The sequence below is a fragment of the Columba livia genome, chromosome 5 (assembly GCF_036013475.1).
Source record: "Columba livia isolate bColLiv1 breed racing homer chromosome 5, bColLiv1.pat.W.v2, whole genome shotgun sequence".
Lineage (NCBI taxonomy): Eukaryota > Metazoa > Chordata > Aves > Columbiformes > Columbidae > Columba > Columba livia.
Window position 1 is genome coordinate 4,118,042 of NC_088606.1, and position 71,350 is coordinate 4,189,391.

General features: G+C 45.4%; 2 protein-coding genes across 10 annotated transcripts in view; one reads left to right on the top strand and one right to left on the bottom strand.

Moving 5' to 3' along the window:
- Window positions 1–1,420: 1,420 nt before the first annotated feature.
- FBXO34 (F-box protein 34) lies at window positions 1,421–45,269 on the bottom strand. 6 transcript variants are annotated; one of them, XM_065063146.1, is made up of 5 exons: window positions 45,117–45,269; window positions 31,127–31,205; window positions 18,044–18,148; window positions 15,493–15,671; window positions 1,421–4,211 (listed from the first exon to the last, which is right to left on the bottom strand). In XM_065063146.1, exons 4-5 carry the CDS (start codon window positions 15,567–15,569, stop codon window positions 2,033–2,035), a joined length of 2,256 nt encoding a protein of 751 aa, XP_064919218.1. In that variant the 5' UTR covers window positions 15,570–15,671; window positions 18,044–18,148; window positions 31,127–31,205; window positions 45,117–45,269; the 3' UTR covers window positions 1,421–2,032. The 6 variants fall into 6 exon arrangements, with proteins under 6 accessions (XP_064919218.1, XP_064919217.1, XP_064919220.1 ...); XM_065063145.1 differs by lacking the exon at window positions 18,044–18,148; XM_065063148.1 differs by lacking the exon at window positions 18,044–18,148 and having other exon boundaries at window positions 15,493–15,742.
- Window positions 45,270–51,735: 6,466 nt separating this feature from the next.
- The window catches only part of DLGAP5 (DLG associated protein 5), a 24,261-nt gene continuing 4,646 nt past the window's right edge, over window positions 51,736–71,350 (top strand). Inside the window, exons 1-14 of one of the 4 annotated variants that reach the window (XM_021300203.2) lie at window positions 51,736–51,939; window positions 54,658–54,908; window positions 56,482–56,681; window positions 57,054–57,146; window positions 58,460–58,544; window positions 60,402–60,497; window positions 61,646–61,716; window positions 63,356–63,648; window positions 63,996–64,117; window positions 64,201–64,330; window positions 65,520–65,605; window positions 66,204–66,364; window positions 68,000–68,092; window positions 70,018–70,237. In XM_021300203.2, coding sequence (XP_021155878.2) covers window positions 51,926–51,939; window positions 54,658–54,908; window positions 56,482–56,681; window positions 57,054–57,146; window positions 58,460–58,544; window positions 60,402–60,497; window positions 61,646–61,716; window positions 63,356–63,648; window positions 63,996–64,117; window positions 64,201–64,330; window positions 65,520–65,605; window positions 66,204–66,364; window positions 68,000–68,092; window positions 70,018–70,237 — 1,915 coding nt within the window. In that variant the 5' untranslated portion in view covers window positions 51,736–51,925. Of the gene's footprint in view, window positions 52,000–52,599; window positions 52,653–53,151; window positions 53,303–54,657; window positions 54,909–56,481; window positions 56,682–57,053; window positions 57,147–58,459; window positions 58,545–60,401; window positions 60,498–61,645; window positions 61,717–63,355; window positions 63,649–63,995; window positions 64,118–64,200; window positions 64,331–65,519; window positions 65,606–66,203; window positions 66,365–67,999; window positions 68,093–70,017; window positions 70,238–71,350 lie in introns of those variants that run through there. The other 3 variants (XM_065063144.1, XM_021300204.2, XM_005511736.3) reach the window with 3 other exon arrangements.

Sequence of the window (71,350 nt, forward strand, 5' to 3'; positions counted from 1 at the left end):
CCGGCCAACAACGTCAATAAATGATGGATAAAACAGCCCACGGTCCACAGCAGCTTGAGGGGAGGGTGGGGATGGGGCGGAGAGCAAATTATCCTCCGTATTCAACTGCTCCAAGGAGCAAAACAGCCCAATGCACTTGTTTTATTCTCATTTTTTCCCCTTGTTCAACAAAGGTGACCAAAATCTCACACCCTGTTCTGAAAAAAAATGACCTCACCGGCTCCTTATCTGGTAACAAAATATTTTCCTCTCCTGCTTCTATTTCAGCCTCGTGGGGACTTTCCTCGCTGTCCGCCCCGCGGGTTATCTCGAGTGTTCCAGTCCTGGGTGCGGGGCAGGAAAGCGGCTTCTTCCCCCTCTTCCTTAATTGCAATTAAGCTGGATGCTGATGGTTTTTGCCAAGACAACTCCGTCCAGAAAGCTGTTTTGCTTCTTGATCCCAGCTTGGGAGAAGCCTGCGCCCCATTAGAGAGCGAAATCACGAATTACCGAGGGGTCCTGCTCTTCCTCTTCACAGCCGATTCACGTTTTTAATGTCATTCCTGCTGCTCATCATCATATGATTAAGGGAGTGGAGCATCTCCCGTGTGAGGAAAGGCTGAGGGAGCTGGGGCTCTGGAGCTGGACAAGAGGAGACTGAGGGGGGACTCATTCATGGGGATCAATATGGAAAGGGGGAGTGTCAGGAGGATGGAGCCAGGCTCTTCTTGGTGACAACCAATGATAGGACAAGGGGTAATGGGATCAAGCTGGAACACAAGAGGTTCCACTTAAATTTGAGAAGAAACTTGTTCCTGGTGAGGGTGCCAGAGCCTGGCCCAGGCTGCCCAGGGGGTTGTGGAGTCTCCTTCTGTGCAGACATTCCAACCCGCCTGGACACCTTCCTGTGTAACCTCATCTGGGTGTTCCTGCTCCATGGGGGGATTGCACTGCATGAGCTTTCCAGGTCCCTTCCAATCCCAAACATACTGTGATATCTATTCAGCATCCCTTTTAAATCTACTGTGAACACCCTGAATTTACCAAACGCAGCTTCAGGTTGTAACTGCTCAGTTTTATTTGTTAATGGAGAGAAACGTCCTTCTGGAATCAGGTTCCTGCAAAGAATCAAACCTTTCTTGTGCTCTGATTTCATCTCCTCCAGCCCACGGACGCCACCAGGCAAACAGCCACAGGCAAATGTGGGGGAGAGAAGGGACTTGGGGAACACAAAGGCACAAGCGCTGCTCCGCTCAGCTGGCGGGGACCCACCAAAGAGCTGCGAAGGTTCTTCTTGCAAGGGGAAAGTTCCATATAGAGCGGAGAGCAAAGCTCCCAGCGCATCCCCAAGGCAACTGCAGTTCCATCCTGCACCACTCGAGCAAATCCCAGTTCATCCCCGTCCTGCACCTCTTACCAAGAGAAAGTCAGGTCAGGCAGATCGAGAATGCACGGTTTATTCAAGTAAAAAAAAAAAAAAAGAAATCAAACAAACATAAAAACCCAAACCAGACAACACGGGTATGGTAGACAAGATATATTTTTTTTATTCTGACTATACAATAATATTCCTCTTTTTTTTATCCACTGCCACACTACTATAATGGATCTGTTCTAGTCTAATTTTAAGGTTGTCCAGTTAAGTTGGCTGAAGATTCTTTAAACAAGTCGACCTTTACCTATTTAGAGTTTCCTCTCGGAAACGTTCATATATTATACAGGATATACAGATTTTTGGAACGAGACACTTAAAAACACACACGACTATAGCCGCAACACTATCATAGCTGCATTGTAGTGAGTACGTTGTTCAGCCAGCTGTAGACTCTGTATGTACAATTAGTTTTTATAGTGTTATTTACATCGATGGACTAAAAGCTATCCGTAATCTAAAAGGTAAAGGCTCTTGTGTTTATGTGCAGTTTCATAGCCCTGTGAAAACAAAAAAACATTGAAAAAATAACCAAACACAACAATTATATACACTGTAAACAGCACAAGGCATGAGAATCTCCTCCTACCCCAAACAATCTCGTAGGAAAGTGTGTGTGCACTAATATTCCTCTTCCACTTCGGCTCCCGCTCCTCTGCTTTTCTTATGAATGGCGCGATTAAAGCTGTGACAAGCGGGAACCCAATGATTGTCATGAAGGCCCAACTTACAGCCCGGGATGCCCTTCTGAGAGCGGTGACAGCACATCCAGTAGCCAGGCCCGTAGGGTAACGCTTGGCAATAGGGTTTGGGATGCCACCGGCACAGCGATACGTCCCCTTTCACGTATTTCTTCTTGCACTGCTTGCAGGGGTCTTCTCTGTACCGGGGATCGCGGACCCAGCGCGAATCCGCGGGCCTGATGTTGTAATATTCGATGATGAATTTGAAGTAGTAGCAAGTGCATTTTAGGGCGACCAGGCTCCTGGTGGGAAGCAAACCAAAGATCTTCACTATGATGTGGTGAGGCAAAAAGGCCATGTACTGCTGAGGCTCCAAAAGCTGCTGGATTTTAAACCGGGTCTCCAGAAAGTCATGCGAAACCTGCTTTTTCAAGCAGGAAGGATCAAGTACTTGCAAAGCCCCTTCTGCGGGAGGAACAGAGAGGGCGGATGGCTCTGCGGGGACGCCGTTTCTGACAGATGATCTGTCAGACGCCAAAGCGTCCTCATCCTCAGTTTGGGCTACTTCTGGCTTTTCTTGGGCGCTTTCCCGTAGCGGCTGTTGCTCGTGAGCGGCGGGCTGGTCGGCACGCAGGAAAAACAGCCTCCCCGGGAGCGCGTCGTCACCAGCACCGGAGTTACACAGCTTCTCTTTCCTGCGCCCCTTCTCCGTCTTGGTGACCGATATACTGATGCATAAGGGCTCTTTCCGAGCAGGGTGCAGGCTTTGCTTTGGGAAAATCACAGGCTCTTTCGACGTACAATCCACAGTCGCGTTCTTGCCACGCAAGGAATCCACCGGGCGGCCGGCGGCAGCGGGACAGGCGGGCAGCACAGGTCCGGGGGGCTCGATTGGTGTTTCAGCATCGCTCCTGCCGGTGGTTATTGTCAACACCGCGTGAGCCAGTCCCGAATTCACATTCCCCATCCGAGCGTCCAGCCCAGAAGAAAAAGGCTGCCGAGCAGAGGCAGCGCCATCCCACAGCTCAGCGTCACCCAGAGCGCCGCACCGTCCCCCATACCCACCCTCGGCTTCCCCAGCGCCCTCCAAATCTTCCCCCGGCGCCAGGACCCCCGGGGACACCTTCCCCGCGTCTCCATCGGGCTGGGTGCCGTTGGCCAGGAGCACCCTGCCGACGTTTCGGCGGAAGCTGTTGTTCCGCGAGAGGCTCCCGGCCTCCCGCTCGCTCTGGCGCCTCAAACACTCCGACTCCAGCTTGGCCACCATGTCCAGCACCCGCACGGGCTCGCTCTGCTGCTCGCCGCACGGCCCCCTCTCCACCGGCACCTCGCACGCCTCGGCGGAGCAGAAAGGGTCTGAGGCGGGGAAGGCGGCTTTGGGCGCAGCGCTCAGCCTCGTGGCGGGAGCGGGAGCGCAGGTTTTAGCGCAGTCCACCAGCAAAGCGCTCGCTCGTTGCTCCAGAAACGCCACCATCTCCACCACCGAGAGGGACCGGCCGGGGAAGACGCCCTCGCCGTGGTCGTTCCCGTAATGCACCGAACAGTGCTCGATGCCGCAGGCGAACGGCTCGGGCTGGGAGCACCTGGCGTTCGCCTCCCTCATTCTTTCCAGTTGGATTTTGGCTTTTTTAAGATCGCCGGATTTTTTCCTGCGCTTGGCCGTTCTCCCGTCAATGTCCCACGTGCTTTTGATTTTCATGGAGCCCAGGCGGTTGCTGCTGCCGCACTGCTGGGCAGCGAAGAACGCGATCTTCTCCTTCGTATTGCCGGGTTTCACCACAGCCCACACGTCCAGCGGCCCTTCACCTTCTTCTCCCTGGTGAATCGTCGCGGACAGCGCGTTCTTCTTTTCCCTGGCGCTCAGACCATCCGCTGGACCTTTCCCGTTCATATTGCACATAGTATTTGGATAAATAATCCCCAGAAGTTTGCGAGATGGAGTCACGAGGGAGGGTTTTGGGAAAACGCTCAGTTTGGTGCAGTTGGTGGTGTATTTGTCTTCTTGCGCTGGTCTCTGATGGCTCGCAGGTGGGACTCTTAGGGAGTCCTGGCTAATTTCTGGAGATCGCTCTTTCTTCTGTAACTTGAGATATGGCTTTAAGTGCATACCAGAAACCCTAGAAAAACAGAAAGGGAAGAAGTCAGAGTTGTAAACCATGCCAAAATGGAACCAGAGAGAGCAGGCACCACCTCAAAAGGAACCACATAAGAAAGGAAAAGCAACAGCCGAGCTGCAACATCCACCCTGCGAGAGCTTCTTGCAACAGCATCATGATCTGGCCGAGATCTTCCTGGGAGAGAAATCTCCGTCCAGGGAGTTGCAAGCAGAAATCCTGACGTTTGAGTTCTGTCACGCAAACGTAGCCAGAGGCTCCTTCTAGACAGAGTCACCCTTGTGTCCGCTCATTCCTTAATCCAGGTGCAAGGCAGACAGAGAGAGAGAGAGAGAGAGAGATCACAGTATCACGGTATGTTTGGGATTGGAAGGGACCTCAAAAGATCATCCAGTGCAATCCCCCCATGGAGCAGGAACACCCAGATGAGGTTACACAGGAAGGTGTCCAGGCGGGTTGGAATGTCTGCACAGAAGGAGACTCCACAACCCCCTGGGCAGCCTGGGCCAGGCTCTGCCACCCTCACCGAGAAGAAGTTTCTTCTCAAATTTAAGTGGAACCTCTTGTGTTCCAGCTTGATCCCATTACCCCTTGTCCTATCATTGTTTGCCACCGAGAAGAGCCTGGCTCCATCCTCATAGCACTCACCCTTTATATATTTATAAACATTAATAAGGTCCCCCCTCAGTCTCCTCTTCTCCAAACTAAAGAGCCCCAGCTCCCTCAGCCTTTCTTCATAAGGGAGATGCTCCACTCCCTTAATCATCTTCGTTGCCCTACGCTGGACCCTCTCCAGCAGTTCCCTGTCCTGCTGGAACTGAGGGGCCACAACTGGACACAATATTCCAGATGTGGTCTCACCAGGGCAGAGCAGAGGGGCAGGAGAACCTCTCTGACCTACTGACCACCCCCTTCTAACCCACCCCAGGTACCATTGGCCTTCCTGGCCACAAGGGCCCAGTGCTGGCTCATGGTCATCCTGCTGTCCCCAGGACCCCCAGGTCCCTTTCCCCTACACTGCTCTCTAATATGTAATTTCCCAACCTATACTGGAACCTGGGGTTGTTCCTGCCCAGATGCAGGACTCTACACTTTCCCTTGTTAAATTTCATCAGGTTATTCCCCGCCCAACTCTCCAGCCTGTCCAGGTCTCTGATGGCAGCACGGCCTTCTGGCGTGTCAGCCACTCCTCCCAGCTTGGTGTCATCAGCAAACTTGCTGATAGTACACTCTATTCCCTTGTCTAAATTGTTAATGAATATATTGAATAATATTGGCCCCAGTACTGCCCCCTGAGGCACTGCACTAGATACTGGCCTCCAACTGGACTCTGCACCATTGACTACCACTCTCTGGCTTCTCTCCTTAAGCCAGTTTGCAACACACCTCACTAGTCCATTGTCTGGACCACACCTCCTCAACTTAGCTGTGAGGATGCTGTGGGAGACTGTGTCAAAGGCTTTACTGAAGTCAAGGCAGACCACATCCACCGCTCTGCCATCATCCATCCACCTTGTTACATTCTCATAAAAGGCTATGAGGTTGGTCAAGCACGACTTCCCCTTGGTAAAGCCATGCTGACTGACCCTAATCTTATCCTTGATATGCCTTGAGATGGCACCAAGGATAAGCTGTTCCATTACTTTCCCAGGGACAGAGGTGAGGCTGACCGGTCTATAATGATAGAGATTATAAGATGATAGAGAGAGAGATGATATATATATAGAGAGAGAGAGAGAGATGATAGAGAGAGATATTATATTCAGAGATACTGGCAGATATCCAATCTCCTAACACCACCCAAAATAAAACCTACCCTTTAGTGCACCAATAATGGATATTTGGTGTGCTTTCCCAACAAGGATCCTCATGCTACGCATCAGATGCAACCCCAACGCAAAAGTGAGAGCAGCATCACATCCAGCTGAAAAGAACCAGTTTCAAAGACGTGTTTTTATCGCTAGGAATTTCAGAGCAGCGAAGGAGACACGTGGGTGCTGCTGACACGACAGTCCCGGGCGCTCGGCTCCTCCGCTCTGTCACACCTTCGCTGTCACCTTCACCTCGGAGCTCAAAAAGACACGAAAGCCACATAAGATGTAACTATCAGGAGACTTCAGGCTCTTATCCCAGGAGGATCGCATAAGCATATTGCAGAACTAACTATAGATTATGTTTCCATGGTAATCTTTGAATTGTTACATTAAAAGGCCTTTTTGAAATGGGGATAATCTGTGCTTGAGAGTTTAAGAACAGCAGGTTCAATGCCACGTTTATCATGAGCTGATACGGACACATTCAGACACTGAATACATTTCCCTTGACAGCCACCACCAAAACAGTTTCTTTAGTATCGCATTTCTAGCCTAAAACCAACTTTCAATTAAAAACCTCAAGCCATAACATCTATAAAGTTGGATAAATTGACAGGTGTAACAGCCCCAGTTAAGACACACGATCAGTTTGTATCGGATGTGGCTGGAGTCCAGCCAGGCTCTTCCCGACCATGCCGTGCTCTGGAAACAACGACCTCGGGACACCCTCAGGATGCTACACAGGGCACCGGTGGGGACGGCACACGAGGAGGGGACATGGGACAGCTGCATAGGGAAGCCAGGAACAGCAGATGCCAACCATGAATAGAGATGGATGTATGAGCAACCTGGAGCACAGCTCAGGGACAGTGCAGCCAGCTCTGCCCCATGGATCAGAGACTCACAGGGTGGTTGGGGTTGAAGGGACCTCTGGAGATCCCCCAGTCCAACCCCCCTGCTCCCGCAGGGTCACAGAGCAGATCACACAGGTGGGTTCAGGGGGTTTGAATGTCTCAGAGGAGACTCCACACCCAGCAAACAAGTTTCTCCTCATGTTCAGATGGAGCCTCCTGTGTTTCAGTCTGTGCCCGTTGCCCCTCACCCTGGCGTTGGGCACCACTGAACAGAGTCTGGTCCATCCTCTGACACCCACCCTGGAGATATTGATCAGCATTGATCAGATCCCTCTCAGCTTCTCTTCTCCAGCTGAACAACCTCAGATCTCTCAGTGTCTCCTCATCAGAAAGATGCTCCAGACCCCTCAGCATCTTTGTGTCCCTCCCATGGACTCTCTCCAGTAATTCCTTGTCCTTCTTAAACTGGGGAGCCCAGACCTGGACCCAGCAGCCAGGGCTGGGGACGCTGCAGAGTTCCCGAAGGCGGAACGCAGAGCTGGGCCTGGGAGCAGTGGAGCCAGCGCAGGATACTTGGGAAGGAAGATGCTCCAGGTCCAGCTGCTGACACCACACAGGTTTCTGTTCCTCCTTCTGGCCCTAGAAGTAAGTGCGAAGGGATGGGTGACAAGTGTGAGGAGAGAGGTTTTGGGGCAGTACATTGAGAGGAAGTGGCTCAGTCCACCTTCTACAAGTGTGCATAGAACCTCGGGGTCCCCCTTGGACCCCTGCAGCGCTTTGAAGGCCAGGAGGAAGATACTGCAAAGGATGCAGTTGTGTTCTCTCCCCTCCTGATTTTATACGGAGATCATCACCTTATTCTTGCAACAAGACAGTGCCAAAACCACCTACCCATCACCTACAGACTGTGGGGATAATATCCCCCATTACCACAAATACATCTACCCAGTCCCTGGGTTAATTCTCTCCCCATGCCTTCTGCTGCTGATTCCAGCTCTTGTTGGAACTGGGTCACCTCCCAATTTAGTCTCCTCTGCAAAACGCAACAGAGCTGTTCTGTTTGCCTCCTCAGTTGGATGCTAAAACCTAAAATGACCTGATAAAAATAGAACTTCAGGGTGCTGCAACAGATGAATAATAGAGAATGGGAAAGCAAGGCTGCTGTAGCTTGTTTCAGCCTCTTTTTCCATAGAATCATAGAATGGTTTGGGTTGAAGGGACCTTCCCAGCTCCCCCAGTGCCCCCCCTGCCATGAGCAGGGACATCTTCACCAGCTCAGGTTGCTCAGAGCCCCGTCCAGCCTGGCCTGGGATGTCTCCAGGGATGGTTCATCTACCACCTCTCTGGCCAACCTGGGCCAGGCTCTCACCACCCTCAGGGACAACAATTTCTTCCCCATGTCCAGCCTGAATCTCCCTCTTTTAGTTTAAAACCATCACCCCTTGTCCTGTCGCAACAGGTCCTGCTCAAAAGTCTGTCCCCATCTTACAGGCCCCTTTTAAGTACAGAAAACAGAGTTTGCCTCATCTCAGCTGCACTTTAGAGCTGAGCAGGGTCCAGCCACCAATGTATTCAGACCAGAGCCCGGCCTAGAAGAGCATCAGGTGAACAACTGCAGAGAACGGTGCCTACACCCCCCATCCCCATCCCCATCCAGAGGGGAATTTTGGAGCTGCGCTTTTCAGATCAAATAAAAGCTCCAATGATTGCTCACCACTGTATCCCAGGGAGAAGAGGTGAATACAATTAACTACACAACTCCGCATGTTGAAATCTCATGAGCTAAGAGCAGAAGGTTTGATTTCATTCATGAGTTTTCATGCCCGGGTGTTTCGAAGATGAGCTGAACGTGTTTTTAACAGGTTTTCTTCGAGCTGTTTTCAGGAATCCAGCAGGACAATCGGGTCAACACCCTTCATTAAAGAGAAGTTGCAAATGAAGGTCAGACCAGGCATTATGAGAAGAACAGGACCAAACTGGTTACCCCAGCGTGCTGAGGACACGTTCAGCCAGCAAAGTTGGTTCAGCTGCTCCCAGCTATTTCTGGTCTCTGGAGAAAGACAAAGGGGAGAGTTCTGCCTCACCTCTCACGGATTTCTTGTTTAAGGTTATATTTCCTCCTATGTTTCAGTTAGTCTCTGGCTCAGCCAACAATACCATTTAAGGCTGAAAAGTTATAATTTACATAACAAAATTATGCCTTAGTCAGAAGTTTTCCTGCCAGAATAATTGCCTCATTTGAATTCAGCGTTCAGTTCGCTGCACTTGTTTTAATGGATCCAGATTTGAAGAAAACCTTAATTAATAACTCCAGACAGCTCTCAAGAGCACTGCTAACCTGGCCAGCTGAATCACGGTGCCACCTGCCTCCCGGTTTTTTGGGCAGCGAAGAGAACGTCCATTTTAAATGGGATGTTAGTAATGGACTTTACCTGAAGGTGTCACTTGGATAAAAATGGGCCCCCATACACACTTTGCTGTGAACATTAAGAACGAACTTCCAGGCAAACTTCACTTCTTCCCTGCACGTCAGCAGCACATTTCGTTTCTAGCTCCTAGAATTAGAAGGAGGCTTCCCAGCAGAAATCACTTTGAAGATGAACCAGAGCCCAGTCCCCACCCACAGACTCACTTATTTCTGCAACACTGCAGCGCTGGCAAGCAGAGAATCGTGGCAGCTCCAGGTACGTTTTAAATATTTAAACCCACCAAAAATAGCTGTTAAAAGGTGAAGTCACTGACAATTCCCTATGATACCATTCCAGAATTATTCTGTTTGCTTTTCCCCCACCCTTTAAGTTATCAAGCTTTCTAATTTTATCTTTAGAGACAACGACTCTTCAGAAGTTCATGGCGTAAAGCATGAAAAGGTTTTCAGTCTCAAACGCGTGGTTTTGAATTGCTGATAAGAGATAATTCTGCCAGGAACGATCAGCACTGAAACAACCAGCCGTGCCGCCTTTATACTGTTATTCCGTCCTTAAGCTGACAAAATAAAAAGGGCCATTTTTTTCTGTTCCTAATCAGCCGTGTCTGAAAAACAGGATACTTACACTTCTGGCATTACACTGGTGACTACGGCTTGTTTCCACTACAGTTTTATCATGTTAGTTACTACATGGGATTGATATAGAAATATATGTTTCCATGTGCAGACATGCATGTAGCCCTCCTTACCCTGAAGACCCATAAGCTACTTAGCCAAGCTGGACAGAATCTTTCTGCATCCATCTGTATTTTTATATCTTCTAAATCATAGAATGCTAGGGATTGGAAGGGACCTGGAAAGCTCATCCAGTGCAATCCCCCCATGGAGCAGGAACACCCAAATGAGGTTACACAGGAAGGTGTCCAGGCGGGTTGGAATGTCTGCACAGAAGGAGACTCCACAACCCCCTGGGCAGCCTGGGCCAGGCTCTGCCACCCTCACTGAGAAGAAGTTTCTTCTCAAGTTTAAGTGGAACCTCTTGTGTTCCAGCTTAAACCCATTACCCCTTGTCCTATCACTGGTTGTCACCGAGAAGAGCCTGGCTCCATCCTCCTGACACTCACCCTTTGTATATTTGCAAACATTAATAAGGTCACTCCTCAGTGTCCTCTTGTCCAGCTCCAGAGCCCCAGCTCCCTCAGCCTTTCCTCACACGGGAGATGCTCCACTCCCTTCAGCATCTTGGTGGCTGCGCTGGACTCTCTCCAGCAGTTCCCTGTCCTGCTGGAACTGAGGGGCCACAACTGGACACAATATTCCAGGTGTGGTCTCCCCAGGGCAGAGCAGAGGGGCAGGAGAACCTCTCTGACCTACTGACCACCCCCTTCTAACCCACCCCAGGTACCATTGGCCTTCCTGGCCACAAGGGCCCAGTGCTGGCTCATGGTCACCCTGCTGTCCCCAGGACCCCCAGGTCCCTTTCCCCTACACTGCTCTCTAACAGGTCATTCCCCAACTTATACTGGAACCTGGGGTTGTTCCTACCCAGATGCAATACTCTACATTTGCCTTTGTTATATTTCATTAAATTTTTCCCTTGGAAATCACAGCAGCTTAAAAAAAACCAAACATATTTGCTTTAGCGGAAACTCCAGAGCTGGAGGAAAAACTGGTAGAAAAGGCTCCATTTTCACAGCCCCTTTCTAAGGTCCACAGAGAGCCCAGATGCCCCTTGCTGGGCCAGGGACTCTCACAGTGCCCTGTGAAGACAGAAGATCTCAACAACAACAAAAAGAAGTGTAATCTGCTCAAGCACCACAGTTTTCTGGCCGAATGACCGGAAGGTTTTATTAAGGCGAAAATTTCAATCGAAACCCCGAAGTTTCCTGTGGATTTCTTTTTGTAAACACTAACTCCAGTCGGCAAAAGTTCCGAGCGTTGCTGACTGCACACGCAGTGCCAACTACAACTCTGTAAAAACCCTCAGGACATACTAACACAAAGCAGAAGCAAAAAACAAATATAAAAAAGGGGAAAAAAATATCCAACAACAATAAAAACCCACACCAAGCATAACCTCTGGCAAGGCATTCCTCTTCCCTGGCATCCCAGTTCTCTGTCCACAGAGCCTAACTCCTCTGTAAAGAACACCGATAATTACGAAGGTCTGAGTACTAAATGCAAATTAAACTATGGGCAACCACTTGTTATTTCTGGAAGGCGCTGGTGGGTCCTTTGGGCTCAGTCTCCAGTACCGTTCCCATCCCCTTCGCGCTGCCGGGACGAGGCGACGCAGACGGGGAGCTGCTTCAAAGACATTCCAGGGATTCTGCCGGGGCGGGAAAGTCCCGGCCAAGCAGTTGGGATGGACGATGCCGCTCACTGGAGCTTGTTCTGGTGCGTGGCAAGTGTCCAGATCAGGGAAAGGCGGGTTGGGAAGCGAGATGCTCCAGACCAGGGGCGGGTTCCACTTCAGGCATCTGATTTCTAGAAAACTCACTCCCTTGCAGCAATAACTTCACATTAAAGCAACTGTTCCTGATACACAGAATGGTTTGGGATGAAGGGATGTTCCCAGCTCCCCCAGTGCCCCCCCTGCCATGAGCAGGGACATCTTCACCAGCTCAGGTTGCTCAGAGCCCCGTCCAGCCTGGCCTGGGATGTCTCCAGGGATGGTTCATCCACCACCTCTCTGGCCAACCTGGGCCAGGCTCTCACCACCCTCAGGGCAACAATTTCTTCCTCATGTCCAGCCTGAATCTCCCTCCTTTAGTTTAAAACCATCACCCCTTGTCCTATCGCAAAAGGCCCTGCTGAAAAGCCCGTTCCCATCTTTCTTACAGGCCCCTTTTAAGTACAGAAAGGCCGCAATAAGGTCCCCCCAGAGCTTCTGTTCTCCAGCTGAACACCCCAACTCTCTCAGCCTGTCCTCCCAGCAGAGGACATCTCCCAACCTTTTGCATCAATCAAGGGGCAAGTGAGGATTATCACAGGACCGGAGGACAAACAGAAGGTACCAGAGTGCTGGCGTGTTGCCCTGCGCTCCAGCAGCCGGGCTGGGGGGAGCAGGACAAGCCCAGAAGAGCTGAGGAGCTAAATGCAAAGTGGACACCTAACTTAACATTGGATCACTCTCGGCTTGTTCACCCACGTGAGGTGTTCAAATAACCTGACTTTGGGGGAGAGGACATCAAAATACAGCTGCACACAGGAGCAGCTATAAAATCCATCCTGTAAAACCCACCATCTTCACCCAGCAGAGGTTTCAGGTGATGGGCCACACATGCAAGCCCAAAGCACAGACTAATCCAGCTTGAGGGCTCCCACCCGTAATAAGTTCTGAACACATTTTTAAGCAAATGCACACACGTTACATCCTTCAGCATAAAGCACAGTAGCCGCAGCTACTACGAAATAAAGTGAGAGATTTGGCATTCGGGGTTATAAGCTGCTCCAGAAACATGTAGCTCAAAGATGAGGGGATAGCACACATGCCTTGGGTGGAATGGGCTAAGATAAGAAGAAATCACAGAAGGATGGTAAAAAAACCCAAACTGGTGGTTTTATAGGGTTTCTGCTGAAAGCAGCCCAGAGCAGCACAGATAGGTGACATGTTTCCATCTGGAAATGTTTTATCTTTCTCAATTTATCATTCATTTTCTAATTTATTACCTGCCAGGGGACCAAGGCCTTTTTTAATATCACAGCACAACAAATTTCTTCAAACGGTTAACGAACCAACACAAAGTGACACTATTTAGTCTTCAGTTTTTGTGCGTGCATAATGAGAACACATGAAAGGTTGTACAAATTAACCTTGGATTGCACTATCGTTCAGAGATTCAGAGTTCAAAAGAAAGAATAAGCAACAGTAGATCTGAAAGCAAGTCGTCAGGTTGGTTTTGTGAAACTCAAGACCAAAAGGAACTGGCTCATGAAGGATACAAGAAGCAGAGACAGGTTCCAAGTCATCAGGTCACATCACTTGGAAACTTGTATCTTAAAGATCAAAGAGTCTAGGAATAAACGTGAGAACTCATCCGGCGTTAAGCCACTGCAAAGATATTGAAAAACAAAGAGTAAAAGGCTCTTCAGTTTGTGAGAAAGGACAGAGAGATAAACAGGGCTGCAAGCAAGGTCAGGGCAGAGATTAGAAGCGCTCTAGGTACAGCTCAAACTACCAGATTGGATTGTGCATCGTGTTTGAAGAGGGGTTGTACAGGTGATCATGAGGGCAGAAGCCCAGGGGTTAATTTGAACAAGAACACTGGTAGGGGGAGGATTAAAAAGTTTCATGAAGATTGCAAGGATTGGCTAGTCTCGGTTTTAGAATCCAAAACAGACAGGCTCATGAACTGCCAGCCATGACGCAGGATTTATAAAGCTCGTTAAGGCAATGAGTTAATAAAACGTGTGGCACATTGGAGGTGGCACTGCAGGGGAGAAAGAGGAGAGACAACAGCCTGTCAGTCTGACTTTCATATAAAGGTGCTTTGCGAGCAAAGCAAACAGCAAGAAAAAGGGGAAAAAGGGAATAGTTCAATAGGGCAGACTAACCTGAAGGTTCTCAAAAAAGCAACCTTTTGAGACATCTTACTGACATGGACTTGAGAAGGCACAAGGAGATTTACTGGTTAAGACAGACTGGCAGAGGAAGGGGAAAACAGACAAAGGAGCTGGCTTAGCAGCAGACAGCCCCAGGTGATGCTGAATAAGAAAATACAAGCCTGGAAACCAGAGACATGCCTCAAGAATCAGCCTTGGGAACACCTCACTTTGTCAGGAATGACCTCAACACAAATACCACAGAAACGAAGGCGTTTCCAAAACAGCAGGGACACAAAGGACAGAGTATCAGAAACTTAGGAGAGTTTAAAAAGCCAGCTGGTGATGCACCAGCAAGCTGAACAGCAGGAAGTTTTGGAGGTACCTAAGGAAGGTGAATTGGCCACCAAAGACAGGTCCATGGAACAGAGGGAAGGGGAGGTGATTCATGATGCATTCAAGGCAGCAGCAAAACCCCTCCTGCCAGATCTGCACAGGCTTTCGGACCTGACTCAGAGGAGATTCATCCACCCCGAGAATGACGACGACAGCAGTTGTTGTTCAAGAAGCTACTGGAGAACACTTGGGTCACTTAGCACAGCAAAATCACGGGGGAAAGTAAAGAGGCCCAGCAAAAGAGGTAAACCACTGCAAACAAGAAGAGGTGCTTATGCAGAAGGAACAAAAAGGAACACGAGCTCTAACGAGTATATCGACTGGCACAAATATTCAGTCTAGAAGTCAAAAGGAGGTTCCTAATCGCACAGCCAGATCTGTCATCTTCAGTAATGGATTCATCTACAGGAGCAGAAAAAAAAAGATGTAACTGTTTTTAGGCTGGACTAAGTTTACAAAAGATACTGCTTGGGAAAGGAAGGAGCTGAGTGACCCAGGAAGTCTCTTCCAGCACTAAATTACCTTGAGACTAAAAGAGCAAGTATATGCTGTCTACACAACCACAAAGAACAAAGCTGAAAGCTTGCTTTAAACCCACACGGCTTTTGGAAACCAGAAAGCTGGCTCTCTTCCTCCACACTGAGGAAGTTCAAGAGTCTTGGTTTCAGAAAAAGAAGAAAAAATACATATATTTTCAAGTAGCTTGAACTCAAACTGGCATGTTCTTGCATTTGCATAAGGACAAGTTGTTCTGTACGGTGTTCCTATAATGAGACACAGTGAGAGGCGTTCACTTAATTGTCACATAAGCACAAGGGTTTGAAATCAATCGTGCATTTCTGCTTAATAAGAGACACAGGAGTGAGCAATGCAAAATCTGAGCTTAAACTAATCTAATTACTTACTCCAGAGTAAGACAAACCGCAACAATTGCCAGCACTTCCACTTGCTTTAAGCTGACTGCATGTTTTAGAGTCTCCTATGACAAGCCATTCCCCAATTAAGTTTAAAGTGAAAGTCATGTTCCCAAATTAACAGCTGTTGCTAAAAAACCCCAAGATTTCTCCAAGTATGTACCAGCTGTAGTGAATCTGCAGTTGTCATTATCAAATTAAAATGTCAAAGAACATTTCTCCCCTTAAGCCGTTACAACTTAAGTAAGAATTCAGACCAAACATTTGAGTGAGGAGGAGGCTAAATCGGTGCTCAACACTTAACTACAGGCAGACCGGCCGCTCCGCTCATACCGTTTGACTTGATGGAAGGTGGAGGACGTGGAATTCAGCGGTTCCCTGTGGAGACCAGCTCTGTAGGAACTCTTCATGGTAACCACCTCTCCAGCTAAGGCACAGCCGTCACAGCCAGTCCATCCTCGCTACGCGCACGGCTTCCCCATCGGCTTCGCCGCGTCTCTGCCGCCTGGAGACTGAGCAAACAGGAGCCACATCAGAAAATCACCATTGAGCACAGCAGCGGTTGATGAGCAGGACGAGGACTCTTTCCCAAGAGACAAAAAATAAATATATATGAGTTATACATATATATGAGCGCTATATAGAAATATACGAGATACATATATATAAAAATGAAAGAACTTAACATGATCACGCCATTATTGCAGCTGGAGTTTCTCAACACCATTAAAACACAAATGAACGCCCCCTGCAACAGCCTGCCTGCACATAGAATGCATCTTCACCTTATATACGACTGCAGTACTGCCTCGGCACCCCCCGCGGAACACGCTGCCTTCCCAGCTCTGCGCAAACAGGACGCGCGAGATCTTTCTGTTTGTTAGCACCGCATCAAGCTTCGGGGGGAAAGCGCTGCTCGCAGTTAAGATTTGGCGCTGCCAGGGGTTACGTTAGCGTTCTAATCAAAATAGCGCAGAGGGTTTCATAAAGGACGAAAAACATGCCGCCGCGCGGCCTCCAAGCCTTGTGAAAACTGCTCTGCCTTTGCATCACGCGCAGATAAGGCAGCAGATTTCAGCAAAACAAAACTGTCCCGCAGTATCTCCCGTTCGCACTCGGGTGCTGCCTTCGACGCCTTGTCCTTGGAGCAGACGCTATTACTGGCGCTTTGACGGCGAAAGAACAACAACCTTCGAGTTGGAACGTGAAAGGAAAAAGTGACACAGCAAAAGAGCCCTGGAAAAACTCAAAATACTCGAGCCTGAGTTGCCAGTGGATTGTTTTAAAGATTGTTCTGCTTCCTCTGGGGAGGACCCCGCACAATGATGCTGCAATAAAAGAATGTCATTTGAAGATGCTAACTCCAGAGCTGCGACCCCAGGGGATCTGTGATTTAGCAGAGCAGGTTGTTCTTTTCTTTTTGACGTTCCTACCACTGCCCTGTTCCAAGAGCAGCATTTCCAGAGCGCAGCAGGTCTGTCCTCACCAGCAGCCAAGCTCTGGCAGCGACGGAGCCTCTCGCATCAATCCTTTTGCAACACCTGCCAGAGAAAAAACCCCCAGACAAAAGAGCACCTACCTATAGTTAATCAGCACTTGATCAACATGGTTTACAACTCTGCGCTGCCACCAACCACTCCCAGCCCGGAAAGCCGGCTCTAACTTGGTAGCCACACTTGCTGAGAAAGTGATGAGGGATGACTTTCCAGGCAGGGAAAACAGAAACTGGTTTAGATCCAGCTGACTTGATGTCATCGCTATGGCAATTTCAAGGTTCCTCTAGTGATGGTGAATGAGAGGTTAATCATTCGCCTACGCTTGAGTAAGCGGGAGCCTAAAATAATGTATAAAATATTATATAAACACGTTCCAGTCTTCATGAAGAGATCTCTGCTGAGCTCTACACAAGGCAAAGGAACATGTTGGATGGAGAAGATGAAGGATGACAGTATGTCCTCTACTCCAGGAACTCCATAACAGCAGCAGAAATCAAAGCTTTGTAACTAAACACCATTTCCATTAGACTGTCTGGAGCCTACAACAAGGATCCACCTGCAAGAGTGAAACCTAGGCACAAAAATCAGCCATTGCTGCTGTCTTATGGGCTGTAAAATATATATATTCACAAGCAGTAATTCAGAGAAAAAAAGCATTTGCTTAGTGCTCTACAAAAATCAAAAGTTAAACACAAAATCATTACTTTTCCATGAGCCATCAGTAAGAGGCACTGAGTATCTGACTTTTATCCAAGCTTTTGTCTGGCTTCTCCTTCTGGCTTTACTGACACCAGCATTTCAGACTCAGCAGGAACTGTATCGCAGAAACACGATTATATCCACACCCAAATAAATGCAACCAAACCATTTCAAGAACGCCAGCCCCTTTCACAACAGCTAAAACTCCGTGTATTCCCAGTTAGAAACACCAGACATTTTGTCCTAGTCCTGCAGATCGATCGAGAAGGAAACAACAAAAAGCCAGGCAAAAAACAAATGAAACCCAAAGATACCTTGTTTGCCATAAAGAGCTTAAGAAACAAAACCATCAAGAGAACGCGTTCAGGTCAGGGGCAGCCTCAATCCAAGCACAGAAAGCGTATGGGGGGGTGTCATGAGTTTAAGAAGGGAGTAGCACCTACTAGAGGAATATAAAAGCTGACAAAATAGACACGGAGAAGTTCAGATGGCGCAGATCTGCACAAAGCTCGCTTTTTCTCCTCCTCGAGCTGCTGGGCTATAGAAAAGAGCTAAAATAGACTATTAATGCCAGCGAGCTACAGACAAATTCCCACTGTGTAAGTAGTAAAAAGCTGTGCTTGTGAATTAAACAAAAAAAAGGAAAGAAGAAAAAAAGTCAGCATGTGAGCTAGCAGAAAGATACTTACTGCCTTTTAACTACCACAGTGTGTTTCTTTACCAAGGCTGATCCTTATCAGTAGGTGCTTCAGCTGATTTGTTAGTTCTGCCCGGAGCTGGGTACAGCCCGAAAACTGAAATGCAGATACACAGAGGAAACAAAACAGAAGAGGAAGTTGAAAACCTAATCGTGTTGCTCTCCCTTCCTGAAACCACCCCCAACACACGCCTTTATGCATAAGATGTGGGAAGGGCTCTGATTTTGGCAGCAGTATCACGTACTCCCAGCGACGGACAGGTCGTTGGATGGTCCCACAAAACTCCCCGTCTTACCATCAAGATTTGAACGCTGAGGCGGGTTAGGAAAACAAACGTTTTAACTCAACTGGGGTGGATGAGGGGGGTCAAGGCCTCTTCAGCTGTGCAGCAATACACTACAGCTTCAGATATTCTGATAGCTAAAGCTTTACTGCAAGAGCAAGTGTTTTAAACCAGTAGCAACTGCTACAAACCAGCACAATGGATGGGCACATCTTTTCAGAAAATCTGCTTTCTAGGAAGGAGGCCGTGGCCTCGGGACTGGTTCTGAGCAGCAACCACCCTGCTGGTAGAACCACGTTTGGCCACCACAGCTCCAGGCACAGGTGGCTTTGGGATGCTCGGCGGGGCCGCCGCATGGGGTCAGCTGGACAAAGAATCCCAGAATGTCAGGGGTTGGAAGGGCCCTGGAAAGCTCATCCAGTGCAATCCCCCCATGGAGCAGGAACACCCAGATGAGGTTACACAGGAAGGTGTCCAGGCGGGTTGGAATGTCTGCACAGAAGGAGACTCCACAACCCCCTGGGCAGCCTGGGCCAGGCTCTGCCACCCTCACTGAGAAGAAGTTTCTTCTCATATATTTAAGTGGAACCTCTTGTGTTCCAGTTTGTACTCATTGCCCCTTGTCCTATCATTGGTTGCCACCAAGAAGAGCCTGGATCCATCCTCCTGACACTCACCCTTTCCATATTGATAACAATTAATGAGGTCACCCCTCATCAGAGAGCTCAGGATGCAGAAAAAAGCAACGGCAAGTATTTCAGAGGGGTCCTTGGAACAGTTAACACCAAAAGAAGTCTTTATAAGGGACAAATAATCCTTATTAAAAAAAAAAAGCCAGCGCTGAGGCCTTATAAAAGAGATCTTCATGTGAGTTTTTTGATGTTTTCTTGCAATAACGGAGTTGTCTGTTCATTACCCTGCATCTCAGCTGAGGACACGATACTTGTCTCTAAAAGCGTATTTCACCAGACATGCAACTCTGACACCTCTAACAGCACCAGAGTCTCCAGAGCAAGAGGCCTTCCCAGAAATCTTGCCCAAATCCCAACATTCCCACTCTGTGGTAAGAACCAGTGACCCACAGCAGGTCAGCCCACGAGATGACACACCAGGTCTTCATACTCAGCCTCTTAGACAACGATAGAAGCACAACCCTTTCTTTAACTATTATTTCTGTAACATCTACCTATTTTAAACGCTAAAGAACTACCTTATAACCCAAGGTTCACCAGCTAGGTTTTACGTCTTTATTTATTAAAATGTTCTTAGGCAAAATAAGAAAAAACAAGCACACTTGAACTAAAATGATTTTAGAAAGAGTTGCCGAGTGACCTCACCCTTGCGTTCCACCCACCTGCAGCTGGCAACAAACCCTCACCTGGAAATAGATATTTAGTAAAGACACTGCATCCAATTTACAAGCAGTAAGAGATGCAAGGATTGATATCTACAATCAGATGAGGGGAGGTCAGGGAGACCTTCTTGTGGCCTTTCCATACTTAAAAGGGACCAATAACAAAGATGGGGACAGACTTTTTAGCAGGGCCTGTTGTGAAAGGACAAGGGGTGATGGGTTTAAACTAAAGGAGGGAGATTCAGGCTGGACATGAGGATTAAATTGTTGGCCATGAGGGTGGTGAGAGCCTGGCCCAGGTTGGCCAGAGAGGGGGTGGATGAACCATCCCTGGAGACATCCCAGGCCAGGCTGGACGGGCTGAGCAACCTGAGCTGGTCAACATGTCCCTGCTCATGGTGAGCACTGGATCAGCTGGGAAGGTCCTTTCCAACACAAACCAGTCTGTAATTCTATGATTCTATTATACGAGATTCTCCCAGTCCTGCTCAACTGCATTTTGGCCATTCCACCTGCAGTAAGAGGCTGCAGGAGCCACCACAGACGTCACTTGCCTTGTGAAACCTTGGGTGCTCAGCTTCCCCTCCATTTGGTGACCACAAGCTCTAAGAACTTTGCACAGATCTGATGTTCTCTAACCTAAAAGCAACAAAGCCGACACAGCTGGAATACAGTGGGGAGGCTCCTGTGTCTCTTTATACACCAAAACCTCCTCACACCACCTCTAGGCACCAGCAGCCAGAGCTGGCCAAGCAGCAGGACCTCGTTCCCATGGCCCTCGGCTCATTTCCCCACCAAATGCACTCCAGCCCTTCTCAAAGCTCCACCAAGCTCCCGTCCGTCCTCTGTACCCTGGACAACATCAGATGGAGCGGTTATCTGATTGAAATCTGACCATTCCCATGTAAATTTGAGCTTGGGCATCCATGTCAGCAGGGAGCACATGGAAGCTCTAAAACATCGTGCAGACGCGTGGCCATTTGGGTCACTAACTCCTGCCATGATGGGGTCTCCCACCTCTTCCTCTCATCACTTTCACACCTTCTCACCTGAAGCAGTTCAAGGTGTTGAATTAAGAGAAAACAAACCCAGAAGAGGTTGGTTCCCTGAACCCACTGACCCCTGCACCTGCAGGCACCATCAGAGCCGGTGGGATGAGGTTTTCAGGACTCAGACTGGACTCTGATGTCTCAAATCCACACTCTGAATCATGCTGGGAAAGGTCTCTGCCACATGTGGGGTTTAACTTCTCTCAAGTCAGTGGAAAGAAACACTTTTGAATGCACATTGTGCACACGGAATCCCAGAATGTCAGGGGTTGGAAGCGACCTCGAAAGCTCATCCAGTGCAATCCCCCCATGGAGCAGGAACACCCAGATGAGGTTACACAGGAAGGTGTCCAGGCGGGTTGGAATGTCTGCACAGAAGGAGACTCCACAACCCCCTGGGCAGCCTGGGCCAGGCTCTGCCACCCTCACCAGGAACAAGTTTCTTCTCAAATTTAAGTGGAACCTCCTGTGTTCCAGTTTGAATCCATTGCCCCTTGTCCTGTCACTGGTTGTCACTGAGAAGAGCCTGGCTCCATCCTCCTGACACTCCCCCTTTCCATATTGATCCCCATGAATGAGTCCCCCCTCAGTGTCCTCTTGTCCAGCTCCAGAGCCCCAGCTCCCTCAGCCTTTCCTCACACGGGAGATGCTCCACTCCCTTCAGCATCTTGGTGGCTGCGCTGGACTCTCTCCAGCAGTTCCCTGTCCTGCTGGAACTGAGGGGCCACAACTGGACACAATATTCCAGGTGTGGTCTCCCCAGGGCAGAGCAGAGGGGCAGGAGAACCTCTCTGACCTACTGACCACCCCCTTCTAACCCACCCCAGGTACCATTGGCCTTCCTGGCCACAAGGGCCCAGTGCTGGCTCATGGTCATCCTGCTGTCCCCAGGACCCCCAGATCCATTTCCCCTACACTGCTCTCTAACAGGTCATTCCCCAACTTATAAATACAGAGTGTTTCAGAAGCAGGGAAACAAGCAGGTAGAGCTCCAAGGCAACGTTTGACTCTTCACTGTCACCAAACTGCCCTACTTGCTGTACCAATAAGCATATGAAATGCTTATTCTAATGAAGCACTATAGGGAGGACATGTCTTCCTTCCAACATCACGTCAATAAAGAATGAAAGGTTTCAAATTTGCAGCTGTCACAGTTTCTCTCTCCCAGGTGTGGTTGAGAAAAATCTCAAAAGGGAAAAAGCTCTGCTGCACCTCGTTAGCCCTGTATTCCCATATTGGAAAACAATAATATCACAAGTGTTTCCCTTGTTTAACTATTCCTGAAGGGTTGCAGCTGTCTTGCACAATTTGGGTAAGGACATCATCTGTTGCTCAACTGGGAAGAAGTTAAGAACTGGCTCATTAGATTTGTTCTCTGCTTGATCCAAGAGGAAAACAAAACCAGCAAATCCCTCGCTCGCCAATGCTGCTGCAGCACCCAGATCACACGTTACTCTGCTTTCTAGAAAGCTGCCACCTACTTTGGCACTTCTTGTCACCACATAATCTATGGTGTGCCCCGAATGATAAACAGGGGGGAGCCAAACACCCCCGAGCAGACACACGGCAGCTGGGTCCTCAGGGTGCGAGTAAAGATACTCACGGTAACACTGTGCATCCAAGGGCACAACACAGAGCCACGTCTGGGTTATTTAGTGTATAAAACCAGATTTCTTTTGCTGTGAAGATGCTGAATAAACGAAAAGCTCGGCTGAAAGGCGACTTTCCTGGGGCAAGGGGAAGGAGAAAGCTTCCAGAAGCCTTCCTATTATAGAAGCAATAGAGCTGGTTCCAAAAATAGTCGAGGAGCGCTCCCGGAGCTCTGGAGACGTCGTGCCCTCGTTTCGTGGGGCTGAGGTCTCTTCAGATGGCTCCTGTTCACGCAAAGAACAACTGAAAGATGCAGAAGTGACGTTAAATGGGAGTTTGAGGACGAACACCAGAGACAGAAATCAGCCTACATGAAAGAAATCAGCCCGAACGGCAACAGAGACCCAGCCTGCCCCACTTTAGAGAAAGCCAGTTAAAACCAGCAAGAAGAATCACGTCTTTTTCAAGAACACAATGTTAGTTTCTTAAAGAAGATGCTGATCATTATAACGGCACTGACGTGGCACATCAGGATTGTCAACAATAATTCCATCCCCCTGTTTCGCCTGTGCAAGTTTGGGGTCCTGGCTGGAAAGGTCCACTTGACTCACTTTGGCAGATTCATTTTTGCTAGGACAGCTAATAAATTGACCATCACACGGCCTGCCTGACACTAATTACTCACTAGTTAGCCCGTAATAGTTTGTTAGCGATCCAACAGCCCAGCATAACGATCCACTCCAACGCTTAAAATTAAATTGGCCTGTTTTGTGACAGCTCTTGCAACACAGTGAAAATAAATTCATTTACGATACTCCTCTGATTACAACTGTATATCTGTGTATGCCGGCATGGGACTGGCTATTTTATGGGCATATTCTGGCAAAGTAAAATGTCAACAGGAACCCAAAAAGCTCATAATTGATACTATATAGGCAAGAAGTCTCCCTGCACCATGGCATACAATGCACAGTAGCAACTGTTTCCGTACATCCTTCTGTAAAATATTTATAAATAGTTTCTAAAGTACAAGAGCAAACCTAAAGCTGACTTCTAAATATCCAGTATATAAATACATACAGGTCCTTCTTCAGAACTTTGCTAATAAGGAAAACACCACAGCAGGATGACCCAGTGTTAAACACCAAATTTATCAGCTTTGAAACTTCGTTCACTGAATTATATACAGCTTTAACTGATCTATATGTTATAGATTTCTCTGCCCTACAGCACTGTGGATACTTTCCCAACAAAACCCAGGCACAAACAACGAAACCAAACACACACAGAAACAAGACTCAAAGCAGAACGACATAGATTTGTCCACATGGATTCATTCCACCCATCCATGGCAGAGCTGAGAGGTTACAATTTTCACCAGGCATCTCTACAGCTTCCAATTTTTCCTAAGGGTCTGCAAATTCTTAAATCCTTCTGTCGAGGGTTTAGATTGCGGGGTGACAATAAAACCCTGGCAGATGTATTGTTAACCCCCTCTCCCTGCCCCCACTTCCCCCTCCCTCTCCCCCCTTTCCACTAAGGAGAGGCAATTGGGAGGAAAAGAAGGACAGAGTGAAGAGAGTTGGAAAAAAATTAAAGATGTTTTACTAATGCTACTAATAAGAATAGAGAAAATAATACAAAATATACAAAACCAATCTTGAAAGTCTCAGCAACTGCAGAGCCGGCAACCAAAGTCCTGGACTGGACTCTGCAGCCAACCGGAGCTGGATTCAGTCTCTCACTAGGCCTCAGTTCGCAGGGACGACTCGCAAGGTCCTCTCCTAATGTCGGCCATAAGCAGAAGGGAAAAGGGCAAAAGGGAAAAGGGACGAGATCCTCGTGATCTCCCACTTTTACATGAAGTATTCACGTGAATGGAATGTTATACACAGTTGGTCAGTTTCTTGGTCTCTTTCTTCTCGTCGCTCCTCTCCCGAGATGTCCATCCATGCTTATCAATAAGTTTGCATTCCATTGCTAGGTTTACCAAAACATGTGTCTGGTTCTCCAGGAAAATGCAGTTAATATGAAGGCTTTAGCTGACAGGAAAATTCACTAAAAGAGAAACTTGTTTTTAGCAAAACCAGGACACCTTCCAAATTTTTGGTTTAAACAAGGATACTGCTGATGCCCCAATGTCAGGTTTTCACAGAAAACCATCTTTCGTCTTGTGAGGATAATGTAAAAACGCTGAACTCTCAATTTTCTATGTCAGCAGTTTACCAAAAATTGTGCTCTGCAAAGTTAGGAAGAGTTATACCAAGTGTACCCAACTTCAGGACGGATTTCATGCAGAAGGAAGCTCAAACTACTTTTCACGGAACATTTGACAACAAAGTGCATCATTACATCTGCTGAGGAGAGAAAACTTCCAAGAGAACAGATTCATTAAGAGCAGCTAAAAACAACCCACCCACAAAGAAACAAGACACACCATCGCCCACAGCCTCTAAACAAGCTTTGGATTCACTGGTCTTGCCGATGGTGTCTTACAAAATAATATTAACAAAAAAAAAGGTTCCCAAAGGACAGTCTACAGTCTAAGACAAACAAATGAAATAAATAATAACAATTAAAATCACTAATTAAGTGTCAGGTCCAGCGTGGCCACTGTGGGAGAAGGTCACAGTGGTCCCAGGTCCTTTCCAGTTGGCTCCATCATGACCCAGCGCAGGCCACAGCGAAACCCTCCACACAAGTGACTGGCACTCCTGGGGAAATGTATTTCTTAAGAAAGGACAAAAAAACCCCAAAAAACACAGACAGCAGGTGGAAAAGCCTGTCAAGATCCCAGAGCAAAAGGCTAGAAATGCTTTGAGCCAGGGCAGGTATTCCCCTGCAGCCAAAAGGGAGAGAAAAAGTGTTGGTTTAACGTCTATTTTTTTGTCTCTCACTGCCTAAATCTAGTTTAGCTGGTAGTAAGTTAATGTTTCTGTTTTGCCCTGACTTTATCTTGACTCAGAATCCTTCTAAGCCCATTGTCACCCTGTGTCACTGAGGAGAGGGAGCGGGCGAGTGGCTGGGTGGGCATTTGGCTGGTGGAGCAGGACAATTCACCACACACCTTGTCACAAAACCTAAAGAGATTAAAGTTCCTCTGACTGCTATTAACCGACACCACACACAAAAACCAAACACTTTCAATTAGACTGCATATCAAAGGCTGCCGATCATCACTCTTCATTAGAAGATTAACTTGTCAGGGTGCCGGAGATATTTGCTCAATACAAGCAGGATGAGGCGCCATCATTTCAAACCAGCAGCGTATTTTTTTGCTTAATGTCGTACATTGTGCCACCATCTCTCCAACTGCTCCAGGTCTGCAGGGTGAAGTCATGGACATGAGAAATTGTTGTCCCTGAGGGTGGTGAGAGCCTGGCCCAGGTTGGCCAGAGAGGTGGTGGATGAACCATCCCTGGAGACATCCCAGGCCAGGCTGGACGGGGCTCTGAGCAACCTGAGCTGGTCAACATGTCCCTGCTCATGGTGAGCACTGGATCAGCTGGGAAGGTCCTTTCCAACACAAACCAGTCTGTAATTCTATGATTCTATTATACGAGATTCTCCCAGTCCCGCTCAACTGCATTTTGGCCTTTCCACCTGCAGTAAGAGGATGCAGGAGCCACCACAGACGTCACTTGCCTTGTGAAACCTTGGGTGCTCAGCTTCCCCCCAATTTGGTGACCACAAGCTCTAAGAACTTTGCACAGATCTGATGTTCTCTAACCTAAAAGCAACAAAGCCAACACAGCTGGAATACAGTGGGGAGGCTCCTGTGTCTCTTTACACACCAAAACCTCCTCACACCACCTCTAGGCACCAGCAGCCAGAGCTGGCCAAGCAGCAGGACCTCGTTCCCATGGCCCTCGGCTCATTTCCCCACCAAATTCACTGCAGCCCTTCTCAAAGCTCCACCAACCTCCCGTCCGCCCTCTGTACCCTGGACAACATCAGATGGAGCGGTTATCTGATTGAAATCTGACCATTCCCATGTAAATTTGAGCTTGGGCATCCATGTCAGCTGCATGAGCTTTAAGGTCCCTTCAACCTAAACCATACTGTGATTCTATGATTCTACACGTGCGTGGCGAGGAAATGGGACAGCATGGCATCAAAGCCAGCAAAATAAAGAAATCCAAACCAGGGACAGTAGGAGTAACACAGGGATGCAGATGAGATTCGAAGCGGAACACCCGACAGCACCGGTGTGTTACCAGGGACACGCTGCGGGTTCATTGCCCAAGGGGAAGACAGGACAGCAGGAGTAAACACTAAAAGTCTCGTCCAGCCAAAATATCTGCTGGGGTTTTATACCAATTCTTACAAGAACTTCATACACCGAACATCATCTGCTGAACTAGCTTGGATTTTTGGTAGGTAGAAACGAGCATTACATACCTTATATTTTTGCATTATTGTTTCAAAAGACTGTTTAAGCTAATTTTGAAACCCGCCAACTCTATGGATCTTCAATCTTTTTTTGGCTACGTTTTTAGAGATTTCTTTTTTCTGTTAATAACTCACGAGTTACTTGAAGTAAAAAATAGTCTCATCTTTTCAGAGCTTCATAGTTGATATGCCCAGCAGCTAACTCCATTACATTTGCAGAAACTCCGAGCATAGCACGAATTCTGCTATAACTCATTCTTTCAAGAAAAAAGCCCCCAAAATAGCACCTACACTTCAGAAAGGGACGGCTTCTGCATGCTCTAATGCTTTTTGAACTGCGAGAACTTTTGCTGCAAATCTTTCCATCTTTCATTTTCAAAATTCGGTAGCACAGACCCACGACACGACACCCGAAATAATTCCGGTGCAATTCTTTCCAGATTAATGATCATTTTAGAAGTATGAACTTTCCTAATAGTTCATCTGAAAACATCAGACTCAGGTTTGTTTCACGCTACTTTTAGTTATTAATGCAAAACCAGCTTTATAAGCAAAACACAAAAGGGAAAATATAGGTATTGCTGTCTAACTCAGTATTTCCCACTGCTCCCCCCAGTGCAATTGATAGTCTTTTTTTAGGGCTTCCTCTTCTTGGACAAAACATGAAGAATATGAATAAGGACCACCAAATCACCAAGAAACCAAGCAGAAAATAAGGATGTTTTAAAAAGGAGGGTTTAAGTAAACCAGATTTTGAGCTGGGGATTGTTACTTTACTGTGCTGAAGACCATAATGTGACAAAAGCAACACGCCAGCTCCACACGGGGTTTCGTCACCAATTTGCTACCTAACCCCCCTCCCCAAAGCCAGTGAAGCTCACTAGCTTGAGAACTAAATTACCAAAGTAATCGCCAAACCCCCGAGTTCTCAGCATTTACCATCTCTTCCTAATTCTCCACGAGCTCGCAGGAAACAGTTTCAAACGGCTCCCTCAAGAAAATCAGTTTCAGGCCTTAAGTTTTTCCATTCTGAGCCATCCCTGCACTATTTCATAGCTCTGATAATTGTATCACTGACTAACCCCCAACTGGGAATAGCTGTTTTTATCATCACTATTAAAAACAGTCCCTCATGCTGTTAGGAATCTGGAAACTCATTGTAGCTGCATCCCACCCTTCGGCCTCTCAAAACACTACAGAGCGATGAAACTATGTGCTGAAACCAGAGGATCCCCGAGCTGAACAACTCCTGTAATTTCGGGGTAATTACAACCGCTTCCTAAGCAAAAGCAGCCACGGAGGTTTGGTTATTGATTTTAAGGGGGGCAAGCAGCATGAGATTTCAGAAAGTCAAAGTGAATTTAAGGGTTTTCCACACTGGACTGGGAAAGTGCAACAGTGATGTGCATGTTAAAAGCCTCACACATCCACCCAGTTTTGTAGTTTCTGCCGTTTTAAAGATTCATCTGCAGTTTTCCTTTCCTAAACCCACGTTATCTTGGTTTCTACACTTCAGACAGAAGACGGACCGACGGCTCACAGAGATGCAAAAGAATAACAGTTGAAAGAAGAGCGGATTTAAAAACCAACTTTTAATTATCCGAAGGTGCAGTTGCCAAGTAGACAGCAAAGAGGCTGTGCAGCACATACAGATGGGAAAATTCCCCCAGGTTTAATTCGCAGTCAATTACAGTGGATTAATCTATTAGTAAGAGCAAAATATATATATATATATATATTGGATGCAAGTTTCAACAACCTGAAAAATCATTGCCACTTGTACTTTGATACACGGGATCAGCAATCTGGTTTATCGCACTTCCAGTCATCACAGCCTATAAACACACCCTACAAGCAACCTCACCCTCTCTTTTAATGCATCTTCTGTCATTATTTCCTTCTCAGGGAACGACATCCCTCTTGGCTTCCTGCTTTGCGTATCGCTTTATACATCCATTATGTTTTGTGGGGTTTTTTATTGTTGTTAACAAGAAGCATCAAACAGCTCCAACCTCTTTTAGAGGGACCTTTGCACAAACTCACAAGTGCTTTTATAATTCGCTTCTGTCCACATACAACGTTATTTGTCTACCAGAAAAGCATCGCGGCACCAGAGAGCAGCTTTCCAGGATCCCTGTGCTCAGCGCTGGGTGTGCCTACTTTTGTTTGGTATCAAGTTCCTTCTGCTGGCTCCGCTGCAAGAGCAAACTACACGGATAGTTAAGTTTTTCCCCACCTCCGAAAACATCTGTTCCTTTTCTAACTTCTCCAGACTTCCTTCCCCTTCGCTGTATCACAAAGCCTCTCTTTTTCAGCCTTCTTCAGAGTCCGTCCCCATTATCGTCTTGTTTGCTGCCGAGCAGCGTGAATCGCGGAATTTTGCGGAGCTTCCAGCCATTCAGCTCAAGGCCAAGCGACAAATTCAAGCATCCTGATTTAGAGAGGGGGTTGTTAAACCTCCTTCCCTGCCTCTTTTTTTAACACTGTACAGCTTCCTGTCCTGGGAGGCAACCCAACTCCTGTAAGAAATGCCAGTTTCTGCTAAATATCCTCGATTCCTGCGACGCCGAACATTTAAAACAATTACTTCCCAATCTCGCGTTTTTATTCCACAACGTGCAGAGATGAGCAAAAATTACTTCAGCACAAAGGAGTTCGTTTGGTTGGGGGTTTTTTGACTCTTTCTTTTGCTGAATCCCACTGCATTTCAAGTTAACATTCAGGCTTGGCAGGACCGACCATCCGCTCAAACACCCAGCACAATGTCACCCCTCAAAACCCCACTGTTCAACCTAAATGCCCTTCTTTTTCTTTGAATTTTAAGGGTGCGTCAGCTGCTAACTGAAAGTGGGAATGCTTCATTTAGCACACACACTTGTTAAACTGCTCACAGCATGCAAATAAAATACCGCATTGTGCAAAAGTCATTCAGTCTCCCCATCCGTAGATATGAGCAATGGAACCGTGTCCAGGAAAGAGAAACTTGGAACAACATGCAAATATTTCAGTCCCTTATTCCCAATATTCACATCCTACATTAAAGCCCACATCCCTGTCACACCAAGGGGTGATCGTGTTGAGAATCTGCTGGACATAATGGGTGGGAAAACGACCATTATCTGTCTTGCCCCAGTACTGCACCCTTTTATTTGTAGTTATTACTGCAAACTGCTTTTTTTTCCAGACAATGGTTGTGTTATTATAGGTACCTTCATGCCGTGCCAAAGCACATACACACAGCAATTCAGAACAATCAGCCTTGTTTTCATGGGAGCAAAGGTTGCAGCCAAATGAAATGGGTGGAGATCACATTAAACAATCTTGGAATCTGCTAATAGGATATAGGAAAATGTGACCATAATGCAGATGCAGAGCTCCCCTTTCACCTTCCAATGTTATGGATAAAATAAAAGCTTTGGAAAACCAATTAAACTGTTTGAACACCATTAAGTGAGTCGAAGTGTTCTCAGCATGCTTATAAGACCACCGAGAAGTTCTTTAAAATTAAACCAGAAAAGCGCCCTTCCAAAGCTCTCAAACCAGAGAGCAAGTGTCCCCACCCCAGAACACCACCTGTTTAAAAGATACAGGATACCTGCAAGACTTCTGCTTATCCACAGTAAAGAGAAGCTCATCACGTCGACTGTTCCTGTCCTAAAGACATGAGCAGCCCCTCAGAGAGGGGAATTTTCATACCGAAGCACCTTGCTTGGTCAGCTGTAACCCTGCATTCCCCCTGTTTGCTTTTGAGATGCGCATTAGTCAGCTTTCTCCTTCACAAACCTGATCGTGCCTCTGCATGATCATACGCTGAAGTCATGTCCTTGAGCCTGTGACATCAGTCTGTTGCTGTGGTAACGTACACGGCAGTCCAAAATTCAGTATTATGGCATCACTGCGGGATCAGGCAGCAGAACAAGCCAACGCCTGAGAGCTGGTTAATGCAGCACAAACAACCACGACATTTCGACCTAAACGCTAAAGTGCAATTGCACTTTATCATGATATTCTTCATAAATACAGCTAGAAGCCTCTCGTCAAGAAAGACAGACAGGCAATCACTGCATCACTGAAAAGAAGGGCAATATGTTTCCAAGGATGGCCACCAAGTATGAAGAACGCTTAGCTCAGCTCCCTGAATAGAAACCACCATCTGTTCCTAAGGCAACACCAGACCCGCAAGAGATGATTCCCAGAGAAACAGGGATGGCCCCTTGGCACCCCAGATCAAATGCTGGGCTGCATGATGTTTTTTCTGGAAATCAGAGACCCAAACGTCACAGCGCTGTCACACTTTTGGAAGGGACAGCATTATGTAAGAGACGGTTCTTCAAGCTTTGAAGCAAAGATCAGTTCATCATTAACCCAGCCTATAACGAAGCCGCGTAGTTAAAAAAGGGTGGTACCTTCAGAGAGTTGTTACTCCATGTAGGGTTAGACATTACAGTTCTGTAGGTCTCTTGCACACTCACGAAAATGGCATTTCTGAAGAGCAAAAGGGAAGGAAAAAGGAAATTAGTTACACGTTAACGGTGTTACAGCTCTTCAAATTAAAACGATCCAGTTTGCCCAGTGCAAAGGGCACGTGGGAATGACAGTCAATGCATTGCTGACATGTGGAGCACCACCAGTTCAAGGAGGTTTTCAGTGCCGTGTGACCAAGTACACCCCAAAAAGACTCCTGCTGCCGTACTTGCTGGACAAGTCCCATGAGGCGGCCAAGCAGAAGATGCTTTGGCATCACAGAACCCCAGGCTGCAGGGGCAGCAAAGAGCAGAGACCAAAAGGCTCTCAAGCAGCCACACCAGACCCCTTCCTTCACCTGTTCCTCCATTCTCATCAAGCACACGTGTTTTGGGGTCCTGGTGTGGACTTCCCAGTCACTTCTCTAACACCCAGATTCTCAAGACCCTGAGTGCCGTCGCTTTTGCGTGTCCAGCCCCCGTGTAAACCAGCCACTCCCCACACACTTGACCAGTTTCAATCCACCTCCTTCCGCTTTGTCTTATTAATCCCCATGTCTCCTATAACTCACTCATCGCTTCCTTCTGCCAAGCTGACCTCCATCCTTCCTATAACCTCAGACGCACCCATCGTTTCTTAACAAGGCCATTAACGAGCTGCAAGCACAACAAGGAACATTTAATGTTCTCCACACGGATGCAGCCCTCACCCTCTCCTAACCCCTCCACCCATGTCCCCGGCCACAATTACACCGTGCCACGTTATCCAACACTGAACACCAGCCTCGGGGCTGGGAACCAGTGTTTATTTGGCTCTGCAATGCCACACACCCCAGTGCTGTTGTATAAATAAATTCCACGACCTGTTTGAGCCTGAGCTTGATTCAGACCTGAACGAGACCAGTTTCTAGATGACTGGCGCAAATACCTTCCTGTGCTCCCTGTAGCAATAGCGGCTTTCGCAATCGGCCATCAAGGCACCTCCAATGCCAAACATCGCGACAGCCGATCGCTCCTCTGGACCACAACTGCAGAGAAAACAAAGCTTAAACTCCTCTGTTTTTAAATACAAACTGCAAATGATAAAGGGAAGAAGAGACAGGCAAGAGGCATGCTGCTCTCAGCAGAAGGACACCTGAATGACAAGTTCCACATGCCAATGTCACCTCTCAGCCACCAAAGCATCCAGGATTTGCCCCAACCTCAGCCCTTAAACACCCAGCAGGTCAGACCCAGCTGCAAGTCTGAAGAACCACAGGGGCTGAGATCCTGGAGGCAACTCGAAGCCAAATGGATTTCAGAACAAAATGAAGCCAGCAGGCTTCATCTCCATGGAGCTCCTGCAACATAACATGGGCTGAACAAGTTCCTCTGGGCAGAGGTCCTTCTTATTAACTACCTAGTAAATTCAGATTAAAGTCAGACAGCTTTTTCCCCTCCCTCACATAAAGATCAGATGCTATCCAGCCCTGAGGAATCAATCCAGCTTCTGCAATAAGGAAAACTTGCCCACAGCTACATGACACTGCACAAACTCCTTCTCCAGAAAGTCTCCACCACCAGATAATTTGCCTTCAATTCATTTTCTACAGTCAAGATGGACCGTAACTAAGTGCTGGATATTGAAGCACAAGAGTAGCCCCAGTGCACCCCTCCCAGCTCATGAACGCACCGAAGCAAAGACCTGAGGACACTCATCATCTCCCCTCCCAGTCGCGTGACAATTCAAGCAACTCTATGTTGCTCCAGAGAGGCAATGAAAGCCCAAAACCAAACACAAGAAAGGGAGCGGTACTAAGGCACATTTTCAACTGTTAAGAGGTAAATAAAGGCCAAAGAGCCAAGGCTGGGTGGCTGTTGTGGAGGTTTGGTTAACAAACCTCAAGAGGAGAAGCACAGGAGGGTCCATCTGAACATGAGGAGAAACTTGTTTGCTGGGAGGTGCCAGAGCCTGGCCCAGGCTGCCCAGAGCGGGTGTGGAGTCTCCTGCTCTGAGACATTCAAACCCCCTGGACCCACCTGTGTGATCTGCTCTGTGACCCTGCGTGAGCAGGGGTTGGACTGGGGGATCTCCAGAGGCCCCTTCAACCCCAACCATTCCGTGATTCTGTGAAGTGCAGCATGGGGAAGGCAACTTCACCATTCCAAATGGCCACAAGAGCCTTGTCAACCTGCACAGACACAACAGCAATTCCAAAATACCAAGCGCAGTGCTGGGAAGGCAAACAGACCATTTTGAGATGTGGGATGAGCTTTCTTACTGTGGAAAGGGAACACAACTGCACACGATGGTTCAACAACCAACAAAGCAGAATCCAGGACTCTGGGTTTGAGATGTGCGAGTGACACCAATTTAATCAGCCACCGCAGCACAAAAAGATGCCAAGCTCTTGCTCCAAGCGATGGTGTTCACCCTCCCTACCCACACAGGTGGAGGAACCTGTGGTTTGCAGACCCTTCCTCACCACCCAGCTCGACCTCCTGTCTTCCTCACATCCAGCCTGAATCTACCCTATTTTAGTTTAAAACCATCGCCCCTTGTCCTGTCACAACAGGCCCTGCTGAAAAGTCTGCATGTTTCTGTCTTTCCCTTTGAAAGCCACCCTATAAACGCAAAACCCAACTACGGGGCCTCATACTCTTAAATTCTTTGAAATCCACCACCCACTTTACCTTAAGCTATTCCAAGGGCTTAATACTGCAATTGGATCCACACTGAGCCGCTCTACGTGATCAACCCCATTGGCCCAGTTAAAACCAACACAAGCAACCCCAAACTTTCAAAAACTTTCAACATTATAACAGTATATTACAGTTTTTTTCTCCCCGATATGTTTTTACCTGTCAACAAATACCCATCTTGGTGCATCACCATCCTCGCATCGCTCTGATTTGAATTACCGGGCTTACAGCAAGAAGCAGCGAGAGCCAAGAGGACTCTGCCTGGAGTCCAAGCAGAGCCTGCAAGAGCAGATCCCCGCTGGGGCAGCGACACTTGGGTTCGATTTAATGCGAAAACAAACTGCTTTTCCATTCAAGTCAAAAGCATTGTATGTGGCTCAGATTGCAGAGCCAGGCATCTTTTTAGGAACAGATCAGATTTAGCGGTTCTGTGGCAGGCCAGAAGTAGTTAGGCCGACAAGAGTTTTTGTTTTGCCCAGTATTATACTATGCAAAACCCAGGCGCTTCTCTGCGGTGCTCTCGCAGCCTTATGTCAGTACCTCAAAGTGACCATCATGATCAACATCAGTTCCAAAAAGGTATTTTATCAGCATTCAGCCTGATGCACAAATGCACTTTTACTCCGTTTCAAAGACAGACAAAAACCTTCTCTAAAGCTCAGCCCAATAATTCTCTTTTGCACCGTACGGGTTGCATATAATGCCATTTCTACCCTGGGGAAGTGAAAATATGGAATTCCACGACAGCCTCGTCAACACGACCACTCTGACCGAAGGGACTCGTGTTCGCAGGCTTGGTAGCAGCTCAGGCTGTTTGACTTGACTGTTCAGGGAAACTAATTCACATGTATCTCTACGGAAAGGAAATATTATCTAAAGCTTCATTGGTTTATATCTAAACCCTCTGAGACATGTTATATCAAAGCTAACCAGATCTTCACCCAGCAAACTACTTGGAGAGCCTTCAACTGAAGCTGCCAGGTACGGGAATGGGGTATTTTAGGATATTTTTGCTACCTGTACTGGGGATGCACCTCTAACATGCACAAAGTCCAGAGAAGCATCACGACAGCTGCAGAAACAACTCTGTCCTGGCTAACACATAACGAAACTACAGTTTCACTCCAGGGAAGAAGGAAAGAAGCACTTAAGTTTTGTTTAGATTGAAGTGCTGTGAGCCACACCACTTATCTGCTATCAGAGCAGACTGCAGGGCTGCTCCAGATTATTCAGTAACGAAGTAACTGGAATTGGAAGGTACGCAATTAGTCCTGTCTCCTCCCCTAAAAAGGAGAAAAAAATAAGAAACAGCACAGACGTTATCACCTCTCCCTTTAGCTCTGCTACCCTCAGCACTTAAAATACCTGCAAAGCAGAGCTGTTGCTTACAAGCTGCTAACAAGCCTGGCTTGGCCAGGTGATATTCTCAGCATCTCCCCAGCAGAAAGTTACTGGTTTATCTAATGGGATGTTTTCTCAAGTACCCACACACATGCATACATTAAGCTTAACATGCCTGCATTTAGCTGTTCCAGTAAAAGCATACCACTTTGCAGAGAAAAGGAAAAACATAAAACTAAAAGCATTGCTGTTCCTGCTGGCTTGAAGTTAAAGCATCTCTCACTGATCCCCCTGGGCATGACCACTGTGAATATATTAAACTCGGACACAGGTATCGCTTGCTGGCACTCTGTCTAGCTTTACTGACTCCAGCCTGAAAATGATGGCTCACTTTACCCGAGCAGTTCGCACCGTACCTGCCCTTAAAGAGCTGCGCTGTCTGTAAAGTGGTATATGCAGCTTCTTCCATAACTGCCGCTAATATATGGAAGACGCAGAAAAGCCCCAGACACCCCAAAGCCAAATGGCAGCTCACAGTAAATCCCCACTTCCAAACTGCAGTTCTGATAAAATATGCTGACATTTATTCATGCTCTAAAGCTCAACCATCCTCCCCAGCGATACCAGTTGGTCTAATTAAAGACTTCACCCAACAGTCTTTGCCTCACGTATACCCCAGTAAAGTGTCGGCATCTGTAATCACCGACTTCTACATGGGCTTTACTTTTGCAATCTCCAGGTTTCTTTGGATAGAAAGCAGATGGACAGACTCCTTGATCCTTAACCATCTTCGTTCTGCCTGGACAGACACCTGATGAATACTGCCTTGCTGCAGCACTGTGACCAAGTAACACAGGGAGGGTTAAACAGCCCTAAACAAAGACCAAAAACCAAAAAAACCCACAACAAAACCAAAACCAACCAACCAAACCAATCCTTACAACTAATATCAATGCAGCTAGCAACACTGGTGAACTTGCTCCCTATAGCTCCACTAAGACGTAACAATTTTACACTCATATTAAGCTCCTTCGCTTTTTTTCCAAGTTAACTTCTTCCTAACATCTTAAAAACATTTCCCAAAGACAAACGGCCCATCCCTGCAGGACTCTCTGGTGCCTTCACTTGCTTGGATTCAGTCTGACCAGGGATGGAGTTGTGTTATTTCACCACATCCATCCACAACCCTTTCCCCGCTGGCTACACCTGTTGATTCAAAAGAGGAAAAGAGACAAACAATACAAACTAAACCAAACACCACCACATTTTTAAGGAAATAACAATCCACAGAATGCTGCAGAGTTCTGCCATACAGGTATGTATACTACTCCTATTTATCCTACAATTTACCCCGAAGCCCACAGCTGACACATCAGCAAACACCATTTTAACAAGCCCATGAGCTGTAAAAGCCTAACGAAGCAATAATTAGGAAAACTGGTTTAGTCCACTGGTGGTGGCACCCAGGGAACCATCCGTGGACTCAAAAAACTGCATTAAAAGAGAATTAATTCCCAGTAACTTGTACTCAAGCCACGTCTCCAACTGCTTCTGCTGCGAGACCCATTCAAAGCAAGTTATTATACATTTTAATATGACTGCATCTGCAGTCCTACTGCATCTAAAAAAAAAATCCACATGCATTTTAAGAGAAACATGGGGAATTTTTTCTTAACACCATTCGTTGCTATCAGTAATCCTCCCACAGCCCGAATTTCAGAAGCGGTAACAGATTTACTTAAATTTCAGACGCATAAACAAGCCCGCTTTGCATCGCTTCACTCATGTGCTTATTAAGATAAAGTTACTTCATTTAAAAAAATGACAGTAGAGTGCCATCCTTGTTTAGGAAGGAAATTAAATGAAAACCAAAGTGCAAGAAAGCAAAAGGCTGTTCCATGCTCCATGGAAAGCTCCAGTGCCCTGATGGTTAAACCAAGGTCTAAAAACCCATTTCTGGAGTATTTTTCCATTTCTAGAGCATCTTTCTGATGAGGAGACACTGAGAGAGCTGGGGCTGTTGAGCTGGAGAAGAGAAGCTGAGAGGGATCTGATCAATGGGATCAATATCTCAGGGTGGGTGTCAGAGGATGGACCAGACTCTGTTCAGTGGTGCCCAACGCCAGGGTGAGGGGCAACGGGCACAGACTGAAACACAGGAGGCTCCATCTGAACATGAGGAGAAACTTGTTTGCTGGGAGGTGCCAGAGCCTGGCCCAGGCTGCCCAGAGCGGGTGTGGAGTCTCCTTCTCTGAGACATTCAAACCCCCTGGACCCACCTGTGTGATCTGCTCTGTGACCCTGCGGGAGCAGGGGGGTTGGACTGGGGGATCTCCAGAGGTCCCTTCAACCCCAAACACCCTGTGATTCTGTGAGGACAGGCTCTCCCCAAAGGTGTTTCTCACCCAGGATGGGGACACGTGCAGGTGGTCAGAAAGGCAAAAGATCAAGAGAAATCATGGTCAGCGTGCAAGGCAGCACGATACAAAACAAGAGCAGCCCAACAGCAGGGGAACAAGGGCCAGCTTGGCATAGATGTTCACAGAGCTGCTCCCAAACTCAGCAGCGAGGACAGGAGGAAACACAAAAGGTTTAAAGACATTAAATACACTAAGACTGCAGTCCCAACATCAGACTGGAAGATTCATGATGGAAAGGATTTACAATGGAAAGGATTTTTACACTTTGCAATAGAAGACTACGGTGAGGCAAAGTTCAAAACAAAGACCTCGATTAAGAGCTTTATAAATCAAAAGGGAACCAAGTTGCCTCTGGGAGCACGTAGGTTGGGGAACACAAACCCCAGTTCCACACTAGCTACTATCACTCAATAAACAGCAAGTCCTGCTTGAACCCAGTGTCCAAACTATAGCCTCTGGTCTGACACATTGCAGAAAACACCAAACCACGGGCACAAGCTGTGAGCTGCTCTTTGAAGTTTAGATACAGCAGAAAATGATTTCACCCACCCAGATGCAGAGGAATAGCTGCTGCCTTTGATGCTACAAGGAACTTTGGGTTTAAACTGCCCAAGGACTTCAAATTGCTCGCTGGGCTGCAGAGGAGCAACACCCAAGCCTATACATATATATATAAATACAATTATGCCTGTTCGAGACTTGAAGAAAATAAAATAAACCCCACCTTTTCAGTGATGCTAGTATTAAAAAAGCATGTACAAAGAAATCTCTAGAGTGACTTATGAACAAGGTTTTGTGCTTGGCTTTCTGCCAATTAGAGAGGAATTAATGAGCCCAGCGATATAACCCTGTTCATTGCAAGGAAGAAACTGCATTCTTAGGTGATCGATGGAATCAGAGGGAGGAGGAAAGAAGGACGGAGACACGGGACTGTGATTGCACGTAGCAAAGGAAGTTCCTGATGGTACCGAGACAGAAAGCGGGTTGAGACCATAACATAGCATAGTTCAAACTTTACAAATTAATCCAACCTATTGCATCCAAAAGAAAATTAGCCAGTAAATAACACCATTCCAAAAGAGCTGAGAGTATATTACTACAAAACTCCAACCGTTTTAATATTTTACAGATTACGACTCCCCTGACTGCCAACCAGCAAAAGGAGGAGGTCACAAGAACAAAGGCAAACCGAGTGGGAAAGACACGGCGAGGCACCTCGAGAAGCCGAAAATGTGTCAAAACCCACTCTTTTAGTAAGAGACAACGTTTAGTAGCTACCTGCAACTGTGATTTTAAGCTCCAAAGAGTCTGGATGTCAGAATTCACATCACGAGACCAGCTTTCAGCAGAAGTAGGACCAGACTTGACATGCCCCAGTTTCCCCAAGGTTACTTTTCGAAAACCATCAAGTTCTCTTCTCACGCTGCAGAAGAGCAACCAAAACCCACCTTCGTGTTACCGTTTCAGCATTCGCTCTGTGAGAATTTAATTTCAACGCTTTTTTTTTAATTTGAACGACCGGAATTTTGCATTAGATTGCAGGTTGAAGGTTAATGGAAATGGCAGCAAGCTGCTGTTATATATACGTAAGTCATTGCAAGGAGAACAAAAACGTTACTGAAGCTTATAAAATCAAAGCTCGTAAAACACCAAAAATACAAAACGAGGTAGAAGTAGCTTAGGAGTTGCTAGGGATGTTTAAAGTTAATAAAATTCTACATTAAATGGCTGCCGCTTAGGTTTGCCAAAAAATTATGCAAATTTCCCAAGTTCATACATCGTAATGAGCCCAGCAAAGAGCGGGTCCCAAAGACGCAATGGAGTTCGCCTTGCTCTTATTTTTCCAGCAGATGGAATTAGCTGCGTGTGAAGTCATTTTTTTTGCAATCAGAGATTAAACATATTATTCTGAATATCAATTCTGCAAGTACAGCATATTGGATACATGCACACATGGTAGCAGGAATATGCAAAAAAGAATCGTAATCCTTCTTTCCATCAAGGACACTAAAGAGGCTGGGGGAGGGTTTACATGTTTAATACCTTATTTTTCAAACTAATTGACTATCTGCCAACAATTTAGCTGAAACAAGTTCTCTCAAAGTTTATTAGTGTTAATAGTCTGAACGGGTTTTTCCAAAGAAAAATGTCTGCCCTGACTGAAGAGACATCCTCTTGATGTGCTAATCGACAGATCACAAAAAGCCATCCAAGCTGCAAGTTCAAACAACGCGCATCAACTGAAAGTCTCCAATTTCTGCCCATTATTTCTCCAAAACGTGGTTTACAGGCGTCTCCATCACGTATTATATATAATACACTGCAACATATAAATCCACCTTTTCCATTCTTATTACTGATTCGCCACTTCATGCGTAATTAAACAGAGTCTCCTGTTATCCGCAGCAACGGTTGAACCTTGTGTGTGCCCTTGACCAAAATACTCCACTTGTGTTCCAAATTCTGAATTTAGTTTAAGTGCACACCAAGTTACTCTCAAAGACACTGAAAGTGCCAGCAACTTGTCAGTTTTGCCTGACTTAACCTTGGTATTTTATTTATATCATGCTTATAGCAGCACGATCCATTAAGATGTACGTCAATGCACGCACCCAATTTCGGGTGCACCCACCTAAGAGCATCCAACCTTCTCCTGAGAGTATCTGTGGTGCTGAGAAGGTGCAGGGAGGTCAACCAAAATCACAGCTAAAAACCTAGATAATTAAAGGGACACACAGAGAGGAAAGTGAAGCTCAATTCTAATTGGAGTCAGTGACACACTGGATTAAATACTATTAACCAAAATGGTGAAAATTAAAAGTAGATGTACTGAAAGCACTAAAAACCCTGCCCGAAACAAGACGAGAATTCTCATATGAAAATACTCCCGTGGCCAAATGAAATAGTGAGTTTAAGTATGAAAGCAAGCACTTATACCTATGGTGCTCTTTCCTCCCCACCACCCCTTTGCTACTAAGGAGTCTCATTTATCTCAAAGCACTCAAAAGAAAACACTTTGATTTTTAAAGTGAGAAAAGCTGCAAAAAAATAAAGCCCTGCCTGGCACAAACAAGTAATATTTGAGAATTCAAAAGGAGATTCTCCAAGTTAAGGGAAGGATGAAAACAGTCCTGAATAACTTGCTTTGCATAGCCCAGTTCCTGCCAAAACAGTTCCGTAAATCCCATGGTAGTTCAGATAATTTCCATTCTTAGAACAACAAAAAAAAAGGCAGATCGAGCGTTAGCAACATTAATTGTGCGATATGACCTGAATGATGCAAGAACAAGTAGTTACGTGAACCGCAATATCTGCTGAATTTTTAATCACTGGTTGTTTTGCTGCAAGGCAGAAGAACATTGTACATCAGCTTCCAAGCACTGTATTGAACGGCACATTAGGGCAGCAAGATTTTAACTGGCAGAAATTCAGCCTCCATGCTACCTAAATGCCATTACTTGGCTATGAACTGCAGACAAAGCAGCTTGTAAAGCTCTTTTTAACAAAAAATAAAAAAATCACATGGAAAATAGCAGTATTTTCTGCACCCCGCAATACCAGTCAGCCATTTCTTAATGATATATTTATATTTTAAAAAGCTGACATTTATGCATCCCTCCGTAGTGTATTTTTCCCTCTCAAAACAGCATCAAGTGATGATGTGGCTGCCCAGCAGCAACTCACTATCCCATGTAGTCAAACCTGGGATGTGTAGGAAGGTGATCTATGTAAACATCTGTATTATCTCTGCGCTGCAACACCAGGTGCAATAGCGCCATGTTTATGCATACCTGAGCTATATTTAATCTACCTGCCTGGGACACTCATTGCAATGACGCTGCAAACACCCCAATTTACCCCGAACTGGCTGCCTAAGTGCCATTACTGGGAGTCACACAGGTCCACGCTGTACCAGCCAGTCCTGCTGCGATTTCTCTGCGTTTGATACCCAAAATAGCTCCATTAAAACCAACCTCCACGTCTCCAGTGGTAAACACAGCTCAAGTAACGCTCTAGGCATAAAACTGCAAGAGCAGGATTAGCAAGTGACGGGGCAGATATTCCCCTTCGCACAACAAGGCAAGGCAACCTATTTGGGGAATAAACACAAATTCCCCAAATACAAATCCCACAACTACAGCCAGAATCTGCACTATGTATGGGCGACTATCCTGCTTCATATTTAGACGTGGAAAAAAAAATAAGGACATTAAAAAAAGGTCAAATGTCTGTTACGCTGATTTTAATAGATGTTAAGTTAAATAAGTTAATAAAATTAAAATAGCTTCAAAAACAAAACCAGTAAAATATGGTATAAATAAGAATTGAGCAGCCACGCATACCACAGCAACATTCCTGCATCCTCCTTACTGCAGAGCTCCCGGAGCTGGCAAGTCCATCTCTAACCAGCCCATCGCCAACGTCCAACCTGCCCATCGCCAACGTCCAACCAGCCCATCGCCAACGTCCAACCAGCCCATCGCCAACGTCCAACCTGCCCATCGCCAACGTCCAACCTGCCCATCGCCAACAAGTCCATCACTGAACCAAGATCTCCTTCAAAAAACTTAAATGTATGGACAGGACCAGTTAGTGACACATCCGATGGCCAAATAATCCACAGGAGCCAAAAGAAACAACAGGGACAAAAGAGATTATTGGTCCCAATGCTACATTATCTTTGATCATAGGCTTAGGATCAGTCCTATGTTTTATTTACAAGCTCAACTACCGGCTACAAGGAAAGCTGCCGTGTTCTCTGAAACCGGGTATCAAACCTAGGACAGGAATACTGAAAATTGCCATATCTGCTGGTAATAAAGCAACCACTGTTTGGGTATTATACAAAATCGCTTGTTTCATGACACTACAGGGCAGTGAGAAGCGAAAATAACAAATCATAAGGAATGTGTTGATGCTTGGAACCTAAGGGACAGTTAGTACCCAGGTAGTATTGTCCACCTACTACGCAGTATTCAACTTCACGGCACTAGAAATTGATTTGGGCACCTCCACACCCCAAAACCGCAGCCCTTCATGGCAGGGGAAGCCAGTGGAGAGCTCACCAATGCTGCAGCACGCTACGAGACGAGCTTCTAATTATAAGGGACACAGAAAGATGGTTTATATGCCTCTTAAAAATTAAAAAAAAAGCAGTTGCAGCTTGACAAGTCACTCACGCTTCTTCACGATCCTTATCTAAAAGGAGAAAAGATTTTAAAGAGCAAGGGGAACGCACGCAGCGTCCTTCCAAACCTCTGCTCGCTCTCCAATTGAATACGAAAGAAGATGACTTAGTCATACAGAACGCGCAAGATGATTTTAAAACGCTGGCATTAATCAAATCCCACAATGTTTCACACCTGTTCAAATGGAACTTTGTCACGAGGCGGGGGGGGGAGATTTTGATAAGCGCGATGCAATTAACAGACACCTCCTTTGTTACCAGGCTGCTCGTGATGAAGCCCAGGCTCCTCGACATTCCATTTCTTCCCCTCAAAGGCTCTGCGCTCCAGCAAATTTATGGTTTTTAGCATGCAAGAGGAGAATGGAGCATGTTACCTTCAAAAACAGTCAATGAGGCTCTTTCAGTCGGGCTGGGGAAGGCGGGTGGCTGCTGGAAAGCAAGACGAGGCACTCCCTTCCCCCTCCCCAAAGGACCCAAAAACGCCGCATTCAAAACACTCCCATCCCCTGCAGCAAGGGATTAGCCATTTATTAAAAAGGAATCAAAACACTGTAAAGGGCTTCCAGTTAAGATTTCAAGGGGAAAAAAAATCCCAAAAAACAACACACCACATGCAATGCTGGTGCAACTGGAGTCGCATTAGGAATTCTTCAGGGCACTGAAGAGCAAGTAGCTGAAATGTAAGCAGGGTGTCATTTGTCCGGACGACGCGTTTCAAATGGCTCAAAAGGAGAACAGAACTAAATTATTATCATTTTCTTTTTTAGTCAATCATTTTGCTGCCTCCACGTTAAGCAGTAACAACATTAACAACCTACAGGTTCAGACTTTGGACTTCCAAAACAACCGCCTACCTCCACGCTTGGGTTTTTTTTGCTTTGGCTCTTCTCTCGGGGTGACAGACAATTATAATGGGTAATTATGTAAAACCTTTCATCCGAGAAAACCCAAAGCACTACGCAAACACCCATTAAGACTCACGGCTCGAGTCCGTGCCCCACGTGAACCGGTTTCAAAGCCAACCCGCATATCTCGAGCTACCAAAACTGGATCCCGAGAGCCGTGGCACGGCCAAGATAGCGCAGAGAGCTGCAGGCGAAGCACTGGGGATGCACGCAGCCTCGCAGGTGGGTTCTACAGCCCGAGCTGAGCCTTCCAGCTCCATCCCACCTGGTTATTTCAAACTGAGACGTACGCTGCTGCTGGGTGTTATACGAAGCACCTCGCCGGACAAGCGTCAGACTCGCTTCTCTGGCTGATAAAAGGAGATATTTTTCCAACTGGAAGCCAGTCGGCACAAGTCAATAACATCGGTTTACCGAAGAAATTAAAAGCTGTGCTTATTGTTTCGAGTAAGGCCTCGGAGGAAGTAATTTTGAGCAGAAATCACTTCCACCGTAATTGTACTTTTAACCTCTCCTTACGTTCTTACACCATCCCCCGCGAATGCATTATTAGAAGTATTATCTGCAATATCTACTGATGATTAAAGCTTTATTTTTGGATCACTGTTTATGTTTACCGAGCTTCACAATCCTTCCCCTGAAAGGCTGACAGATGTACGAAGCACGGGGTAAGTCGTGCAGAAAAACACCAGCAGGAAGTGACAGTGCTCAGAGGACCAAAATTGGGGAAAAGAAAAATAAAAAGACGTAAGGCTTTTTGGTTGGGTTTTTTTTGGCTGGTTTCTGTTTTCTTAAGAAATAAAAACCCGTGTGCTCGCTCGCAGACCCACGAAGAGACCACGACACGGGGTGGGGGCGACCCCCGCGCCCGCAGCCCCGCGTGGGCCGGCCCCGCGGGACGATCGCGTTACGCAACCGCGGAGGAGCCGAGACGATCCGCGACCCGCACCCGGGGGAGCGGGGCCGGGACCGGCACCCCGGAGCGCCCCGGCCGCGGGCTCGGGCTGTCAGACCCGCCGGGAGGCGGGAAGGCCCCGGGAGCGCTGCCAGCGGAGGGGGCACAAGGGGAAGGCGAAATACCAACCCCCCACCTCCAGCACGGGGAGCGGAGCACCGGGAACAAGATAAAATAAACCCGGGAGAGGGCGGCTGGCAGGCGGGAGCGGAGAGGCCCGCTGCGCTCCGCGGGGCCCGGCGCCGCGCAGCCCCTGCCGGCGGGCGGCCAGCGGCCCCTCGGCGGCCCCCGGAGCCGCCATGGCCGGCCGGGAGAGCGGGCGGTGCGTGCGGGGCCTGCTCGCCGCCCACCTGCCCGCCCCGGCCCGCGGCCCCGAGCCGAGCGGCCGGCCCGTCGTCCCCCTCCCCCAGTCCCCGGTCCCGCCGCGCCGCCAGAAGCCTACCCGGAGCGGAGCCGGCCGCGCTCCCGCGGGGAGGAGGGGGCGTCCCGGCGGCGAGCTGCGCGGAGCCGCCAGGCTGGGCTCGGCGCGGCCGGATCCCCTGCGCCCAGCCGCGGCGGCGGGAGGAGCCGCGCCGGCCGCGCCAATCCCTGCCCGGGGCGGGGCGGAGCGGGTCGGGCCCGAGCCCGCCGGGGAGGGCCGCGCCGTGCCAGGCACCGGCAGCTCCGCCGCGCCAGGCAGCGCCGGGGCCGGGGGCCCGGCTGAGGGACTCTCGGGTGTCCGCAGGGGCCGCCGCGGTCCTCCCGCTCCCCTCTGGGGCCAGAGTTCTCCGCAGGCCGCAGCGCTCTCCGCAGCGTGGGGCCAGGCCCCTGGGGTTCAAGGCCAGGGACGTCTCAAGGCAGAGCCCGGTGCAGGGTCGAGGACCCCCGGTACCTCCCAGCGCTGGCAGCCCCCGGTGCCTCCGGGCTCGGGCCTTAGTTTCGGTGTCTGTGAGGTTTAGCAACAGGGGTGACGGCTCCCAGCCCTCCGCCTGGCACCAGCTGCTTAAAAGTGGATTTAGTGTGGTGGTAACAGGTTAAAAATCACAGAATCCCAGAATGTCAGGGTTTGGAAGGGACCTGGAAAGCTCATGCAGTGCAATCCCCCCATGGAGCAGGAACACCCAGATGAGGTTACACAGGAAGGTGTCCAGGCGGGTTGGAATGTCTGCAGAGAAGGAGACTCCACAACCTCCCTGGGCAGCCTGGGCCAGTGTTCTGTCACCCTCACTTGGAAGAAGTTTCTTCTCATATTTAAGTGGGACCTCCTGTGTTCCAGTTTGAACCCATTGCCCCTTGTCCTATCACTGGTTGTCACCAAGAAGAGCCTGGCTCCATCCTCATGGCACTTGCCCTTTACATATTTATAACCAGGAATGAGTCACCCCTCAGTCTCCTCCAAGCTCAAGAGCCCCAGCTCCCTCGGCCTTTCCTCATAGGGGAGATGCTCCACTCCATCATCTCCATTGCTCAGCATTCTATACAGCCCTCTGCAGGAGGCCAAATAAACTAATTTGATAGTCCTTCTGGCTTTAAAATCTACTTATCTCCTGACTGCAGGGCCAAAAGAGCTGCTGGGAGGCTACTGGAACCCCACCAGTGCAGTGCCAGCAAGCTTGTTTCACTAAATACCCTTTGCCATTGTCTGTGCCCTTGGCAGAGAAGAACAAGAGCTGGTGTTCCTGGTGTAATGTGCCCTAGGAGGCATGGCAGAGCCCAGGCAGTGGTTTGTCATGCAAACATGACCCCAGCCACCTTCTCTGTGTCATCCTCACAAAGATCTCAGCCTGCAGGGAGAGAGATGAGCATTGGAGAAGTCCCCTGAAACCAAAGTTATTGAGAGCAAGAGGTAAGTGTTGGGAAAAGGGGAATCAAGTGGTGGCACCAGATGGCAGCTTCCTGCAAGGAGAAGCCTTTGTGCTCCTCAAAAGAAGATTTTGGCAGTTTGATTCTGCAGGGAGGGAAGTGGGGAGGGATGCAGGTCCCCATGGGAACCACGGATGATCCAGGGTGGCAAACTGAAAAGTCCTGGTTTCTCTGCCCTGCAGGAGGGCAGCAGTCGAGGCACCACTTTTTCTGTGTAATGCAATAGTGTGAGAAGATCCTTGAGACCGTTCTCAAGCTAAAAAGCAGTACTGTGTCAGCACAGTGGTCCTGACGAGGGGCAGAGCTAATTAGCCAAGGCGCAGGATCACATTAACGTGGTGTCTCAGATGAATCTCCCAAAGTCTCTGGAGCCCCTGTTGACTACAGCCGCTATATACAAAGCTGAAGGACAGGGGGGAATACAGAAGTAAAATGAGTTGCCAAAGGTCAAATATCAGATCAGTGACAGGATGGAAAACAGAACCTACAGCTTCTCTTCCCTCCAGTACATTCTCATCTCGACCGTAACAAAACCCCAGCACAACAATGGGATTTAGCTGCTGCTGACACAGTAGCTTCATGTGTTCGGGGGAAAATTCAGTATTTTAGTATAGGACCATAGTGATTTTTCTTTTTTTTGGGTGCACATGGAAAAAAAAACACCTTATTTACCAGCCTGGTACCACACATGATATCACCAGATGACTTAAAGGGGAATAGAATATGTGTCCTGTCATATTAGAAAAAGGCCCCACAACAGCACAGACTCGATCTTTTGGTTTAAGTTGATAAAGACCACTAAATGCCGTTTGCTGCTAAGTGGCTTCTAATGATTAAATAACCTTTCTCCTACCCCCCAGCCCCCTCCGGCATTTAGTGATAATATAAGAAAGATTTTGCACATTGTTTAGCTTACGGCCATCTGGCACTTTTGCATTTCTGTCGCCTTGAACATTAAAAAAACAATAGATAAACTAGTCCTATCTTATCAGAGACCTGGAGAAGTTTAACTCTGTCAGAGTACATAGGATTAACCAAGTCGTTATTGTTTCCAGCTTAATTAACAGTCATATTCCTCAAAGCTTTGAATTGTTGTACTCTGTAAACCAGGCTGTTCCTTATCACCTTTGTATTTGATATAGCCCTAAGACACTTAAGTCAAATAGTCACATCCAGCTTCCATAAAAGATGTTCTGCCTCTGGGGAAAGGAGACACACAAAGGAGATGCACAATGAGAAAAATACATACAGGTTTTAAAACCACCTAATAATAAAAAATACTGCCAGTTTTGTCTAAGCTAGGGAAAAGTCTGTTTTTTTCAAATGCAAATGCAATGGTCCTGGCCTAATTCAATTAGAAACCTACTACTGCTGAAACATCATCTAATACGACCGCACTAAGCGGTTTCTTCCTCTCTTTTTGCTAAAGGAGCTAAAAGTACAATTCACCCAAAGTAACCCACTCCAAACACTCTCTGGAAACAATAAAAGCTTTGGTCTCAACTCAACAGTGGCTTAAGGTTGAATCCAGCATTTGTTCTGCGGCTAATTCCCACTCCTCTCTTCCCCATAGAAGAAAAGCAAGAGGGTTTGAGATCGTTTGGAAAGAAATGGGATTTCCTCAAGAACGTGGCTTTGGGCCTTGGAGAACGAAACCAGCCGCAGGACACTCTCACCTGTAGTGCCAGAGCAGGGTTTTGACTAAAATCTGTAAGAGCAGGGAACATTCGGTGCAAACACACCGTAAATAACGACGGATGTAAAGATATGCTGAGATAAAAATTACCCAGACTTTGTTTCCAACTGTACTTCACATTATAAGATTGCTAGTTTGCATTTTGGACTAGCTCTAGCGAAAGCTGGGAGCCTATAAATGTGCTACAACACCCAGCTATTAAGTATCAGGCTGCCGGAGCGCAATGTAATACTCAAAGTCGGGTACCTTGTCTTTCTATTTATAACCTGGAGAGTGTTACAAAGACACCACCAAAGCGCGAGTGGAAGAAAAATGGTGGGAAGAAAAATGAAACGTGAGATGTTATTTGACTTGCTTTGCACAGACAGCGTGTCGGTGTTTCTGTCATCTCGGCATCCAGGGTCCATATACATCAAACCTAAAGAACCGAGCAAGAAAATGAAGCGGAAGACTTAACTGCGTTTCCTGGTTAATTGAAGAAAATAATCTAGCTTTTATTTTCTGCTTCTAGAATTTGTTCTGTTTTTTAAACTAGCGATCATTTGAGATTAAAAGCATAAGGAGAAGTGGCAACAACAGCCAACGCGCTGCAATGGTTTTGCTGTGCGATACTTGATTAAGAGGTTATCAATTAAATTGGGCAGGGAGAGCCCTCTGTGTTTTCTGCAGCATTGCGCTGGGCTCCACACGCAATTTGTCTACAGAGGTTTTTCTTTGACTCCATGCAAGTGACATGGGCTACAGCTTTATAACCCCATTTGCCTGACACTTCACCAAAAATAGAGTCAGAAAGTGCAATTATTTCAGGGCTAAATTTGGAGATAGGTTTCCCTGCATGTTCTGTATTCTTCTTCAGCGAGGTGCATTTGTGCCAGGGAAGAATCGCCCTCACAAAACAAAATCTCTTGTGAACAGATAAAGAATAGAAAGAGCAAGTTACATTTTGTACCACGGAGATCTTTACGGAAAAAACTGGTATCTGATAATTATATTGTCAAGAAATACATCCATTCAAATCGGTTCTCAAAGCTTCAGTAGCTAAAATGTAGGCATATTATCATAAAATCATCAGGACTGTATGAGAATTATACAGTTACTCTTTCAGACATGTCTAATATCTGTACAGGATGAGGTTTTATATTCATATTGCTTGTTTATCTCTACTAAATGGTAATATGATTATATTATGCTATTATTCCTCTTAATACAATAAAACCAGTACCAATCAGGAATTTGGTTGAAAAACATCCAATTACTGCGTTTTTATCTCAAAGTGACATTGCAATACTTTAAAATTGTGGCATTATTCAAATATATCAAGACCCTTGCAGTGACCTAGATATTGTTAGCAGAATGTGTTACTGCAGCGTGTCAAGGAAACCCGCTCTGGCTTCAACCTAGTTAGCTCAGGTAACAACCAGCAAGGCCGCCCGGCAGAGCCTGAGCCCGCCAAGGACCCCACTTAGTGCTCAAATTACCCGTCTGTTATCGCTGATGTTGTTATTTGAGCAGGTGAGATTAAAGCCCCAGCTGTAGTGCAGCCACGCTTCCTAAATTCAGTATCCACACGGTGGGAATTAGTAAATGTGCCGGTCTAGATGCTCTGAGGAGCAAATAAGTATTTTCAGCATGACAGAATCCTGCAGATGCAAAAGTTATTTTGGGTTGGAAGGAAGACACTCCCAAATTAATATTTTCCCTAAAACGTATGGTTCAGCGTGGCTCACATAGAATCACAGAACAGTTTGGGTTGGAAGGGACCTTCCCAGCTCATCCAGTGCCCCCCCTGCCATGAGCAGGGACATCTTCACCAGCTCAGGTTGCTCAGAGCCCCGTCCAGCCTGGCCTGGGATGTCTCCAGGGATGGTTCATCCACCACCTCTCTGGCCAACCTGGGCCAGGCTCTCACCACCCTCAGGGCCAACAATTTCTTCCTCATGTCCAGCCTGAATCTCCCTCCTTTAGTTTTAAACCATTCCCCTTAGTCCTCTCGCAACAGACTCTGATAAAAAGTCTGTCCCCATCTTTCTTATCGGCCCCTTTGAGTACCGAAAGGCCGCAGTAAGGTCTCCCCAGAGCCGTTCTCTTCTCCAGGTTGCACATCATTGGACTATATCCTGATATCATAAAGTAGAACTGCTGAACACCCCCAAATTTCACTGATTTGGGAGAAATGGGGGAGTAATAAAAATCAGCAAACTCTGAAGACTGCATTGGATTGGAGTCTGTGGGCAGAGTCTACAAACACAAACTCCTGTAGCTCTGTTGTTTAATTGCATCTTTTTCATATCATTGGGGAACCTAGTCAATAACCTCCATACTAACCTTTTATTATCTTATAGCAAATTAATGATTGTAGGAGTAGTCTGGATGTTTGAAGTTTGCAAATCTTTGCCATATCCCCTGGCAGTCCGTACAGAGGACTGAGGGGTGACATTGCTCTGACTGCTGCAATAATGATCCAGAGAGCCACTCTCCAATCACAGAATCATTTTTCTTGGAGGAGATCCTCCAGAGCATCATGTCCACCGATAAACCATGTCCTTAAGAACCTGAACTATGTGTCTGTTCAACCCCTCCAGGGCTGGTGACTCCAGCACTGCCCTGGGCAGCCTGTTCCAATGCCCCACAGCCCTTTGGGGAAGAAATTGTTCCCCACATCCAACCTCAACCTCCCCTGGTGCAACTTGAGGCCATTTCCTCTTGTCCTGTCACTTGTCACAGGAAGAGACCAACCCCCTCCATGCTCCAAGCTCCTTTCAGGCAGTTCAGAGATCAGAAGGTCTCCCCTCAGCTCCTGTTCTCCAGCTGAACCCCCAGGTCCCCCAGCTGCTCCTCACGACACAAAACTGATCACGATCATGGGGAACAGCTCCGCACTCCAAGCACATGGTCTTCAACCCACTTATTGCTTCATCCACCGTAATCACATTTGTATAAAAATGTACTGACATTTTACTGTCCTGCCATATGGAGGTCCTGCATTTTTTAGGCCGTTTGCGAGGTGTCTTGTCCACCGTGTGCCCGCTGCTCAGCAGTTTCCTGGTTGGCGACACTTTCCTCAAAGACCGTCTGTCTACATTTTTGCAGTGCCACCAAGTGGCCGCTTTCTGAATATTTTCGCATTTTAATTTCGCAGATTTTTATAAACAAACGCAAACTGTCTGGCGGATGAGAATCGCAATCAATACAACCCACCGCAGCAAACCGGAGGGCCGATATGATGCAAATACAGGAGGGAATGAAGGGGCAGCAAACCTCGGCACAACCTGTGGAAAGCCGGCTCCGATTACTCAGGAGGCAGCACAGGGAGGCCACTGAGGTGCGGACATTGGCCTGCCTGGGCGCTGGGAGCGCGGTACGGGGCCCCTCACCCTGTCCCCAAGTCCCTGTGGGGCCAGAGGCGCCCGCACCCCACATCGCGGCCTGAGTCACCCCCTCAGGGACCGATTACCGCCTCCGCCATCTTGGCGCGGCGCCCCCGCGGCGAGCGGGACGCCAAGCCCCGTTCGGCCCACAGGCCTCGCCTCCCTCACTCCGCTAGCCAATGAGCGGCAAGTGCGAGTGGGGAAATTCTCGGCGCAGCCAATGAGAATCAAGCGTGGCTATCCAGGGCAACCAATAAACAGCCGGTTCAGCGATTTCGGCTCTGCCCATCAACCGTCGGCCGTGAGCGGACCAATGAGAGCTTGCGGGCGGGTTGGGACTGACCAATGAGCGTTGGCAGGTGAGATTTGAAAGTGAGGCGCGGCAGGCCGCGCTGAGGCGGTTAAGGAGGCCGGTACAGGTATGGCGGGGCTGGCGGCGTTCGGGGGGTGTTTGCCGCCGGTGGGAGCGGGAAGGGGCCTTATAACGGGCCCCGGGGCAGGGGTCTCGTCCTGCGGGCCTGGCTGCGGTGCCTCCTCTGGGAGCCGGCCTGGAAACATGGCGGTGGAGGCGAAGGGGCTGAGGGGCCGGAGCTGTGGCGGCCCCTCAGAACAGGGGGCTGGGAGCGGGGTGTCCCGCTTATCGTCACCCACGGGGCCTCGTCTCGAAATCCTTGAGTCTGGACCTTATTGAGTCCCCAAACTTGCCGCGTTCCTGCTTTAAAAATAACGGTGTTCGCAGTTCCTGCTCTGTTTGTTCACTATTCAGGCTAAAAATGCGAAATGTGCACCTAAATATTTTTTCATGTCTGTATTATTCCTTTGGTTTTTGTGGCACTGCTGGTCAAAAGTGGTTATTTCCCCCCTTTTTTAAATTAAAAAAACTATACTATAGTTCTTCAACTTTAGTAGTATATACTACCCAGTCCCAACTCTTACATTTAAGCTCTTTGTCCCTTTCCTGCTACCAGACTTTACTTGAATTCATACCAACTTAAATTCCAATTGATCTTCTAGACTCCTGTTTGGGCAAGGTACTATTCAGAAACCGTAACCTGGAAAGAAAAGAAGACAGGTATTTTTGTCCTAAAGTGATGCTTAGGGCATTGAGCATGCCATACGTTTTTGGTGTTTTTTTTAATGACCCCAAGGAGATAATGAGTAATCAGTTGCATTACTTTTGCAGGCCTGGGAAATGAGTTAATAACACTTCAGTGGGAAGTTCTCTCTGTATCTCTGCTTATGTTATATTTGCCTTCTTCAAGTTTCAGATAAATTCTGCTGCGGGGTTACGTATTGCAAGGTAGATCCCTTGCTATTGAGGCTTATTTGTGGGAAAATGCCTTAAGCAGACTTATACTACAATAGCTAGGAAAATATTCTCCAAGTTAGAAGGTAGAGCATAAAAATCCTTCAAATGTGTTAAATATTTATCAGTGTTTAAGGCAAACACAGCTTAAAAATCATGTTTAAAGAGTCCCAGACACAGGGGATTTGTCCTGCAAGAGGATGAGAGTAGAGACTTGATGCCAGCTGCTGCTTTTAGAAATAATTTTCATCCACTGAGCTTGAAACACCTGCTAGTTAGGTTGTAGGGATATATTGCCGTTAACTCTGTTCTTTCTTTCTTTCTGTGGGAGTTCCTAACAAGACTGGTCCAAAGATGATTATTGGAGATGCTTATGAGCTAAGCATCATTAATCACTGACAGATCAAGCAAGGCAGGTATGACTTATGAACAACAGGGTTAGTCTGATCGTTTACAATCATCGTTAATTAACTAGCATCCTTAATTGGTTTCTGAAGGTTGGAATGTAAGATGCAGGATGAAATGTAAGGTGTTCACAAATCAGCACTGACATGCACCAGCTCTTCCAGGATTACGTAGAAGAGATACAGTCTGATTTGGGTGCTTTAAGCTGAGTTTAGTTTTTTATTCCCATTTGCTCCTTTGCATTTCTATGGACCATTTTGCATTCCTGCAGCAGTGGTGGTATCTGAACAGGCTTTGCCTGTGTTCCTTCTTAGAATAGCTCAAATTCTCTCATTGCTCACTTCGTTTACAAGTATATACACTTTAAGAGCACGTTGTTACTTATTCCTTTATTCTTTCTGTTTATTTTGGTACTCTTTTTTCCCTTCGGACACTTCAGTTTTTCAGTTAGGCTGCTGGCGTTGCTTTTGGCTTGAGGTACTGATGGCAAATGGAGGAGGGGGATCGATTTTGCAAAATCCTGTACCCTCATGGTCAAGGCTGATCTTCTCGGTCTGGTTCACTGATGGTTCGTTTAGCTTGATCAAAGCTGCTGTCTTGAAAGTAAGAATTTCAGTAAATGACCAGTTTACTGGTCAATGAGTTATTGTTGCCTGTTTAGTTTAGCTCTATTACCCTCCTTATTGTAGAGCTGTTTTCTACAATAGAAAAGGAGATTTCTAAAAGACCATGGTTTAGGTGGCAGACAGAGTAAGACCGATTGCAAGAACTGGTCTTAGCCTCCGTTCAGGAAGAAAGAATTAAAACCCTGAACAAGACAGATTTTTGGTGGGGTGCAGGGGATGCAGCTTTTGACATCCCTGTTAGCGCAGCACATACAGACCAACTGATGTTTGCATCAAGTCTTCCTCAGGTTAAAAAAGCAGGGAGAAATCCTGCTCGAAATAAACGCTATTGTACTGCGGTTGCATCCTGGAGACTCGGTTGGGAAATGGTGCCGAGCGCTCCGATGCAGGACAAAAATGCCTCGCCATCGCATAGGGTATAATCTGAATGCAATGTTGCTTCCAAGTATTGTCCTACAACCTTGTCATTTACTTGCTTGTCTCCTTAACATGAAAACCATCTGTGCTGAAAACAGAAGCAACAGGACAATCCCTGGCAGCAGCACAGCATCCCCTGCTAATTCTATGTAAGGCTTGTTGACCGCTTAACAAACAAACTATCCCCTTGACTGTGTAAAATAAAGAGGAATAGTGAAGAGCCGTTACTGAAATTGTCATTTGCATTTTCTCTGGTACACATTCAGAAACAAAGTTAAAAAAAAGAAAAAGATTTTGCCCTAATTGCTGTGATTTTTGTCCAGGATAATCAAGATGGCTGCAGCCTCCCAGTTTGCCAGTCGATACAAGAAGGATTTGAGTACGGAAACCCTCAGAGCAAAAGTTGCGCGCAGGAAATCGATGCTTCAAAAGGAGAACAGACACAAGTTGTTTGAAAAGGGCAGACAGTTTGGATTGGCAGATGTCAATGTTCAGCTCCCAAATGAGAGGGGAAATTCTCAACCAAATGATAAGAGTGAAAAGTGCTCTCAGGAGAACAGCAGTGTAAAACAGAGTAAGAAAAGACTTATTCTAAAGCGCTTTTTTTAATTGTTAAAGATGTTTTCTGAGTAGATTTAATAGCATTATCACAGGAACCTACTGTGGTCAATGTTTTAATTTGAAAAAAAAAAGATTTAATATTTAAAAATCAATGACTACAGTTCTACAGAACTGTATGACTACAATGACTACAGTTCTACAAAATCAAGAACTACAGTTCTTCTAACTTAAAAAAAAATCAAGAAAATAAAGTCTTAATACAACTTTATCTTCCCCTTTGCTTCGGTGGTATGAATAAAGCTTTGCTCTGATTTCTGTGCGGCAGCTAAAGGAAGAATGCAATTTGTGATTAATATTTAATGGGAAGCCTCTTAATTTGGTTGTTCAAGAAATGAAAACCCTAACATAAAATCTCATCTAACTTATAACTGGCATCAGTCATGTGCTTAAACTATCCTTAGAAATGGGTAATTGTATATTATAATTTGGTATATATAACTATAAATGGGTAAATGCATAGTCTATTTTTAGAATTGCTAGCTTTTGATTATTTAACTCTCCTCCCAGCAAACAGGGGCTGCAAATACTGAATTCTGTCTCCCTGGCTACCCTGGATGCTTCTGGTCTAAGGCAGGGCTGTCAAACTCATTTTCACTGGGGGCCACATCAGCATCACGGTTGCCTTCAAAGAGCCGAATGTAATTTTAGGACTGGATAAATGTAGGAATGGTTACGTTTATACAGACCCAAAATTACATTCAACCCTTTGAAGGCAACCAAGAGGCTGGTGTGGTCCCCAGTGAAAATGGGTTTGACACCCCTGGTCCAAGGAATTCAGTTAATCTTTACAAATATTAACGGATTTCTTTAGAACTATTTCAGTATTTTGATAGAAGAAAGTTATTGGAGGAAGGAGTGCAATCCCTATGTAATCATGACAAATATGAAATTTAAGAAATGTATATATCTTGTGATTATCTTCAATAAATTTTAACTAGATATTAATTTTTAAGATAGACATGTAATTCAAATTTGACATAATCTTAAGGTTTTATTCTTTCATATAAACTCTGCCTCATTTATTCTCAGCTTGAGGCAGATTTGGGTATCCAAAGCTGACCTAAACTTCAGCTTTCAATGATGTTACAAATGTTTGACTAAAGAAACTGACACAAATAAAGAAACTGACACACAAATAAACTAAATCAGTAATTAAAGTGTTAACATTACTGCAGGATCAGCATTTATGCTATGAAATGGATATGAATTCACAGGATCCCTGAGGTGCAGATTTGGAGAGATGTATTTGCAAGCTGAAATTTACTATTAAATGCTCTTTTAGTGGGGATGGTTAAAACAATTAAGAGAATGTAAACTTTTAGCAAGCTTAGGTATTTGCATTGTAAGACTTGAATTGTAACTTGCAGGCACAGATTCCAGACTCCTGCTCTTTGACTTAGTACATTCTTCTTCATTTTGGAAAAGTTTTTTGAAATTTTCTGATTTTCCTCATTGTTGGCTGAAAAATCTTTTCAATATTTTTATAACGTGTCTATATTTTATCCTTGCTTCACACCAACCTACAGATGCAGCTACCAAGAGGATTGCTGACCGCAGGGAAATGCTCCAGCGCTATAAGGAAGAAAAGGAACTTCGAAAACTGATAGAGCAAAGAGAGAAAGCAAAAAAGGGTGTGTTTAAAGTTGGGTTATATAGACCAACTGCACCTGGATTTCTTTCACATGTCACTGCAGATCCTGTGACAGTGAAGCCAAGAGAAGAGAAGGTAATAATATATACTTAATTTCGATATTTAATATTACTATTTTAATTATAATCTATTAAATTATACTAGGTCACTATATTAGAAGTACTTTATATGAAAATTTCTATTTGTATAAAACTTATGCATATGTTATGCAAAATATCCAGATTATTTTGTAAATACTTGATACATATATTTTTTTTTAATAATAAGGAACAATCAGGGCTTGTTTTTTTAAGAGCAGGAAGTAGTATAAGAGTTTTTGGGTGGGTTTTTTTGTATTTATAACTCTTCTCAGTCTAAAAATTGGAATGGTTCACTCACAAATGAAACAGCCAAGTTATTTGAGAGCTGGTAACTTGTTCACTCTGGTTTCCTTGGGGTTGTTTTCAGGTGGCTCCTGCTTCCTCCGGGAGGATTACCCGATCAAAGGCCAGGAACCAAGAAGAAAAACCTGTGATACCAACTGCATCTAAGCACTCTACGGTTTGTTGTTGTGGGGTGTTTCAGGTTTTGTGTGTGTGTGTTTGGGGTTTTTTTAATAAACTTAAGCAAATAAATTTAGACAAAAGTATCTCTTAATTGCTGAAAGTCTTTCATGATGCAGGTTATAAAAAGTCAGTTCATTTTTCTCCTAGATCACACTTGATCGTCAAAAAGTTGTAGGCAACCCAGCAAATTGACAACATCATTAAAAACTTGCTACAGTAGGAAAAAACATTTGTTTTTAAAGTTGAACTTAATAGTATTCTTGCATATTAAATTGAACGCCACCCTATTTATCTGCCTTTTGAAGGTGAGGGGTTGAGTCAGCCCGACTGTGACGTTAGTTTGACTTCTTGGAGTCTGTACAGTGACAGATCTGGTGCACATAACTGTGGAGATACTATTTATTTTGCTAATTTGGCATCTTAATTTCATAAAGTTTCAATGGTATTTATGTTTTAAAAAACTGTAAAATGTTTCACCTCACATTAATGTAAGTGCACTGTTGCTGAATTTACTATTTAAAATGTGCCAGACATGGAGCTGTTTTATTTTCTTGGGAAATTTTAGCAAGAAGAGTGAGTTTGTTTGTTTGTTTAACTTTGCATCTTTACTACAGTACTCAGTATTCTAAATGGGTAAAACTAGTGGCTAAAAGTCAAAATTGGTGTGTAGCATTTGTACAAATTTCTATCTAATTTTTCCTTAAAGCTGTATAAATGGAGATGTAATTTGTTGAGTTGCAATTACTGTAGGTATCACCTGTGATTAATCCTTACTGCTCAGAACAGCTTTCAAAGTCAAAATCACTTCAATGCTGACATATTTTTACTGTGAATCTTGGCAGTCCCATCTGCTTTTACTTGTATTAAAAAATTAGGGGGTTTTGAGGAATTTCACCAGCAGGAATGTGTGGAAGAAGCTATAATTTGGATCTATCAGTCTTGCCTTACAAAACTTCACTGCATATGAAGGATTTCCAGTCATAATTTTATGAAGGGATGACTGAGCTAATATTATTCTTTTTGCTGAAAGCTGTGTTTTAAAGCACCTAATATGTACTAAGGTGCGGTAGTAATTGACACCTAGTTTCCTGGTAAACTGAAACTTTCTTAAATACTTCATTCTTTTTCTGACAAATTCCTAATGTCGAATAATGCACGTCAACACATGTTTAAAATGAGCTATTTTAGTTATTCTTAATTTCTCCTTACTTTTTAAAGACTTTTGTGCCAAATTACTTGACCATTTGTTTTACTGGAACTTAAGATAGGTGAAAGAAATTAAGCTACCTGGTCTCTGATTGACAATAGGTCTCTGCCAATGGACATGGTGTGCGCCCTACGCAAGCAGGACGTAAACAGACGAGCACAGACAAAGTGGCAGAAAAAGAGAAAGGTATGGAATGATCCCTATACCTCAATTTGAAAGGACACGGCTGTTTTATTTTTCTGATTCAATAGCTGTGGAGGGAGGACAAGGAACATATTTGGGAGAGACCTCTAGTATGTTTTTAGGTGTAGGAAACAAGCAGATTCTATTGACAACCATTCCTACCATGGCAAGGGGAGTAGCTGGAAGAATATCAAGCATGTGGCTCTAGGTATGGCGTGTTGTCGCTTCTATAGGCTGGGAAAATGGAATGCAAGATATTTAATACCCTCCTGGCTGCTGATTATTCCCCTAAGGAGAGGGAAAAGAAAAAGGTCTGTAGGCAGAATTGCATGACTGCTGCTTGAGCATTCGGAGCTGCACAGAGCTTCCCATTCATCTCAAAAAATATCATGTGTAGTAGCTGCTGCTGTTACAGAAGAGCAAGTGAGTTTACATGGAAAGATGAAGAATAGCTGATGTAAGTAAAATATGAATTTTCCTTGGTATTGTGGGTAACTCGGAAAAGAGCTGATTGAATCAGCTCTAAATATTTTCAGTGAAGTCTTTCTGTCCGTCAGCAGATGTGCTGCTGTCTGTGGTCGCCAAATGAAACTGCTTGTGTAACGCAGCACTGAAGGAGGTTTGGGAAAGGAAAACCTTCTGGTATAGCACATTCACATAGATATATAATATTGGAGATAGGACCCTGATCTTCTGACGCATACCAATGCAGCTGAGTAAACGTCTAATTGTCTTCTTTCAATGATAAGCACAATCCTATGTTTTCGTATTTTGCAACAGCCCCTTTTCTATCTTCGGTTATTGGACATTCTGTGTGACAATTGCACACATTTCTGAAGAAAACAAAACAAAACAAAGCGACTGATGCCACCTTTGTTTAAAGGAGCAGAATACCTTTGATTAGAAACTCTTCCTGGTAGCACAGTGATGCACGTGCCTTAAGTAGATAAGGTTAAGTCATGTGGAATACTGATGTTAATGCAAGATACTCAGTAATTCAGAGTGAAATGACTCTCGCATCACTAACTTAATTAAATCAGCAAGCAGCAGACCTTTATTTAAATAAATTTGTCGTGCTTTCAGTGGGTACTGAAAAGATCTACTATCAGTGCTTGATATCACAATTAAAACTTTTTTTTTTAATTGTCATCCACTACGCTTGATAATGCTTTTTGCTGAATGTACTTAAACACTGATATAAAAATGTGAGGGAAGTGAATGTTTGGATAAATCAAATGTTAGTTATCTCGTTATTTTTTTCCCAACATGTCAAGCCGCAATTCTGTGGAAGCTAGAATTACATTAATACCACAAATGGCATTAACAGCATCTAAGTGGGGATACTAGATTTCAGGCAGATAAAGAAAGGGAGAGTATGAAATAAAGACCTGTTAAATTTCTCTGTGCAGGAGAATGCTATCATTTTTTGCAGGCAATGAAAAACAGTACTAAAATACAGAGATGAAAATTATTAAGATGGGTAAGACGGTGCATAGACTTGAGTCAGATTAATCTTAATTTTATAAATGCTTTATTAGATTACATTAAATTTGGATCTCGGAATACTTTCATAGAAAGACCAGGGTGTCTAGCACACTGGTACCTTGATGTTATTAGGAGCTGGACTCTACAACAAAACCTTCTTCAGTCGAAATCCTGCAGAGCGTCGCCTTGATGCCGAGCCTGAGCTATTCTGTCCATGTTTAGCACCCCTTGCCCTGAAATTACAAAAAGCCCCATTGACTTTGGCAAACTAATGCAACTAATAATTCCTAGTGTGTTTTTTTTGATTTCTACAAAATGTAAAGCTTCAATTACACTACTTAAATGCAGCTTCTTATTTATTACCATTCCTCACAGTGTTACAGCCTGCCATCCAGTCAACCTCCAACATCCGGATCACTAGAGCAGCCGCCTCTGCAGCCAGGCAGATGATGAAAACAGCTGCTACTGCTGGTAAGTCCTGCTTGTGGAACTCAAGCCTGATGTGTAAGTATTTGGAATAGTGTGCTGTAAAGATACCATCTACTACTGGATAAGCGAGCACTGGAAACAGCATGTGTACATTTATATGCTGCTGTTAGACTCATTGTCAAATTATATACTAAGGCGGCTCTGTCTTTAGGATCTTGCTCATATCTCAGGCACTCTGTTGTGCTGTGGAGATAAGTATCAACTTGTTCTGAGCTATCTTTGCACACTACATTCTGCTGTGTAGCTACTCCTTTGAGTAGATGGACTGTATGTAAGTCATGCTGAATTGTCACGTAAGAAAAGGACTAAATACTCTATCACTTAGACTCTTATCTGGAACTCTATTGTAATACTGAAATCAAGATATTGAAACCAAGGTTGGACAGTTTCCCATAAAATCCATCATTATGGAGCATCAGTCCCCATATGGTAATTATAAACTGAAAGCATAGATCCAGAACTGGTAAAGGTTTGCCAGTTTGGTGTTTCGCCATGTAAGGACACATGATTATTAAGTCTGTGATCAGGAACAGAAACCTCAGGGAGAGATAAGAGCCTATGATTTTCAGGTCAGGGATTTCCCTTTGTCCATGTTTGTCTGTTTACTAGACGTGGGGAGCTTAATGGTTACTGAAGGGAAAATTTTTAGTGCTTATTCTCAGGAAATTCTCCAGAATATTTTGCAGCATCCTTTGTAATATATAGGGTAGAACTTAACCCCTGGACTGAAAGCTCAGCTTTGATAGTATCAGGTTCAATTCACCAACAGAAACCCTATGCTATATGGAAATTAAAAATCTGAACTTAAATTGACTTGACAGCAGCTCTTCAGCCCTTAAGGAAATAGATTACTTTTATTTCTAGTACATGACAATGTCTAAAGACTAATGACTTAATGAATTTGTTTTCCCTTGTTGGTGATACATCTCTTAATAGGCTGTTAAATCCTAGGCCAGGTTTTCTTTTGAACGGACTTTTGCAATTAGGTGTCTGCCCTCTTGCCACCTCACACTCAAGAAACAAACCAGTCTCTCCCTGTCTCTAACCACTGGACTTTTATGGTAATCTTTTGGTGAAAGACTGTCTTAATTAGATGCCTTGATGACCTTTGGGAGTTTCTTTCCTTCTAGGTAACCAGTCACAGAGAAAGATGACAAATGTGGGAAGGCAGAAGAAAGCAGTCAAACCTGATGTCACGGAGGTAGGTCATTTAATATTTGAAATGGAAAAGCAGTTAAACTGATTTAAGAGCCAATAACAGTGTAATTGTAGCTCAAATATACTTGTGTTAAAGTATGGAAGCAATAAATTCACTAATAAGCTGGATTTTGGGAAGAAGCTGTATGCATTCATATTGCCGTCTTTTTAAAATTAAGATCAAATGTAGTTTGCTTATATGAATGACTTTGTTATTAATCAAGATTTGGACAATGATTTAGATTAGACAAGAAGTTCTTATGTAACTTCTTATGTCTGATGTTTAGCTTAAAAAAAAAAAGGGCTGCTCTGCTGGTTGTATTTAGCATTTGTAAACTTTGTGCAGTTCATTCCTTTTTGAAATATGATCTGAATGTACCCTTTTCCTGCTACGGTAACGATACGAGACTCTAGAAGCTAAGAAATAAATGCATTTTTCGTCTTTGAACAAGTAAAGCTGGAATTGTTATTCTCTGCCAAGTAGACACATCATCATTAAACGCCGTAGTTGTGGTTCTCAGTGCCACTGTTATAATGAAACTTGTCTCCCTCTACACAGAGACAGCAACATGTGAGCTTATTGTAGCCCTCTGACTCAGGTTCCCAAACAATTTGCCTATGCGTTCATGTACTGACAGTCCTGTGTGAAAACTGTCAGTGATTTTTCTTTTCATTGCACCCCCCCATTCCCTCTCATCTCGTGTCTCCCTCACACCTCCCAGCCCTGTTTCCATAACTGCAGTTGTGTTCTAGTGTTGTCTTGAAACGGGTACGAACAAACAAACGCCCGCAGATGTAAGCAGCTCTTACGTCTTCACTCAGATAAGCTCCAGGAGCCACTTTCTGCTGCCCGTGGGTAAACTCTTGCTGTAACCTCAGTCATCATGTTACAAGAAGTCAGCCTTGAATTCAACTTTTAACACACATTCCAAGCAGGGGTATCTAAAGTACAATGAGACTTGAAGATGCATATTTTCTGGAAAAACACTATAAGCTTTTTGGGCTGGTTTGTGCTAACAATATCTCAGTATAGGTATCTCAAAGTCATACGGAATGCATATCTATTCACTCGTCTCATAGGAATGTGGACTCAACGTGTTGAGTAACTTTTTCTTGTCTTTGAACAACATTCTGTGATCCGAACTGCTCTTGTATTCTCTTGTCTTGGGCTGCATTCCTCAGCTATCAGGTTATTTTAGCTTGTTCTTCAGTCTTTGGATTAGAGTATGTGTATAAACTGTGATTATTCAACAGGCCTACGTCGATTTGGAGCCAAGAATTCTGCTCTTGAGGACCTTATCACCTTAAAGCATTTTTTTTTCTAGCAGTAGGAGCAAGCATTTGCTAATTTTAATTACTTTTTTGATAGGTGAGGTGTTCTCCAAATTTAGCCCCTTCTGTGGATTGTTGCATTCCTCATAGTGAATGTTGCTAGAATGATTTGCAGGTGTCAAAACCAGTTGGGCTTACTGGTAAATCATGACGTGTGTACACTTATGCAAAACTAACAAAGCGACTTAACAGAAACTGTTCATTCCCTGGTGACTTTCAGACAGTGATGTTATAATTCAGCCCATGCCTACAGCAAACACTTGTTTGATTTGATAATGTAGCGTTTGGTTTCTTTATTTGTGCTGTTGTAGGTAATTCCTTCCAAAGGTGAAGTGAATAAAAACACTCAACTGGATCCGGCGATGAAAGATTCTGCAGCTGATTCTAAACATTCGGCATCAGTAGAACTTCAACAGGAACAAACCTCAGTGGAAAACAACAATTCTGCTCCAGGGAGACCCAGAACACGTTCTTTTGCACCTCAAAACTTTGTGTTTCAACCATTAAGTGGATTAGCGACTTACAAAGTTACTCCCATGACTCCTTCTAGAGCAAATGCATTTTTGACACCTAATGCCTTCTGGGATTTTTCGAAATCTCCAATGTAAGATTCTTTCATCTCATGGCCTAACATGCAAGTGGAATTGTTGTATTGTTGAAACACCTGATCATCGTCGTTGTTATTGTTGCTTAATCAAATCTGAACTTAATACAATTATATATAATCTATAATCCTGCTTATGCTTTAAAGTAAAGTAGTTCCATATATCAGGGACTTGTGCCATATATATATATACACAAATTTATCAATTTGAATAGGAATTGCATTCTCTAGCATTGAATGTAAGACAGCCTACCAAATGGGGCAGTTTTGTGTGTCTGACCATATTCAATGTCAGTTTCTCAATGTGTCTTCATGTTGAATGTGTTTGTTTGTTTGTTTGTTTCCAGTAATATAACTGAAAAATCCAGTGGAACTGTGGCACAAGAGCCTAATTTAAAAAGTCAGGTTTCACCTGCTGCTAAAAGCATTCAAGAAGAGCAAATCACTACAAGTTTGAAAGGAGACACAGGTAGGAATTTCACATTTGGTTTATTGTTCCAATGCTATTTGTTTTCACCAGATTCCGAACCAAATGCCTTTTGTATTTTTCAGCAAATGAATCTGATGAGAAAACTCTCATTGAGAGATTGAATGAAACAAGCCCTGTCTCTACAGATACAACAACGCCCGAAACAAAGTCGGATGATATAAAAGAGCAAGAGCATGATGTGCCGTATTTCAGGTTTGTGTTCATTTGTTTCACTTCCCTGTTGTCTGTTCAGAGCCTCTTAACATGAGTCACAAGACATCTTGTAAAGATTAACTTATGGTGGCTGGTGGCTGTCAGCAGTGACCTGGGTAGGCACACATTCCTGTTTTCCCTTTTGTATTGCTAGTGCAAGTAAAGAATCCACAATTCTACAGACTAGCACCTTGTCCTAAGGAACACGAGCTTAAAAGCAGTAGAAAAGAAATTGCACCTCAGCCAGTCAACAAACTGAAGAGTGTAATGGCTTCTGTGCCACCATCCAGCAAGACCTGGACAGGCTGGAGAGTTAGGCAGGGAAAAAATTAATGAAATATAACAAGGGAAAGTATAGAGTATTGCATCTGGGTAGGAACAACCCCAGATTCCAGTATAAGTTGGGGAATGACCTATTAAAGAGCAGCGTAGGGGAAAGGGATCTGGGGCTCCTGGTGGACAGCAGGGTGACCATGAGCCAGCACTGGGCCCTTGTGGCCAGGAAGCCAATGGTACCTGGGGTGGGTTAGAAGGGGTGGTCAGTAGGTCAGAGAGGTTCTCCTGCCCCTCTGCTCTGCCCTGGGGAGACCACACCTGGAATATTGTGTCCAGTTGTGGCCCCTCAGTTCCAGCAGGACAGGGAACTGCTGGAGCAGCCACGAAGATGCTGAAGGGAGTGGAGCATCTCCCCTATGAGGAAATGCTGAGGGAGCTGGGACTCTTAAGCTTGGAGAAGAGGAGACTGAGGGGTGACCTCATTAATGGTTACAGATATATAAAGGGCGAGTGTCAGGAGGATAGAGCCAGGCTCTTCTCGTGACAACCAATGGTAGGACAAGGGGTAATGGGTTCAAACTGGAACACAGGAGGTTCCACTTAAGTTTGAGAGTCAACTTCTTCTCAGTAAGGGTGACAGAACACTGGCCCAGGCTGCCCAGGGAGGTTGTGGAGTCTTCTTCTCTGCAGACATTCAAACCTGCCTGGAGATCTTCCTGTGTAACCTCATCTGGGTGTTCCTGCTCTGGTGGGGGGATTGGACTGGATGAGCTTTCGAGGTTGCTTCCAATCCCTAAGATTCTGTGATTCTGCTCAAAGACAGTGTAGGAGAGTGATCATTAACAACCACAAGTAGTGACAGCAGTTAGAAAATTCTCCAGAGACTTATATTTTGCTTTCCCTTTATTTTTAGAAACATTCTTCGGTCTGAGACAGAGAGGCTGATGTCTCAGTGCCTCCAGTGGGATGGAAAACTTGAGCTGGACATTCCAGAGGATGGTAAGACTGAACTGTGATAGGCACTAAAAGGAGCTGGTAACTGAAGGGGACAGAGGGAAGTACATGTAGCTGAATATATTTGCAAAACAGCACTTAGTAGGAGTTGTATTAGATAAAGTTTGGAGCTGTGTCTGCCTCGAGACAAAAAGGTGTGCTTTATCTCCTAAGAGTAAAACATATGGGTAGTACTTGACGTGATTGTGCTTGGCACTAAAGTGAACAAAGTGCTTATCGAAATAGTTCTTCTGTTGTCAGTTTTAAGTGTATTTAAATGTATGCACTGTAACCAAGCTGGTTTTTTTTAAATTAGGTTTTAAAGTAGAATAAGTGTCCTTATCTGGGAAAACAAAGATGGTTCATCAATGCTTATCTTAAGGATTTAGAGATTTAAACTTTTCTATTTTTTTAAAGCAGCAAGTTTAGAGAAGTTCAATGGATGGGTGCGCTCCATCTGAATTATATTGCAGGTCTGCAAATAGATGTGCATACTTTAATCAATAAACTAATTCCAGAGTCTTCAAATACTTATTTAAATCAATTGTCGAATGATGGATTATTCCAAGATGTACTTTCTTTATTGTTTTCTTGTTCCTATCAGCTAAAGATCTTATTCGCACCACAATTGGTCAGACCAGACTGCTCATAGCAGAAAGGTTTAAACAGTTTGAAGGACTGGTGGATAATTGTGAATTTAAACGAGGTGAAAAAGAAACAACGTGTACAGACTTAGATGGATTTTGGGACATGGTTAACTTTCAGGTATGTACCTGCATGCTACACACTAGGACAAAGTTGATTGAGTTATTACAGTGGGTTGAAACTATTTTTTTGGTTGTCTGAGTATTCAAATTCTGGGGTTTTTTGTATTTAAAAAATGCAGGTTGTTGTTTAGCACTCTCTGGTGAATAGCTGGTGTACTACGATTGGTAATTCATGGACTGGTTCATCTCTTGTGCCTTCTTGTGGCCTGTTTATCTCATTTTTCTCTGGAATGGAGGCATGTAGCCAAGTCTTATTCTGGTTTGGAGCGAGGATAAAGTCACAGTGTCTACCTGAACCAAAAGCTGGGAGCTTCTGGAAAATTCCTCATCTGAAAAGGAGAGGTTCCGTGCTTCAGTATGAGAATAATGAAGAAACTACAATAACCTTCTATAGGAGTGAGCTCAGGTGGTAGAAAACCTTCATCTCTATTTGTTGGTGCTTCCATTGTTTTCAGAGTATTCTTGGAAGATCAAAATAACCCTTGACAGTACTTGTAAATCAGTATTTAACAAAGGAACTTGTAACCAGTTAAATAAAACGCAAAGATGGGTTTATTTTTAAGGTCCTAGTCATAGGTCTTGAATTCCCTCCAGAAAGTGTAAGAGTTTGATCAGCTTCTTCAGAGATACTTGAGGAATCTTACTAGAACAAGGAACTTGAAAAATAGGGTTTGCCTATAATAACAATGTATCTGGGAGCAGCTGAGGTTTCTTACAGAATCAGAGAACAGTTTGTGTTGAGGGGACCTTCCCAGCTCCCCCAGTGCCCCCCCTGCCATGAGCAGGGACATCTTCACCAGCTCAGGTTGCTCAGAGCCCCGTCCAGCCTGGCCTGGGATGTCTCCAGGGATGGTTCATCCACCACCTCTCTGGGCAACCTGGGCCAGGCTCTCACCACTCTCAGGGGCAACAATTTCTTCTTTGTGTCCAGTGTGAGCATAGAATTACAAACTCTGCCTCTTTTTGCATTTGTTTTTAATTTGTATCCCCTGAGTTTCAGGGAGGATGTAAAGGACTTGTGACTGTACATAAATAAGCCTTGTATGGCCTTAGTAGCAAGTGTGTCCTTTACAAAGCCTGAGGAGAACGATGCTGTTGCCCTGAGTATCAGTGGGGGAGGAGGTAATGCTGCGGAGCTGGTTTATCACGAACAAGCGCAACCTGCATCACAAAGCCATTCAGGCCAGCAGTTTAACAGAGCAAACAACCTCGTGTGACGTGTTTCCCACATAATAGAAGAGTTGTGCTCGTTTGGCATCAAGGCTGTTACGCAACAGGTTCTTTTGCATTTCTGAAACGTGACCATTGTCAAAGCGCAGAAGTTCAGCACAAGAACAGGTCGTAAACCAGCTCCCTTATTTTACACATTAGGTTTTACTGAATGATTCCATACCTCTTCTACTAACCTTTAAACTATGGAAATGAGACCGGTCTTGTCATGTAATCTGGAGCTTGTGTATGTTTAGCGTAATCTTCATGAGTCAACTGTATGAGAATGTTTAATACTTAATATTGAAGTACTTAAATGCATAACTGTGCTTAAATTTGTTACGTGATTTTATGAAACGCTGTTCTCTAGTGAATCTGATAATTTTAGAGAATTAAACCTGGATTTTTGGGGGATTTCCAATAGGTAGAAGATGTGAATAAAAAATTTGATAATCTGAAGAAGCTTCAAGACAATGAGTGGCAACCACTTGATGTCCCAAGCAAAGCAATTGTCAAGGTATGAATAGCCCCTAATGTGTCTCCTAAGGCATTAAAATGCAACAGTCATGGACATCTAAAATAATTAGTAAGCTGCTATTGCAGTAAGGAATACTCTTCTTAAATGGATGTTCCTTCTAAAGCCCTACTTATCTGGCATCTTTAAATGTTAGTGTTTAGAAATTCAGTGAAATTCCTCTCAATGTGCATCCTTCTCCCTTGCGTCTCCCAAAAGTGCACTTGTATTTGTTCTTGTTTGTAAAAATGTTGGTTGCTTATTTTGCATATAGGTGGATTAGAACTCAGAATTAACAATTACTCTTTTAGAGTCATTTGACTCTCTGCTAGTAAGTCAAGTCTGTTAAATTTAAACTAGAAATTTACCCTTCAGATGTCAAGCGCTTTATCTGGGCCAGTGGTGTTGGCACTGAAGGAATGGAAAAGGACACTGCAGGAATTTGGCAGTGACTCTCAGTTTTGAGCCTTGAGTGCTAAATTATAATGGTATCCCATTAATACAGTACCGTGGGTAGCATTATACTGCTAGTTCTCTAAGCACAAAGGACCCTGACAATATCCAAAATAAGTTATTGCTTATTGCAACATGAGCTTTAACGCGGGGTATTTTATCCTCTCTTTGATTTGGAGTACGTAATTGCTTCTAATGCCTCGATGTCAAGTTGTACTCACATTGCCTAAACTCCATCCAGTTCCTTGAGAGTGCTCAACGAATCATAAAAATGAAATTAAGGCTGGTAAGAAATTTCAGGCACAGGAAAGTGGAGGGAACGTGTTCTGTGTGAGCTGACCGTGAATGTCAGAACCCTGCAGATGGTACAGGATATAAAACTCTCTTTGAAAAACTGAATGGCAGGAGTGGCATCCTGGTGTGTGTCCTGCTGTTATCACACTTCATCTCCCTGCCCCTAGGAGTCCCTGTTTTCAAATATGTTAACTGCAGTTGGAAGAAAGTTGTACTGAGTATTTCTGAACTGCAAACTTAATACGAAAAATCTTTAATATTGTCCTCACAAACTAACCTCAGTAGCTGAACTGTAGTCCAGGATGTTCTGGAGATGAAGAGAACTTTTCTCCAGCACATTTTTTGCCTGTTGCTGTCTCCAGCAGCTCTGTAGATCGCAGAATCCCAGAATGTCAGGGGTTGGAAGGGACCTGGAAAGCTCATGCAGTGCAATCCCCCCATGGAGCAGGAACACCCAGATGAGGTTACACAGGAAGGTGTCCAGGCGGGTTGGAATGTCTGCACAGAAGGAGACTCCACAACCTCCCTGGGCAGCCTGGGCCAGTGTCCTGATAGCCTCACTGAGAAGAAGTTTCTTCTCAAATTTAAGTGGAACTTTAAGTGGAACCTGTCTTCCAGTTTGAACCCATTACCCCTTGTCCTATCATTGGTTGTCACCAAGAAGAGCCTGGCTCCATCCTCCTGACACTCCCCCTTTCCATATTGATCCCCATGAATGAGTCACCCTCAGTCTCCTCTTGTCCAGCTCCAGAGCCCCAGCTCCCTCAGCCTTTCCTCACACGGGAGATGCTCCACTCCCTTCAGCATCTTGGTGGCTGCGCTGGACTCTCTCCAGCAGTTCCCTGTCCTGCTGGAACTGAGGGGCCACAACTGGACACAATATTCCAGGTGTGGTCTCCCCAGGGCAGAGCAGAGGGGCAGGAGAACCTCTCTGACCTACTGACCACCCCCTTCTAACCCACCCCAGGTACCATTGGCTTCCTGGCCACAAGGGCCCAGTGCTGGCTCATGGTCACCCTGCTGTCCACCAGGAGCCCCAGATCCCTTTCCCCTACACTGCTCTCTAATAGGTCATTCCCCAACTTATACTGGAACCTGGGGTTGTTCCTACCCAGATGTTCATGTGCAATTGCTTCTATCTGAAGCTCCCAGATGTGACCCAGACTTTCTTACAATTTCAGAAAAAGACTGTTCCAAATGGAGTGGCCAAACCAAAGCTGGGAGCGGCTGGAAGAACTGCTGCCCGAAACCGGCTCGCTGCTATAAAAGCAGCAATGAGGGATAAAATGAAGCATGATGGAGCTGCTGAATGTACACATCAGGAGAAGCTGCCAGACGTAGAAAAAGTGGTTTTCGAAGGGGGATTTTTCAGAATTGAAAGCCCCGTGAAAACATTTGCAGGTAGGTGAAGCTTCATCATGACTTCTGTGATCTGAAAGTGCTGAAGAGAGTTTAACCAGTCTCACTGGGGAGGAAAATGATGCTGTTCAGACTGGATACAACTCCAGTACTGAACACGATATTTCAACTAGTGGTTAAATACATCAGGGATCCAAAGCAAACTGTTCCACATGAATGTGCTGATTTGAGTGATTATAGCAACGTGGAATCTCTGCTTAGACAGAGGTACAAGCGGCTGGCTCATGCTTTTTCAGCATGTGTTTAATGATGAATTTTTAATCTCAGTGTTCTCACATTGGGCTGACAAACCTGTTCATCAGAGTCAACGCAGGCTGATCTCTCTTATTTGCAACATGGGAACTGGGATTTTTTTAACTAAATCCCTTGCAGTGCTGTCTTCAAAGCTGCAAATAAAGTATACCTGTACTGTATTTGTGTTCAACAAGATTGAAACATAATTCCAGTCTGCTATGAAAACTGCTTAATAGGATTTATTTTGAGCAGATGCTCAAAATATAACTATTTTCAGTATCTTTCCTATTGCAATGTATGTAAAGCCCATGTTTTCAGTAATTCTTGGATCTTTAGGATCCATTCTGTTTCTCTCCCATTTCTAGTTTAGAAGTTGTCTTTGAATTTCCCAGTTTATTCTTTTGTGTAGATCTCTTTCCTCATCACAAGACCAGTACTTTTTGATTCGTACACCTCTTGTTAGCAGAGGAGATCTGAAAAGCTTTGAGCAACGCTGGATTTAAGCAAGCTGTAGCAGACAATCTGTTACAAAGATCAATTCTGAATCTGTCTTTTTAATTCAGTTAAAATTCTTTAATGTGAAAGATGGACATTCATGACAGATTTCACCAGATGGACTTTTTAATAAGAACAGCAAGTCTCATTATTTCAGGTTCTTTGTAAGGGAATAGTCATTACTAAATTGCTTACCTGGAGTTATGTAAAGAAACTACTGTTTAATTGGAGTAACAGAGACCCGGATAGCAAGTGTATCTAAAATATGAATGTAAACAGGTACTGTGCTTTCAAATGGCAGTGGGAAAAGGGAAGTACATTGTGCATCAAGAACATATACAACTGATGTAGTTCCAGGCTATAAGG

Coding starts and splice junctions, on each gene's coding strand:
- FBXO34 (XM_065063145.1), bottom strand. CDS start 15,569: ATGAAGAGTTCCTACAGAGCTGGTCTCCACAGGGAACCGCTGAATTCC. Junction 4,212..15,492: donor ACCTTCCATCAAGTCAAACG/GTATGAGCGGAG, acceptor CTGTTTTTCTAG/GGTTTCTGGTATGCACTTAA.